The 72089-nt window shown below is 34.1% G+C and overlaps 1 protein-coding gene across 1 annotated transcript; it reads left to right on the top strand.

Annotated features, from left to right (window-relative positions):
- The first annotated feature begins 14257 nt into the window (after positions 1–14257).
- Positions 14258–52095, top strand: LOC103486168 (uncharacterized). Its single transcript, XM_008444038.3, has 27 exons — positions 14258–14426; positions 14508–14792; positions 15010–15069; positions 15152–15244; positions 18750–18978; positions 19640–19746; positions 20780–20842; positions 30523–30623; positions 33956–34050; positions 34181–34201; positions 35678–35773; positions 35858–35978; positions 36124–36264; positions 36389–36585; positions 37258–37529; positions 37758–37859; positions 44572–44748; positions 44864–45052; positions 45951–46192; positions 46290–46436; positions 47649–47865; positions 48431–48559; positions 48664–48804; positions 49524–49583; positions 49663–49839; positions 51266–51325; positions 51429–52095. The coding sequence occupies exons 1-27, from the start codon at positions 14421–14423 to the stop codon at positions 51501–51503; spliced, it is 3603 nt and encodes a 1200-aa protein (XP_008442260.1). The 5' UTR covers positions 14258–14420; the 3' UTR covers positions 51504–52095.
- The last annotated feature ends 19994 nt before the right edge of the window (positions 52096–72089 follow it).

Raw genomic sequence — 72089 nt, 5'->3', positions numbered from 1 at the left:
GCATTACACTAGAAGTAAAAAGGCCATTATTAAAACTACATGTGTTGCATTTCTTAAATTTAAGAGTTGGTTAACAATACAATATATTATCCCTTTTAAGAATGAGCCACAACTCTTGTCAAATCCACCTTCAATGTACTTCCACGTAATTGAAACATATCATTGACTAGAGTTTTTCAAATCTAACACTATCTCCAGAAAAGGTTAGCTGAATCTTGTTGAAGAGATGGTAAAAATATTATATTATTTTACTAATATTCTTAAATTTGACTATTATTTACTTAATGTTATGTGTAGAAAAAAAGATCGTCTGACAAAAGTATGGAGATGTCCAAAAGTGATTTTGGTTGAGCTAGTATGTGAAAAAAAGCTTAAAAAAAATAAATATACGAAAGTGAGGATTTCTAACTAATAACCAACTGAATAGTAAGATTCCCAATATTACATTTACACGAAATCTTGTGTATATTTAATATATATTATTTGATCATATTTAACATCTTTTAGAACGGGATTATGAAGGATGCAAATCCACTTTCCAACAAAAATGATTCACCTAATGATGTTTTGAATCAAGCTCTAAATATCTAGAATATGAAGAACTTGTACATTGGTGGTTTTGTTACACCTACCATTTAGTTTACAAAGAAAAACCACAGAGGTAAAGTCCAAGAATAAAGTCCAAGAGAAGTGAAAATCCAACATTGGGGTTTGTGTTAGTCTCTTTGTTCTATCTTATTTAATTTATGTATTAAGGTTACAATTATTGATTATAAAATGATAACTTGTTTGTGTTATATTTATAACTTAAGTGAAGGATTTATCACATAGGAGAAGGAAGTTGTTAGTGCACCAATAACACATGGGGCAAAGGAAGAGGTAAATTGTACTAGTCTCATGGATGTTTAATATTATTTATGAAGTAAAGTCATAATTACCTATGAAATTATACTTTGGTCATTTGAGGAATAGTTTCAATGAAGATGGTAAAAGAAGAAGAAAGATATTAGTGTATCATCAGTATCACATGAGGCAAAGAAAAAAGTTTCAAAGAAGGTAAAGGTGAAGGAAGTGATTGCTACTAGTGTACCACCAGCATCACAATATCAACGAAGGCGATAAAGAAGGACTGACTACTACCAGTGCACCATCAATATCACAAATATAAAAAAGGGTAGCAAAAGTGAATTGTATAAGCCTTGTGTTCTTAAGACCAAAACACGAAAGGATTAGTCTTCTCTTCATAACACCATTATTTGAAGAGACTTACATTTTACTGTGATGACCTTAGACAACTTGACCTTAATTCTGAGTCACTTGTGAATTCGTGCCAATAAGGGCGGTCCTTTCACCAATATGGAAGACTGGTCAAATTCGCTGACTCAGTATGCCTATCATTTTGGAGATTTGTCTGAGTAGGAAACTAGGAACATAATTGCAAGAGATGAAATTCACTTTTTCCCATCATAAGGGTAAAATGATGAATTGCTCCTTTAAAAGCTAATTCCATATCTTGAACAACGAGACGCCTCACTTTCTCATATAAGGGACTAGTTTATAATTAGACTATAACTACTTTTTCATTAGAGGGATCAATGATACTTAAGGAGTTATATGTAACTACAAGGGCAAAACAGTAATTTTGACATAATTGTAGTTACGGGCAATTGTGAAGAATTGACTTAATGTTTATTGGTTATATCTTTAGACACACAAATCTATCTATAGTACAAGGAGTGCAGTTGTAGGTCTTTGGTGGAATGACATGCAACTAATAAATGTTAATTAATTTAATTAAAAGAGTTTACTTATGAATCTCTTATCATTGAAGCTTTTAATTAATAGATCCATTAGATCCCTTGCTAGCTCATTAAGGGTTATATAATATAATTAGTTGTATATGATACAATAAATATAATATATATAGACACATTATAAGATATAGTTCTTTTTTTTTATAGCAAGAAACAAAAGGTAACTATGCGAACACCATCCAAGACAGTTGCGCATAGAGACCCATATATTAGATATTAGGATTGTTACAAAGAATGGGGCTGGAGGGCAGCCCAGAGAAAAACAAGGTGGACAAAGCTTATTTGTGGAAAGCTTGAAGGTTGATGGCGATTTGCGACGGAGTGTACTCCGTAAAATACTTGCTTCTGCAAGACCACGACCCAATTAAAGTACAAACATTTTCCCAAATGTTAATTGATGAGTTTTAAATACCACTAACAATTCTACTGTTCCTTTTTTTCCAAATGGACCAAAGGATTACAGCCCCTCCACTAAATTTAATGACTTTATCATCTGAAGTGGGATTTAAAGAGCAAAGAGAGGACCCCAGAGAATCAAAATCATTTCTGTCTGCTACTACATCGATGAAAGAGCTGAGCTTTTACCATAGATGAGTAGCAAATTTGCAATTCAGAAAAAGATGAACGATGTCCTCACCTTTTTCCATACACAAGGTGTAGATGCTTGGGTTGAGGCAAGAGTTGCGAAGTTTTTTCTGGAGGATGTCCACGGTATTGATTTTCTTATGGAGCAAAGACCAGAGGAAAAATTTGATGTTCATCGGCAGCGTGTATTTCCACAAGGAGGGGAGAACCTGATGGAAGCTAATCACTTGCTGATTCCGAGTTGTGTCGTCAACTAAGGTATGTTTGATAGATGCTATTGAGAACGAGTTGTCTTTGTTTAATGTTTAGATTGGCTTGCTTTCACCCTTGTCTTTGTTTGGATTGTCGAAAGTGGAATTGAAAATATTCCAGATATTTGTTTCTCTGTCGTTTAGGGGTCTTCTATGATCTGGGATCCATGATTTTTTTTGTTCATCCCATCTTTCTTTTATGGTTGCTTGTTTATTAGTGGCTAGCGCGAACAATCTAGGATATTCTTTATGAAAGGGCCCCATGTTAGTCCAATTAGCAAACCAAAAAGAAATGTTTTCACCATTATTTATCTCCCATTTAACCTTGCTTTCGAACCAAACAACGCTTTTCGTGATAAAGATCTAAGGCGCATTAGTGCTGCTATATCTGCTAATTATTGGAATTTCCCCTAAAGAAGAAGATTGGTATTTAACAGAGATGACTTTCCTCTAAACAGCATTTTGTTCAATTTGAAAGTTCCACAACCATTTGCACAGTAAAGCAAAATTAGTGTCTTTGACAAAGGTGATGCCCAGGCCTCCTTTGTCTTTTGGTCTGATGATATCATTTCAATTGACCAGGTGTATTGATTTTGATTCTTTGTTGTTTCTCAATAGGAAATTCCGCCAATGCTTTTCGATATCCGTATAAACAGAAACAGGTGCTTTGAAAATTGATAGTTGGTAGGTTGGAATGTTTGAAAGAGAAGCTTTAATGAGAGTGAGTTTTCCACCTTTGGATATATGTTGATATTTCCAGCCATTTAGCTTTTTGTGTATTTTCCTCGAGATAGAATCCCAAAAGCTTTTGGTTTGGGGTTTACCCCCAAGAGGGACTCCCAGGTAATTGGTCGAAAAAAAGGGAGCAGGGGATATCCCAAGTGTTTGAGAAGTTGTTAACCCTTTCCTTTAGGATTAAGGGGGGTAAAAGATGACTTATGTGGTTAATGTTGAGCCCCAAAGCTTTTCCAAACAAAGAAAGAGCTATTTGTAGGTTTCAAATTGAGTTATCATCATCTTCAATGAAGATGAGAATGTCATCTGTAAAAAGGATGTGGTTGGTAAGGGATTGGTCGTTTATCACGAGTAAACTGCTCAGGTAGTCCATGGCCAAAATGAAGATGAAAGGGGAAATTGGATCACCCTACCTAATACCTCTGTTAGGGTTAATCCGAATATGGCTTTCCATTGATAAGCACCAAGTATATGACACTTATGCTTGCTTTGATCCACTTTATCAATTTTCCCGGGAAGTTTTTCTTGGTTAACTTAAAGTTAATGAAATCCCAATTGATTGTGTCAAAAGCTTTTTCAATATCTAATTTGAGAACGAACCCTATGGTTTTTCTAAGTTTCCAATAATCTATAATCTCATTTGCCATTAGGATGGCATCGATGATTTGCCTCCCTTTGACAAAGGCGAGTTGATTTTCAGCTATTGTTTTCGGGAGGGTGACCTTTATTCTTTCAGCCAACATTTTGGCAATGATTTTATAAGGAGATGTAGTTAGACTAATAGACCTGAAGTCTGTTGGCTTATTACAGCTTTGTCTTTTGGCTATAAGGGTAATGAAAGTGTTATTCATAGCCCTTTTGATGATACCTTTCGAATGGAAATCCCTGCATACTTTTAAGATATCGGCCTTAAGCAAGTGCTAGAATTTTTTGTAAAAGGTCATTGAGAAGTGTCGGGACTAGGGACTTTGTTGTTACTCAAAGAGAATACTGTTTTTCTAATTTCATCTTCCTCGAAAGCTGTACAAAGGGTGTTGTGTTGGTTGTTGTTAATCGGCCTCTAGTTGAGGTTGTCGATGAGAAATCTAGAGGAATCGGAACCAGTATATATATTCTCAAAGTGGGAAACAAAGGTTTCCACAATTATGTTCTATACCTTTGTCGTCAAGGATTTTTTAAATCAAGTTCCTCTTTTGTTGGAAGGAGCAGATTTTGTGAAAAAAAAGTAGAATTCTCGTCCCCTTCTTCGATCCAAAGCTTTTTTGCCATTTGCGACCAATAAAGGGCTTCTTTCCTTTCTAGATCTTCTAGGTCAGCTTTAAGAGACTTTCTCTTCTCACTGTGAGTGACATTGATTAAGTTTTGTGCTTCAAGGAGGTCAATGGAGTTGATTTCGTCAACCAGAACTTGTTTTTGAGATTTTGAAAAAACCAGCTTATTGTTCTACCAACCTCTAATTGTAAATGCTAGCTAATTAAGCCTTTGCATAAAGACAAAACCTAGGTGACCTTTATGAGTCATATTGTTCCACCAGCTTTTCATATTCTTCTTGAAATCCACATCATTCAAGTGGAGGTTATTAAGACAGAAGAGGGTGGGACCCCACATCAAATGATTCAAGAACCAGTGGAAAATGATCGAATGTTGTTCTTAAAAGAGCTTTGGAGTAGTGAGCCTTAAAAGCATTTTCCCATTGGGAATTGTATAAGAAACAGTCAAGTCTAGAGAGAATGAGGTTAATCCTGAGGTTTGACCAAGTAAATTTGTTATTGGTCAAAGGTGGATCGATCAAATGATTGTTTTGGATGAAATTGTTGAATCTTTTCATGCTGAAAGTGGCTGGATTTTTAGCACTGGTTTCCTCTTTCCATCTGATTACATTGAAATCACCTCTAATTAGCAAGCCATTGGAACATCTAGAGGAGATGTTGCTGGGCTCCAACCATAAGGCATTTCTCTATCTTCTTTTCGCTAGGCCATAAACTGCTGTAAGAGTCCAAAGGGGATGTCCTGATTGCAGAAGTTTGCTGTTAGAGAGAAATTTCCTTTGGAGAAGTTAACCAGATTGTGCTTCATATCATTCCAAAGAATTAAGATGCCTCCTAATTTTCCTTCTGATTTTTTGTAAATGAAATTTGAGCATTTTAACTTCCAGAAAGATTTGACAATGGACTTATTAATGTGAGGCATTTTAGTTTTTGTGATTAGAACAAAGTTCGGGTCGTAGTTGGAAATAACTTTATTTATAAGTACTCTTTTGAGGGGTGAGCATAAACCCCTTACATTCCATTCAAGTACTTTCATAAAAAACAATTATTTCCCCCAAGATCTGTGTCTCTATCATCCCCAATCCCTACTTGATCCGTAGGAGTTCCTTCCGATACCTGTTGTAAGGGATCCATCAAAGATGCGGCAAGTTTCAGATTGTTTTCTTTAAGCCCTTGAATTAATTTGGCTTTGAAAGCATCTTCTTCTTCCTTGTACACCATCACAACCTCAGTAGGAAGTGTTTGAACTCCTCTCCCTTCAAAGTCAGTAGAGTTGTTGTTTTGAGTTGTAACTTTTTTAGTAGTCGAGTCTTGAGTTTCTTTGACAACGTCTGTGCTGAAGTCAGTTATATATTCTTCCTGTTGATTATCCTTTTGTGTTGATGATAGAGAGTTGGCCTAGATTTATGGAGAGTTCTCCTCCTTTGTTTTTGTCTTCTTCAAAGACCATTTGGGTTGGCTTTATAATCAGACTGGGAATAGTGGGCTTTGGTCTATATTCCTTTTTCAGTCTTATTTTCTTTTTCTGGTTGTTTTTCCCGTTGTAATTATTTTTCCTTGATGACTCAACAATGTCGGATTGTCTAGCTAGTGCATGATTAGGATTGAAGAATATAGTTTTATTTTTAGGAGAGATAAAACAAACCTTTCTCTTTCCTCCCAATCTTAAAGATTCGTTATCCGCAACATTAATTCCTTCAAATGAATGCTCATGATTAAAACTCTCCTCATCATTGCTTGAAGTAATTACAGCTCTTTTTTCCATCCACCTTTCGACCAATTTTAGCCTCTTGGAATTCTTTTTGCTCGATTTTGGAAGATCCCCGTCATAAATTTTCTTGGTTATTGTGGGATCTTCTTCATTTGTCAACTCTGTCATTAATACCATGTTTCTTGTGATTTTGAATTTACCGGGCGAAATTGCCAAGTCTCCGGTGAAGTTGAACTGCTCTGCTTTTGAATTGAATTTATCGAATTCGATTGCAACTTGTCTCTTAAAGGATCCATGGATTTTCACATCTCGTTTCGCTAACCATTTTCCTGAGCAGATTGTGACCGTGTGAACCACAAAGAAATGAACATCTTTGTCTTTGATTCTAATGGTTGCTAGGATGAAACCACTATAGTTATATCTGACCTTAATCTTTGCCTCAATGAGGTTGTCCATGTTCATCGTTGCTTTTTCGACTTCCAGCAGACCCTCACTTGAATTTCCTATTTGGAGAAAAGTGTCTATGTTCCATGTGTGGATAGGTATGCCCCGAAAGGACATCCAACCGCCATAACTTGGGATCAATTTTTGACCAGCATGTTTTTCAATGGACCAAAATTCAAACTTTACCTGGAATTTACTGATTGTTGTCCATCTAGTGTTACTGCATAGAGACTTTGCATTCTGGTGTTCGGAGAAGATGATTAAGGCCTTTTCTGCGTGAAAGGGGTTGTAAGTGAAGGATGTTTTTGTTTGCTTCTTAAGGCTATTCATGATAACTTTCCAGTCATCGTGAAAGAGTCTCCTTGTTATCACTACTGCATTTTCAAGGGGAAGCGTTTTAACTGATCTTTGATTTTTTGATTCAGAGCATGAGGTCGAGTCACTTGAATATCCTTCAGAAACAACCCTTGCACAAGACTTCCTAGATGAGTCTGAGTCTGAGTCAGCAGATGCAATGCTCTTACCTTTTTTGTAGAAGTGTTCTAATGGAGGTCGCGCCTTTGGTTCAGTCTTTACATTTGGGTTAACCATGGACAGGAAAAAGACCCAACCACTAGTTGCTTCACCTTCGGGAACCAGGACACAACATTTCCTGCCTTGTTGATCGATGCTAAAGACTTCAGCAATGTAGCCATTTCTGTTTCTCGTCTTTCTTACCCAATAGCAGAATTCATGAAACCTTTTCTCAATGAAGAATCTATTTTGTCTTGGTGTTTCTATGAGAGTTTTCATAGTATGTTTCAGCCAATTTAGTGAATCCAAAAACGTATTGCATTGGTGTTTTTGTCTAGTGAAAGTACAAACTCCCTTCTTTCAATCTGACAGTTGTGGGGTAGGTGCTTGAAAAAGGCCATTTAGTTGTCACAGAAAAAGGTGAGAGAAACTATTTGTGTTGCTGATCGGGGAAGGTGTATGGGAGAAACTATTTGTGTTGCTGACTGTCGTTATTTTGTTATCAATGTTGGAAGCTTGATTGTCTCCGGGGAGTGGAAAGAACAGGTAGTTGAAAGCAAAGTTTAGAGAAAAAACTCATGGCTCTGGATTATTGAAGATATAGTTCCTTTTGAATGAGATTTGAATAAGATTCAAATATTAATTAATATGAATGATATTGGTATTAAAACTATACTTTTTGTGAGAGATTTTTTAGTGTGATACACATTAAATTAAATATGTGATATTTAATTTATTAATTATTTTATATATTGAATATGATTTTAATATATAAATTCATTAACATTCTAATATAATTAAATTAAAGGAAAACTACACCAGGTGTCGATCAATTTAAAAAAAAAAAAAAAAAGAACTTGTGTCACCTCATTTTTCTAAATCACAAATATGGTAAAAATACCTCTATCTTCTTGCAGGTCCTCCCTAAATTCCAGTTTTTCCTTTTAATATTTTGGACATAGAATCAAATTCTATTTTGTCTTTTAGACTTTTACATTCATTTTCATTTTTAGAAAAAAAATATTTATTTTATTCTTATAAACTTAAAATATTTGAATCATGTTTTCAAATTTATTTCATTTTTGTTTATGAATTTTTTGAATACTTATTGTAGTTTCTATTTTTTGATTAACTATTTTTGTTATTGTTAGTAATTTCCCTTCATAATATTAAAAAATATAATTAACCTGTTAACCCTTTTTAGCATTTCCTTTTTTCGAGTTAGACGAAATCTCTTGGAATATATATATATATATATATATATATATATATATGTATATCCTATCATTGCAACGATCCAAGCTTTTGTTTTCTAAATGAATAGAGAAATTTCTAAACCACTAAATGGGAAAATTTCTAAAGCACCAAGAAAAAGAAGATGAAAAGGCCCAAACTCCGAAATCCAATGATTGCAACGATCAAGCTTCTATTTCCTCGGGTCTTAGTTGATTATTCCAATGTCGACTTATGGTGTCGGCCTTATTCCTCTTTAGGGAGGTGTTGGCAGTGTTACGAAGCTACTTTTATGACGTACAATTAGATAAAAATTACATAGTTTCAGTGAATTATAATATCATAGAGTAATCAAACAACTATTATTGGCAATCAAATAATGATCAATATAAAATATTAATTAAAAACAATTAGATTACAATCACATAACATTCAGATAACAATCATATAACAATAAATGAAATCAGATAACAATTAATAGAAAATAATAATTAGACATGCTAAAAAATATAAACTAATTAGATGACATTCAAAAGGCAATCAAACAATATAAAAAATTTTACTATGACAAAAAAAATTAATCAAATGACAATCTAAAGGTAATCAGATAACTATTTTTAAAAGATCGACTAAGTAGAAGGTAATTTGACGAGAATCAAATAATCAAATGACTATCTAAAATTGAAAATAAAAATAATAAAAGGTAATTAGATAATAATTGGAAGGTAATCCAATAGTAATCTTTGAATGCATATTGATCACAATAGAAAAACATGTAAATTTTTGCACATGTCTTAACAATAACATTGTAGACTTTAAAGATATTTTTATTTTTTTTTTTATAATGATTCTCAAATGACAATCAGAAGTTAATCAAATGATCATTTTACAAAGCTAACAAGAATTGGAAAAAAAAATAGAAGGTAATCAGATGACAATTATATAACAATCATATATCAATCAAATTTCATGCACAAGTTCATTAACCAATGAAGACATTTTAGATTTTTCAGTTCTATTTAATTTGGTTGGGTGTCCAATTTTGCTGCGAAAAATCAAACTTTGGACCATGGACTTAATTTTTTCAAATGCTTTTGACAAATTTGCAATGCCCTTACTCTTAATGTTTAAAAACTCAATCAAATATAGCAATCATATAGTAATTCGATGTCAATTGCATGACTATCAAATGACTATTAAAAGGTAATCAAATGACTATTTTAAAAGACTGACTAAATAGAAGGTAATCATATGATAATTAAAATATAATCAAGTTATTATCTCTTAAGGCTACCTAAGATTGAAAATAAAAACAATATAAGATAATCAAATGAGAATCAAAAGGTAACCAAATGACGTGTCTCAGAAAGATAACTAAGATGGAAAATAAAAAAATAGTAGAAGATACTTAGATAACAATCAAAAGGTAATCAAACGACTATTTTATAAGGCTAACTAACATTGAAAAAAAAACGTAGAAGGTAATCAGATGACAATCAAATTGTTTAAAAAATGAGGGCATTTTCGACTTTTTACTTCAAGCCCATTAGCAAATTTGGGATGGGCTGATCAAATTTGTTACTTTTATAATTTAAAAAATCAAGTGACGTTAAACTTTTTTGCTAATCATGCCATTGCACTTCTTTTAAAAGAGAATAAATCAGAGTTATTCTAAGCTATTAGTGGGAAGTTATTGTAACTCCCTCTTTCCTCTCTCTTAAAAAAATACCTAAAAATAGAAGTCTTTTTAGTATCCTAAGGAATAACTCCCGCAAGAAAGATTCTTTTATTGCATTTTTGGTTCTTCAAGTTTGGAGTTGATGTCTATTTGGTTTTTAAGGTTTCAAAACATACACTTTAGTTCCCTTGTTTACAAAATGATTCTAAATGGTCTCTAACTAAACATACGTTTTAGTCTCCATGTTTACAAAATGATTCTAAGTGGTCCCTAACTTAACTTCCAATTAATAGAACGTTGACTATATGATTAAATGTTGACGTGGATGGGATGAGAAGGCTAGTTCTTTTAATTACATGGAAAAAATCTATTTAATTGGTTAGGAAATGAATTAAAATTTTAACCTTTTAGAAACACAATAATAAACAAAATTAAAATTGTATACTTTATATTAAAAAAATCTAAAAGGACATGAACTATTCGAGTAAATTGGGTAACTCTCATCATAAACCCACTTCCCTTTTGTTAAATTGTACTTACGAGAGTCTGTTCTCACTGTCTCGTTCAAGGATTCCAATTTCTCCAAAAAAAAAATTCAAATCTCTCTTCTTAGTCCTATGCTGAAGGTAAATGGGCAATTTCGCTTATATTTCCTTAATCAAACTTTCACTGTCGCTTACCTGAACTTTGTGGTATTCCCATCAATGTTGTCGTCATTCTTCCCTTCTTCCATGCCATTCTCTCTCCTCTCCTCGCCGTAAACCAGAATCCCACCATACCCAGTAACATTGTTAGTCGGTTTCTTCAAATAGGTAGAAAGATTTTCAGATTTCCTCAAATGGGTATCGACGACGAAATGAGTAGTAAACGCATCAGTTCTTGAGAAATTCCTCGAAAGTGTTCATCATCTGAAGATTCATGGGTTTGAAAAAGGTCACTGCAACTGGGGTAGTAGTTCTGTTAGTTTGTAAAGAATATTGATATTTCATTAATATTTCATTGATAATAATTAAAGATTACGGTCTTATATATACCCAAATTAAAAGACACTGAAGGAAAGAATATATAAGAATAATATTTCTAAGAATAATATTTCCAAAAAATACTCTAATTATGTTAAACCCTCCCTCAAACTCAAGGTTTTCACAAACTTGAGTTTGCTAAAAAATCTTCTTAATCAAATTAGTAGATCAAGATAGAATAATCAGAAATCCACGAAGAACAAATTCACAAAGAACTTTTAGATTAGAGACAGACCCATGAAGAACAAAACGAAGAACTTATGGGATAGAAACATAGATCCTTATATAGAGATCTATAACAAAACCTACGAATAACAAAACAAGAACTTCTGGGCAAAACAAAGATCCTGAACTACTAATTTGAAAACAGATCAGAGACTTTTTTTTATTTAAATAAACTGAACTAGACTAAATCTGATCATGATTTTAGTGAAGGTGGAGTGAAATGGAAAAGTAATCTAACTGGGCATCTCGAATGAATCGAGATCAGATCAGAAGCAAAACCAAACAAAACAGATGAACATTTCGCAACTGGAGATGAGAAAAATTCTTCACAATATTGAAAGCAAAGTGAAGATGGGCATTTACAGCGAGTGAACTGATTTGGAGTTGGCAAAGATCATGCACTAAACACAGATGCACGAATAGAGACAAGTATGGTGGATCTGGAGTTGATGGATCAGAATCGAACAGGATGAGCTGACAACCTAATCTGGAAGCAGACACACGAGCTTCTTGACGGGAGTGAGTTTCAAATCTGGACGAATCTGAAACACAAGGACGGATCTAGACGGATATGGGTTTTCAAAGCTGAGTCAGAACAAAGAACGTAAGGGATCTTGAACGTGAAGGATTTGGAGAGGCAGAGATGCGGCGACTTGCATGGGCGACTAAAAACGAAATCGTGAGATCTAGATGAATCTGAAACGGTCATGGGTGAAAGTCGTTGGTGTTTGGGTTTTTGGGGTACTGATTGTCGGGTTGCTGGGGTGTTGAACGACCAACGATGGATGATTTTTTCAAGACGACGAACTGATGGGTTTCCTGGGGTTTCATGGGTTGGAATGGCATATCTGAAGGCGTAGGGTTTCTAGGTGATCGTGGGTTTCAGGTTGTGGGCATGAGTTGAGGGGTTTGCGGCGGACGTGGAAGGAGAAAGGGGCAACGACGATGGTTGTGGAAGAAAGGTGGGTGCGGTGGCGATGGTGGTTGTGGAGAAGGGGGTTCAATCTACACTTAGATTTTTTTTAGTGAAAACAAAGGGAGGAAGGTTTACACATTTGTACTTGGGTTTGCCTCCGTCTATAGCCATAGACGGAGGTAGAGATCGAACAATGAGAAAAAAAATGTAAAGCTCTGATACCATGTTAGTTTGTATAGAATATCAGTATTTCATTGATAATAATCAAATATTACAACCCTATATATACCCAAATTAAAAGACACTAAAGGAAATAATATATAAGAATAATATTTTCTAAGAATAATATTTTCTAAAAATACTCTAATTATGTCAATAAATTTTATTGAATAAGAAAAGACTCTCAGGACAAGCAGGGTAATTCTTAACGATCCAAAGGGAAAAAAACAAAGAGATTGTGAAAGTGAAAACCAAGAACCATCTAGTTTAGATTTTTTTTAATATAAAGTATACAATTTTAATTTTACTTATTATTGTGTTTTTAAAAGATTAAAATTTTAATACATTTTCTAACCAATGAACTAGCCTTATCGTCCCATCCACGTCAATACATAACCATATAGTTAACATTCAGTTAAGTTTAGGGACCATTTAGAATCAATTTGTAAACCTAAGAGACGAAAGTGTATATTTTGAAATCTTAGGGATCAAATAGACATCAACTCCAAACTTGAGGGACCAAAAGTGCAATTTTCCCTTCAAAAAATTATCTTCAACAAATTTCTTCCCTTAACCAAAATCGAAAGTGCCCACAACTCCATTCAATTCTTATCTTGGAGGATAGTAAGTAAGACGAATTTGGTAGTGTTGCAAGGTGATCCCTGTACGTTGGTTTCGAAGAAGAAGAGTTCGTGATTTAAAGGAGAGATTTTTTTTTTTAAGATGATGTATTTCAAGGGCTAGTTCTTCGAAGCTTTTTTCTCTAGAACAACATGGTTAAGTTTAAAAGTATGCTTTTGCTTCTCTATAATTTGTTGGTTTCAAAATTGAATTTCAATTGCACAACGTTCACATGTTTCCACGAGAAATTTGATTTCTTCAAGTTTAAAATAGATAGCCAAAACACTATGACAATATATAAATGAAACTTTCCAAAAAGTGTACTTTTTCTTTTTTTTACCTTACTGGCAATGCGATGCTATCTATGCTATGTGTTGCAACAATTACTACAATCTTTGTACTTTTAGGTTTTATTGTCGTGACGCCACCCTGTTTTCTCTACTTTTCTTTTCTCTTTTATATGCTTGGTCATGTTTGACTTCACTAGGCTCATTTTGACTTTGAATTTCTCTTAATCCTTAAAATCACTAGCAAACAACATCAAATCCATTAAACATATAAAAACTATCATAAATCAAGGGCAAGTAATGTACATTTTAGGTATGTTTCAATCAACTTGATTATTTTTATTGTACCTATAGACAACTTATCTTAGAGTGCACAATAATCTCAACTATGAGTTCCAAGTGATTTTCTCTATAGTTAATCTATGAAGGTTAAAAGATAAAATAGTTTACTTAATCAATCTTGGATCATCAAGACTTATAATCTGTAGATCTATAAATTCTCCTTTCTAGTTCACTCCTAAACAATAAAGATCAAATATGTTGAAAGTAAATTTAAATTGTAGAAATCTATAAAAAAATATTTTATCGGATACAACTAAAACAAGTTATATTATAAAGTTTATTTGGATGAGATTTTGATAAGAATTCAATCAAAAGAAATAGATAAGTTTACAATAACTTTGTATTATACTAATACTAACAAAACTAAAAAAAGAAAAAAAAAAAACTAAAAAAGGAAAAAAAAAACATTCGGGATTCGAATTGCTGACTGCTATTCTTGTAAAGTCCAGCGAACAGAAATGAAAAGTTGAGCGGAGGAAAAACAGAGCATAGCAAGCAACTAGAGAGAGAGTCGAAAATATCAATCGAATTGGGGGAAAAGCTTCGTCAATCGATCATGGCGGTAATTTTCAGATCTTCTCTTTCTGCACAATTCCCTTTTGTCATTTCCTTCCTAAACATTCGTTTTTTGGGGTGTTTACAGGATTCGTCGGGGACGACGCTGATGGATCTGATTACTGCCGACCCATCAACGACTTCGGCGGGATCCACCTCCACAGCTGCTTCATCGGTCCAGTCGTCGACGATTAGTTCATCTTCAAATTCCTCCTCAAGTGTTCTCCCAAGTGCACTGGGGAAGCCAGCCGGAGAGAAGAGGTCTAAGAGGGCGGCACTGATGCAGATCCAAAATGATACAATTTCTGCTGCTAAAGCAGCTTTGAATCCTGTGAGGACCAACATTATGCCGCAAAGGCAGAGCAAGAAGAAGGTCCCTCTCTTACATTTTTCACGTCTTTTTTCTTCTTTTTGTCGGAGTGTTTTTTCCTTTTTTCCCTTTTATTTTATTTTTTGTTGTGTGCTCCATTTATTTAGAAATGGCATGGAATCTGGAAGTGGAGTTTGGAGTTCGAAAGGGAAATTTTTTGAACTGTTACTACTGGTACTTGTATTGATTTATGTTCTGTTCAATTTGATATGTTTTGCAGCCTGTTTCTTATTCCCAATTGGCGAGGAGTATTCATGAACTAGCTGCTACGTCTGATCAGGTGAGCAGTATGTCACGAGTCTTACTATTGTGATTAGGAAGGGTAACATTCGAACTTTGCTATGTTTTTGTACATTTTGTAGAAAAGCTCCCAGAAGCAGTTGGTGCATCATGTATTCCCAAAACTTGCCGTCTATAATTCAGTCGATCCTTCGTTGGCACCATCTCTTCTCATGGTACGATAACTCCTTTCTTTCTTTAACTTTTTGATTTAGAATTTAATTTTTTCTAGATTATTACTGTTTTATTGGCAAGACACTGATGTAATCCCAAACATCTATATTTTCTTGCATTCCATAACCAAATCCTTTATCCCATTCTAATTGCTAATGACCTTTGGGGTGCTTAGACGGTAAGTAAAAGGACTTGTTGGGTATTCAAGCTTGATTTTGTGAAAGCATATGACTCAATGGGCTGAGATCTACTTCTTGAAGTTCTTAAAAGAAAAGGCTTTTTTGGTCTGTGGATTAGAATTATAAGACGGATAACGGCTTGTATCTCCAACACTTCCTTTTCAATTCTCATTAACAGCGGGCTGGGTGGTTTATCAAGAGCTTCTAGGGGTTTGAGATAAGGTTACACCCTAGCCCCTTTTATGTTAGTGCTTGTAATTGATGGTTTCAGTCAACTGATTCCACAAAGTCCCAACCAATATCTCTAGAGCTCCATAGAGATTTTATAAAGATATCATTGATAGCTTCCATTTTTTATTCTTGAATCAGGACAATGTCCGGATTACAATTTTTTATAGATTTTTTGACAGCTGCTTGCTTAGAGGTATCTTTTAGGCCCCTTGTGTTCCAGGAAACTATCTTCATGAGGCTGAGTGAAAGAAAATAGAACTAGGTTGTCTCCTTAGACCAGAATTATACCACATTCATTGACTAAAGACAGCAAGTCCTTAGACAATTCCGAGGGGACTTTGATAGGAGGGATGACGACTTCATCAAATAGTGCAGTAAGGTTTGCCCCTTCAATCTCTGCATTAATCTTATGATCAAAAGCACTTAGGATACCCACCGATTCTTCACTGCTGACACTGAAAGGTGAATCTATAACCTTGGCAAGATGCTTCTTAGAGGAATTGGTATTATGACAGGGGGAGCCTCGCAACAGAGTTACATTAGTGTTAGGGTTGGGGAGTTTAGTGTAGTGAAAAGACCTGGTAGGGGAGCCTGCGGATACTGACCTATTGAAGCAATCAGAGGACTGAATTTTGGTGTTGCACACCTCCAGGAGATCAGGGTTTTTTTTCCTGAGATCAATGGCTCTGTTCGGTGGATCCGTGAAGGGGCTGAAAGTGGAACTTTGAGAGAACAAAATCCATTCAGTTCAGATTTTAAGAGAGCTGTCCATAAGTTGTTGAAAGAAGTTTGCTTTCTGATGTAATGTTTAAGGATTTTTGGGGTTTGAAAGGTTTTACCTCCTTTGGATGGATTAAACCTTTTGGAGATACCAGAATCTGGGTGGGCCCCGGGCTGACAGTAAAGGGAATTGCAGTTGCTGTATCAAAGTTTAGTAACTATTTAGGAGTGGCTGAATCCTTAATTACTGTGGAAGATAAATCATAATTACTCATGATAGTAATTAAGAGGGATTTTCCGTCGTTTCTCTCACTTATTGGCTTTTTAACAGTTGGATTAGTAAGGTTTAAATTATTTTCAGTGGGCCCCACAACTTTTTTGAGACAGTTGTGCTGAATGGGTTTGGCATTAATCAAAGACTTTTCAGTTACCCGCCCAATTAAATCGTCTGCCAACTGTACGTCAGCCCTTGTCTTCTTTTCCAGCACCAGTGAGGAGGCCGGAAAATGCTTCAAGATTTCTAATGGGCTTCTAATCTTGGGTAGTACTGCAAAAGCTGATTAGGGTACATTCAAAACTGGTGGAAAGGAGGAGAGATCAAATCCTTCATCATGCAAAACTTCCCTTATTCTCAGCTGGTCTATGAAGTTGCTGAAATCATCTTGCAGATTGGGGGCTTTACTGTGGTTAGGGAGGAACTCAAAATCACCAAAATGCAGAAAGATATTACCCCTCTTTAGGTTTAAGATTTCTATCGTTGAAGGGACAAATCTGCAAAGATTCTTCTTGACCTGAATTAGGGCTTCGCTACAGTTAGTAAGATTCAAAGTTTCAGTGGCTCTATCTATTAGACCTCCAAAATGATCTTCAATTGCTTCAAAAGTACTTCCACACCAGAACTCCAGGGGAACATTCTTGATTTTGATCCAGCCTCCATATCCTTTTAGCACAAGTGGCCTACTGTCTTTCAAAGTGTCCTATTTTTCAAATTTAAGATGGAAATTTCCCAGGCCTGCCACTTTCCTTCCTCACCGATGAAGTTCTAATTGAACCTTGGTCAGAGCTAATGAGGGCGTTGTCATTATAGAGGGGTTTATAACAATTCTGGTCTGAAAATTCTTTTCCAGCTGCTTACGGATCAACCTCCAGTCGTCTGATGCAAATAGTTTGGAAATAATCCATAGGGTATAAAAATCAACCTTGACCACTTCATGATTCGTAATTAACCATTGCTTGTGATTTTGGGGGGAAGGATGACAGAGAGCTTGATGATTTCCATTTTGATTGAAAAGATGGTTGGGGTCCCTTTTTCTGGGTCTTGTTGCTCATAAGTTAGAACTTCTGGACTTGACCATCTCTATGTAACTTGATCTTTCCACAGATGACTAAGGGAAGATTTTTGTTGAGTTGCCTGAGAACCAACTATGTAGTTCACCTTTTCTACAAACTTAGTCGGCATCTTACAGAAGGACCACCAACCTTGCTGATTTTCTCCGGAACGGACTCTTATGATGGAGTGCCCTCCTGAGGAAGGCCAATGGTCATAGCTAAGGACCCAACCAGATTTTTCTTGAAACTTGGAGACCTTCAGCCGACCGCTGTCAATGTCAACATGCTTTTGGAAGAAAACGTTCAACTGGAGATTTGAGGAGTTCAACAATAGTAGATTGGGTCCATTGGAGTTGATCATCACATATTGAAATAGTTTTGTTGGCTTCCTCATCTTCAATGATACAGCTGTCATTCTCTTTCCAAATGCAATAGTGAGATTGGTTGATTTTGCAGCTGACAACCTCCATTCTGAAAATTTGTTGCTTGTCAGAGAGGACTGGCTGCCTGGGAGGAGGGAGGAAGAGGAGAGAAGAGAGAAGAGAGAGGAGAGAGGGGAGAGGACTTACCTTTTTGGTTGGATTTACTTGTTCTTCCACTGATATTCGTTTCTATAAATGAATAAAGAAAACAAAAGGAAAAGGGGAAAAGAAAAGAATTTGACAATTGACGATATAATTGTTTTTTTATTCTTTTGATATAATTGTTTCTTGATATCTATAATGGTCTTTTGATGATTGGTTTTACAATGATCCTTAGTTTGACATTAGCAATTGATAAATCCCGAACTTTAGTTGGGTGAATATTGCACTTGCAGAAAATTAGAAGACACGAATCTGAATTTGATACCCTGTTGGGGTCTGATTCCATTAACAACTTTTATGATTGACATTTTTATCTAATTTTTTTAAAGAAAAGATGCGAAACTTTTCTTTAAGAGTACAAAAAGATACTAGTGCTTCGAGATACGACATGATACAACCTTTTTTCATCTAATTTTGGACGAAGAAAAGCAAAACTTGATGTTTATCCCCTTGTAAACTTGCAGTTAAATCAGCAGTGTGAAGATAGGAGTGTCCTCCGTTATGTGTACTATTATTTAGCCAGAATTTTATCTGATAATGGTGCACAAGGTGTAAGTACAGGTGGTGGGATCCCAACCCCTAATTGGGATGCTTTGGCTGATATTGATGCAGTTGGGGGGGTGACTCGAGCTGATGTTGTACCAAGAATAGTCAATCAGCTTGTAAAAGAAGCCTCTAATCCTGATGTTGAATGTAAGCTGGTTTCTTTTGCTCTGTTTCTTTTATTGTAGTTTGCTCTGACAATTCCTTATTCCCTTCCTCCCCCCATGCTTTTTCTGTTTCTCTGCTTTCAGTGTTAGATTAACATAGCATGTTTGTCAGCTATTCCTTAATTCCTGATCCAATGGTGAGACAGAATGAATGTCTTAAATATCTTTAGCAGATACACATATATGAGTTCTCTAAAAACCATTCTTTATCAAAGTAGAATGTAGTGGAGTCTCTCCTAGTGTCACTTAATCTAGTTTCCGGTTTGCGATTTTGTGGATTTACTTTCAGGGTTTTCTCAATACTTTTTACCTGTGGCTCTAGCATTGGATTGACACATTTCATTCCTATGTGATTTGTACTGCCTTTTGGTTAATTCTTTGGGTTTTTGTTTATTTATTATGAGAAACTGAGAATAGTTTGCCCTTTGGTTTGGCCATCATTATAGCTGATTTGGTTTCCTATCACAGACAATTGTTTTGCATATAATTCTTCTGTACACTTTTGTGTTATTTTGGGTTAGGGTTTCTTCTTTGCTTCTTTTGTTGGTCCATTTCGTGGAATTTGAATTAAATATATTATTATTTGTCGGAGGTTCCTCAAGTAAATGTTTGCATCTTCTTTTGACACTATATTTTTCTTGAAGTTCATGCTAGAAGACTACAAGCACTAAAGGCTCTTACCTATGCTCCTTCAAGCAGCTCTGAGATTTTATCCCAACTATATGAAATTGTCTTTTCAATTCTCGATAAGGTTCGTCTTTACTGGCTATGTGCACAGTGTTTGTTTAGTTTTCTGGTAGATGAAATCTGTTATGTGCTTTATTTTCTTTACTTTGTAGACGGTAAAGTATTTACCCGCAGAAAGTGAATAGTTAAGTGATGCAGGATAAGTTTGAGTAAAATACAAGAGATTTAAGATTCTTAAAAGTTGGTGGTTGGAGTTTGCAATCAAATTTTCAGGTGCTGTTCACGGTGATAGTCTGATAATTGAATAGTATAAGAGAATCCATTTTAGAACCTTAAGAATCTGCCTAGGCTTTCTCTTATCAAAAAAAAAAAAAAAATAATAATAAAAAAAAAAAAGAAAGAAAGAAAAAGAAAAAGAAAAAGAAAAAGAAAAAGAAAAAGAAAATAAATAAATAAATAATCTAGCTAGGGTTTCCCTAAACCTTGGTCTAAGATATTTTTGGTTGGTATACACATACATTTTGGGTTATTTGAACTTTTGAGATGGTAGCTATCCTTACAATTCTTTGAATTTTCATTGTTGTGTCTAATTGGCCTGTTTACTTCAGAAAGTGTTTAGTAAGTTCTCAAGTTGTCAATTTTAGAAAGTGTTTAGAAGTATTAGTCTCTTGTTTTTTTTGTATTTTTTGATATCTGTGAGTCGGGTTCACTTACACACACCACGACTAATTCCACGGGACACTCTGTTTGACCCTACAATATTTGAGTGTCAAGGAAATTGTTGGATATTGAATCCATGACCGCTGAGCCATTTATTGAGAGTCCGAGACTATGTTTCTTTTTTTACTACTGGGCCAACCATTTTCTTGTAATAGGTCATTGCCTATTAAACACTTTAACAAGTCTCTTAGCTTCCAGTTATTTTCTCATACAACCCTCTTAAACACTTATTTTGTTTGCCTTTGTTTAGATCTTAAAATCTGCTTAACCAATGGTTGATCTCAATTTATGAATGCTTTCCTGTTGAGCTACTACTTTCTACTTCTAACATAACGTGTGGTGTTTAAAATATGCTCATTTTTTACATGGATTTTCAGGTTGCTGATGCTCCTCAAAAACGCAAGAAAGGGGTACTTGGGACCAAAGGTGGTGATAAGGAGGTAATTTCTTAAAAAAATGGTCGTAGTTTCTGACCATTATTGCTTGTGTCTTCGTATAATGGGAATTTTGCATTTTTATTTGCATTTTTTTGTCCCTTTTAATGTTTTGCATTTAATATCTCCAAATTTCCTATGTATTCGCATATTTATTTTGGCATGCATCAAATACTTGTTTAGTACTAAGTAGGCTGTAGTCACATATGCTGCAGAATAATAAATTTTGAAAGCGTGATACGTCAAACTAGTTGTGTAAGCATTTTTTTTTAAACGGAGACAAGCCTCTTAAATTATTATTAATAAAAGAGTCTTAAGCTCAAAGTACAAGAGTATTATACTAAAAAGTAAGAGAAAAGAGAAAATTTAGTGTACAGCTACAACAAAAGCTAAAAACAAATTCCAAATAGAAGAGATGAACCTAAACAAAACCATATCCGAAGAAATCTAAATACAAAACATAATGCAAAATTCTTTCATGAAGAACTAATTTGAAACTAAAAACTTGCAAGAAGATGCAACTAGCTGCCTCGAAACTGCCAAGCCAAATTAATCTAGATTCCAGAGGAAGCTCGAAAAAATCTTCCACTATTTAGCATCGGCGTGAAGGATTTACTTGCCACCCATATGAAGGGAAACCCAAGAAAGACCAAAGTTGCTCTAACAATGAGGAGAAATACATCAAACTGCTGAAGAATCAAATTAGAATAATTCCACAATCAGAAACTACTTGATTTTAAATGTTCTAGTATTTCGCAAGATCGGGGACAAGAATGAGTAGCAGAAGGAAAATTTGCGAATCTTGGCTCTTCCTTGCGTTGAATTAGGGCATTGAGATCTGTTTCTAGAGCTTAAAATATTTATGACTTTCAAGTTCTGTTGACCTGTCCAATTGCTCCAATTCCTCACTACTAACGTTGAAAGGGGAGTCGAAAAAAGACTCACCCTTTTCTTGTTGGATTGATTGAGAGGGTTTTGCTTGGAGAGTCCTTCAAAAATTTTACCTTGGAATTAGACAAAGAGAACGCATAGTACTTAAACTGGGTAGAGAGAGGATGATGAGAAAATGACTTAGAAGAACAGGCTGAGGCTTGAATTTGGGTGCAACTAACTTCATATAAATCAAGATTAACGTCTACAAACAACTTGGAGCTGCTGGAATAAGTTGAAGAAAGAGAATGGGCACTAATTGTGTACAAACAACTAATGTGGGTGCAAATAGTAATTTGGGTTCACTAATTGTGTAGCCAATTTAATAGGGGTGAGCATACAAATGCATAAAATTGACTTTTAATTTTCCTCTTGTTTAAAATTGACATATATGATATGAGGATTCCTGTCTCTATAATGCTTCTCTCTATAATCTCTCCCACTGCTCCCACCACCCACCACACAGCCCATCATAATAGTCTACCACATTTCATTACAAACCCACCGTCCCCTCTAATAGGTAGGACTAAAACCTTTTTCTCCTTCTCTTTTGATCGCATATCCTTTTCAATCTCCTTCGATAGAAGAATCTGAAGTCGAACCTTTTGCCTTATTGAATGCCATTGAAACTGATCATTCTCCTTCAACCTTAGACTTGACTCCCTACGCTGACTCTTATTTCCATTGCAACAACTTCTCTACTCTCCATCAATAGAAATTCCGAAAAAAGGAATGAATGGATGGACACATCTTCTAGGCTGAAAAACTCTCCATGTTGAGGTCACTGTGCTAAAATAGCCAAACTTGAAAGTCACAGAGGATTCTGAAAGCTCATTGTCCTCGTAGGAGATAACTGAAGAGGTTTATGTTTTTTCATAGACCTACTTGGTGAGTCATTGAAGGCTTTTCTTTGGTTTATTAGGGGTTATACTGAATCAGAACTATGCGACCTATAGCATGTTTGCAATGACCATTGGATAATTGGAGGAGATTTCAATGTTTGAAGATGGTCCTATGAGAAAACAAATGGCAAGCCAAGAACTAGAAGTATGCGTATTTTCAACAAGTTCATTGAAGATAGTGTCCGCATTGGTCCTTCGTTATCTGTTGGTATACTTGGTCAAATTTTGGAGATAGATCAGCTATGTCCCCCATAGAGCTTTTCCTCATAATAGGACAGTGCATAGACAAATACCATAATGCGATTGTTGAGAGTCCTCTGCCTACTTCTGACCATCATTTGATCATCCTTACTCTTGGAAGAGGCCCAGGTATTTTAAATTCGAGAACGCATGGATGGAACACCATTTTTTTGAGCAGCATGTTACCAATTGGTTGAACAAAAATCAATTGAATGCTTGGCCAGGCCACAATATACAGAAGCTAAAAGATCTAAAGTTAGCTCTCAGAGAATGGAACAAACTTTTGGCTGTACAAAGGTAAAAAAACAGATTTGATAAATGAACTTGCCTGAATCAAGGAATCAGAGGACGGACATGAATTTGAATCCACATAAGTCAGAAAGGGAAGGTTACCAAAGAGGAACTCAGACAAAATAATGACTGTCAAAGACTGGGAATTCCTAGACAAAACACTGGCTGACAAAGGCTCTGGTGAAACATGGAGAAAATGGATCGGGGTGTATATCTTCATCAAATTATTCTACCATCATTAATGGTAGACCTAGGGGTAAAATCAAGCTATCAAGTGCTCAACGAGACCCTTGATCTCCCTTCTTATTCATTATGGTGCAGGACTGTCTCAGTAGCACGCTTGCACACAATGACCTTTCTATCAATCACATATTATTTACTTGGAAGACAACTTGGTGGCATCAGTGGCTAGTGATTATGGATGTAAAGTTGGAAATTGACACTGGAATTATCTTGGTTAGCCCCTTAACAGAAAACCATTTACTATTGCCCTCTGTGACCCAATTATTGAGAAGGTGGAGAGAAGGGTAAGGGATGGTGTGGTACACACATCTCTAAAGGCGGCAGGTTATCATTGATCCAAGCTACTTTCACAAACCTACCACATATTACAATTCTCTTTTTTGAGCTGTCATCTGAATCAGCAACACACTTGGAAAAGCTATACAAAAATTAATGTGGAATGACAACAAAGACAAAGGGCTTCCACTCTTTAAGATGGCAGAAAGTCAAACTCCCTCTGCCAGGAGGGCTCGCATTGACCAATCTCATGACCAAGAATTGTAGCCTGCTCACCAAATGGATTGGGAGATATCACAAGGAAAGCTCCGCACTATGGAGACACCTCTTTTAGATATGGTATTAAATTTGCCTTCACCCATCTGCTTAAGCTCTTGGGTTAATTGGGGATTTTCTTTCTTTAAAGAAACTCAATTGGAATTTCAATGTCTATTATAAGGAGCAAAAATGAATGATTGATATGAAATAAAACCTGGCAAAGAGGCTAAAGAAACCCAGCCAAATCCAAAAAGGTCTAAACCCAATCTCAAACAAATAATTCCATTAATTTAATATTGCATTCAACAGGGAATTTGCTTGCAACATGAAAATAGAGAGATTGTTTAATGTTTTTCAGAGCAGTTGGTCCATTATGTCTTGTGTTTAAACCCCTTCAATGTTATTTCCTCTCCATTTAATATTGATTTCTACTTGTTGGGCCTTCTTCATATTTCAAGGTCATAAATGAGAGTGAGTGTTATAATTAAATTTTCCCTTACACACTAGCTTAAACTTTTGGGTCAATCAGTGATTTAAGAACCTCATTGTTCCTAAATGCAAGCCTTGACTGACCTAGGAAAGATAAAGCTTAAGAAGTCAAAAGCCCCATGGAAATATAGTATTCAGCAACAGAGTTTGATTTTCGACAATGTGGTTAGTACCATTTGCATTGGGGAATCTGTGTTAGTTTAGAAGGATGTTTGGGTTGGACATCTCAAAGGATGCTTTCGCCCGACTTTATGCTTTATCTAACCATAAGAATCAACTCTTGCTGAATGCTGGAATAGAGAGAATGGTTCTTGGAATCTTGGACCGAAAAGATACCTCATCGAAGCTGAAATCATTGAATGGTCCATATCATCTATGATTTTACAGCCCCTGATTTGACCTGTGGTGGAGGATTGGTGGAATTGGAACGTTGATAAAAAAAAGACCTACACAACCAAATCTCTATCCCAAGACCTATCTCTTCATGGCAATAGCCTTCAAAAGGATCTTTATACGAATATCTGGAAAGACGCTATCCCCAATAAACCCCATCCCCAAAAGCGTTAAATTTTTTCTATGGGTAACTAGTCATGGATGTATCAACACCAGAAGCAACATATTTATCTTTCTTTAGAACATTTTATTTTTATATCTATATCTTGGGGTAAATTCGGTCAATTCTTTTGTAATAATTACTGTTTTATCTCTCTTATTGCACAACTAAATATCTTCTTTTTGTAATTACAAAATAGCTTATCTATCCTCACTAATCAATGGATTTTTTTTTTGTAATTATTAATCGATAGGGAGTTCTTTTGTATTCCACTTCATCAAGTAAGTGAATGGTTTTTGTTTCCTATCCAAAACAAAGACAAAAATGATCAAATTTTTGGGGGATTAGATTTTGTTTCTCCCCTGGTTAGATGTCCTGATTTAGATCTATCTTTCTGCCCTTTTTATTTTATTTTATTTATTATTTTTTTTTTGTAACAATTCTTCTTATTTTCATGTTAAAATTCTCTAAAAAGGTTGAATGAGAAATTTGTTTCATCTTGGTGGATAAATTTTATCGCATTCTATTAGTTCATTTGAAATTTGTTAGAATTAGTGGGCTTAGTCTATTGGGAGATTTATCCTAAATATCCTTTCGTTTTTTATCTCTTTGTACTTTTCTATTTATTCTATTCTTTCCTTTTTTATCTCTTTGTACTTTTCTATTTATTCCCCTCTTGTACCTATTGTATGGTTATTAGAAAATAATAAAACTAAAAACATCGTGGTTTTTCTCCCAGTTCTCGGGTTTCCACGTAAGCTTGGTTTTGTGTTTATTGCTTTCAATATGGTATCAGAGCGAAGCAACAACGAAACCCTAGAAAAAAGTTTAGGAAAAAACCAGACTAAAGCTGCCGTTGCCGTCGCTGTTGACATCACCATGGAAAAACTACTCGAAAGGATTCAGACGTTCCCGATCTATCAAATGGGCCAATCCTCGACAGCCTCTGTGCAACTTTTCGGCCAGAAACAACCTCACGCGTCGCCTCTGTCAGGCGCGTGGGCCCACGCAACGCCGTTTGTTAATCTCACTGCCCATCCCATTCGATTCTACGCGGTGGCCTGTCCAACCATCTCACCCTTCAGGTCATCCGCCGTTGCACGTGCTGCCCATTGCCGTGGAACAGCAACCTGTAAAACTGTCAAATCTGTACTGCCATGCAAATCTGTTCGTCGACCCTTTACAACAACCTTTCTTCTATGGGAACGTTGCTGGCCAACTCCATAAATGATTGGGGATTGAAGCAGGTGAGTCATCGGCACCCTATGGTTATGGACAACCATATGTTTGTGGTCTCGGGATTAACCAAACCTAGAAGAGAGCTGTTTTTGAAGTTGGTGCATCCTCGACACAGTCTAAATCGACTACCGATGTATTCCAAGAACCCGGTAATTTTGCTTCTTAATGTGCCTTCAAATTATATAACTAAATCTGCTGCCTTTAGTGTTCGATCCTTGACCTATGATAATGAAAAGAATAATGGGAAACCAATTCTCGTTTTTGAGCACTGCAAGAAACAATGGCATATCAAGGATCAGTCTTAGAAACTCTACGGTCGGCCCCTAAGAGGTAACAAACGTTCCTCTAATGAGCAACAGAACTCAGGGCGTACGGATGTTAGGGAGATTGCTAGCAACTCTCAGTCAACTGGCCCTATTGCTAGCCAGACCAGCTCTCCTACTCTAAGCGCCATTGCTCAGTCAGATATGTCCAGTCCCTTGGCCTTATCAGTGTTGATGGGAAGAATCTCTGGATCTTGGACTCGGGGGCCACAGATCACTTGACAGGTCTCTTATACCCCCTGTGTCGGTAATGAGAAAATTTGGATAGCCGATGACTCTTTAGCCTCGATTGCTGGGAAAGGACAAATAGTTCTCTTCGATGGTTTCTCTCTCTAGGATGTTTGCATGTGTCTAAGCTTTCTTACAATTTGTTATCTATCAGTAAGATCACTCGTGAGCTGCACTGTAAAGTTACTTTCTTATCTGAATCTGTTTGCTTTCAGGACTTGAGTACGGGGGGTCAATTGGCACTGCCGTGCATAGCAGGGGACTTTACATCCTTGACGATGATGCTTCCCGTAATAGTATCTCTAGGACTAATTTACTGTCTTCCTATTTTAGCACTTTTGAACATGACTTCATGTTGTGGCATTTTTGGTTGAGTCACCCGAAATTTACTTATATGAAATATTTGTTTCCCCATCTCTTTCCTAAAATAGATGTCTCCTCGTTATCTTGTGATGTGTGTATTCAGACAAAACAATATCGGGTTTCTTTTCCTTCACAACCATATAAACTCACACAACCGTTTACCGTTATCCCCGGTGACGTTTGGGGTCCCTTCAAGGTCACCACCTCATCTGGGAAACGGTGGTTCGTAACTTTCATTGATGATCATACCCGTCTTACGTGGGTCTACCTTATCTCCAATAAATCTGAAGTTCCCTCTATTTTCCAAAACTTTTATCACACCATTGAAACACAATTTCATAAAAAAAGTACTATTCTTCGGAGTGATAATGGTTGGGAATTCCAAAACTATAGCCTTAGTGGATTTCTAGCCTCTAAGGGGAATGTTCATCAAAACTCGTGCGCCTACACTCCTCAACAAAATGGAGTGGCCGAACGAAAAACCGTCACCTTTCGGAAGTAGTCCTTTCCCTTATGCTTTCCACTTCCCTTCCTTCATACCTGTGGGGAGATGCTATTCTTACAGCAGCTCATTTAATCAGTAGATTGCCTTCTCTTATCCTCCACCTTCAGACTCCTTTAGAATGTCTTAAGGAGTCCTACCCCTCTACTCGTCTTGTTTCTGAGGTTTCTCTTCGTGTGTTTGGGTGTACCACTTATGCCCACAATTTTGGCCCTAATCAGACCAAATTTACCCCTCGGGCTCAGGCTTGTGTGTTTGTTGGGTATCCCCTTCACCAGCGCGATTATAAATATTCACCAGCCATCCAGGAAATACTTTGTCACTATGGATGTTACATTCTGTGAGGACCGACCCTATTTTCCTGTTAGCCATCTTCAGGGGGAGAGTGAAACTATAATCCTAGTACCGTGTCTGACATTGATCCTCATTCTATAATCCTACCCATTGGTTCCCTGGAAAACGTATTATAGGAGAAATCTTAGAAAGGAAGTCGGGTCCCCTACTAGTCAGCCGCCGGCTCTAGTCCAAGACTCCAAACGTCCTCAAGATCAAGGTATGGAAAACCCTACTGAACCTTGTACTAATAATACAATGAGTGAGAATCACAGGTCTGATGTTGCTGTTCTTGAAAATGTGGAAGAAAAGGACACTGGTGATGAGACTGAAGTCAGAACAGAAACCAGTAACATGAAGCTAAACAGGGTCATACAGGAAAAATTGACAAGTACGATCCTTCTCTTGATCTTCCTATTGCACTGAGAAAAGGTACTAGGTCATGTATAAAGCACTCAATATCTAACTATGGGTCATACGAGAATCTCTCACCACAGTTCAGAGCCTTTACTGCCAGCCTTGACTCTACCACAATACCGAAAAATATTCACATTGCTTTAGAGTGTCTTGAATGGAAGAATGCTGTCATGGAAGAGATGAAAGCTCTTGAAAAGAATAACATTTGGAAGATTTGTGCTCTACCCAAGGGACACAAGCCTCTGGGATGCAAATGGGTGTTCACTCTCAAAGACAAAGAAGATGGAACACTTGACAGACACAAGGCAAGGTTAGTTGCAAAAGGGTTTCTTCAAACCTATGGTGTTGATTATTCAGAAACTTTTTCTTCTGTTGCTAAGTTGAATACTGTCAGAGTCCTTTCTGTTGCTGTAAACAAATATTGACCTCTATATCAGCTGGATGTTAAAAATGCTTTTTTGAATGGAGATCTAGTAGAGAAGGTCTATATGAGCCCTTTGCCTGGCTTTGAAGCCCAGTTTGGTCAGCAGGTTTGTAAACTCCAGAAATCCTTATATGGTTTGAAACAGTCACCCAGAGAATGGTTTGACAGATTCACTACCTTTGTCAATTCCCAAGGATACAGTAAGGGACATTCTGATCATACTTTATTTACAAAAGTTTCCAAGATAGGGAAGATTGCAATTTTGATAGTTTATGTGGATGACATCGTTTTGTCTGGAGATGATCAAGTAGAAATCAGTCAACTTAAGCAGAGAATGGGTAATGAATTTGAAATCAAGGATTTAGGAAATCTGAAATATTTCCTTGGAATAGAGGTGGCTAGATCTAAAGAGGCATCTTGTGTCTTAGAGAAAATACACCATTGATTTGCTAACCGAGACAGGTATGTTAGGATGTCGTTCTGCTGACACTCCTATTGAATTCAACTGTAAACTAGGAAACTCTGATTATCAAGTTCCAGTTGATAAAGAACAATATCAGCACCTTGTGGGTAAATTGATTTACTTATCCCATAGTTATCCTTTGCTTTCCTTTCCTGTGAGTGCCGTCGGTCAGTTTATACAAGCTCCCTATGAGGAACACATGGAAGCTGTCAAAAGAATTTTGAGATACTTAAAAAACGACACTTGGTAAAGTGTTGATGTTTAGAAAGACAGGCAGAAAGACCATTGAGGCATGTACTGACTCGGACCAGGTAGGATCTGTTGTTGACAGAAAGTCTACCTCCGGTTATTGTACATTTGTTTTGGGGCAATCTTGTAACTTGGAGGAGTAAGACGCAAAGTGTTGTGGCCCGAGCAGTGCTAAAGTCGAATATAGAGCTATGAGTTTGGGAATATGTGAGGAAATTTGGCTCCAAAAAGTCCTTTCTGATCTTCATCAGGAATGTGAGACTCCATTGAAGCTCTTTTGTGATAATAAAGCCGCTATTAGTATTGTTAATAACCCAGTTCAACATGATAGAACTAAACATGTTGAGATTGATCGGCATTTCATCAAAGAAAGACTTGATAAGAGCATATGCATTCCGTACATCCCTTCAAGCCGACAAGTTGCTAATGTCCTCACCAAGAGACTTCTCAGACCAAACTTCGACTTTTGTCTTAGCAAGTTGGGCCTCATTGATATTTATGTCCCAACTTGAGGGGGTGTTAGAATTAGTGGGCTTAGCCTATTGGGGAGATTTACCCTAAATATTCTTTTCTTTTTTATCTCTTTGTACTTTTTTATTTATTCCCCTCTTGTACCTATTGGATGATGATTAGAAAATAATAAAACTAAAAACATCGTAGTTTTTCTCCTGATTTTTGGGTTTCCACGTAAGTTTGGTTTCGTATTTATTACTTTCAATAAAACTAAAAACATTTGTACATTTGTAGTCATAGGATTATGGGTGGGAATTATTGAATGCACAAAACACTGTTAATATGGTGCAATGCTTAAAATATAAAAGCTTACTACACTTTGATTATTTGGGCTTTAACCATTTCTTCTCCATTGCTATAATTTGTTTGCCATGTTTCTATTGATATCATTATGTCATTTTCGTGTCATGTGGGCAATATTTGCTTATTTGCTTACTTGCGATTCAGTAGTCTGTCATAAGGAGCAATTTGCAACAAGCTGCGCTAAGTGCATTGAGAAGACTTCCCCTTGATCCAGGAAATCCTGCATTTCTGCATCGTGCAGTCCAGGGGTATGGACCTCAATTGATATATGAATGAATGCCTAGAACTTTCAACTTACCATTTACTATTTTATTTCATACAAACAAATATAAATATGAACTTAACTAGTTTTGTTTCTATCTTCCATATGACATTGACTTTTGGCTTATGTTTGAGAGGATTCTCTTCATCTAAATAAGTGTTGCTAAAAACGTACTATACACGAGTTGTATTGTACAATTCAACTCGAAACATAAGGAAAACAATACAAATTGTGGATTTAAATCGAAAATAACAACTACCACCGTATGATTCAAGATTTTGAATCGTCCGATTTGTTTGATTCAAGAAATATCCTTGCTATTGATGAGAAAGAAAAATAAAGAAAAATTGTGTGGATGAAAATCACAAAACAAAAATATCTTTGCCGGTGGTGAGAAAGAATAATGGAAAAAAGGAAGTTGCAGACGAGAGCTTTAAGAAGACATAGTTTAAGACACGGAAAAGTGGAAAATGAAAGGTTTCCTAAATATATGCAATATCGACAAAATATTTTGTGTAACCAACATGAGCTCAGCTCAACTGGCACTTGTATATACCTGTGGATAAGAGGTCTCGGGTTCAAATCTCCCCACCCTGGCATTGTATTACAATACGGTTCAAAAACAAAATATTTTGTGCAACTAAATTTAAAATATCAAAATATAATTAAAACCACTTGAAGACTAATAGAAGATGCATTGAAGGCCTATACAGACTTTGACTGGGTTAGGTCTATTGTTGATAGAAAATCCACCTCGAGATATTGCACCTTTGTGTAGGACAATCTCGTTACTTGAAGAAGCAAGAAGCAAGGAGTTATGGCTAGAAGTAGCGTTAAAGCTGAATACATGGTTATGAGTTTGGGAATCTGTGAGGAAATTTTGCTCTAAGAGGTGTTGTCTGATCTTCGTCAGGACTATGAGGTGTGTATGAAACTATTTTGTGATAGCTAGACAACTATCAGCAATGCCAATAACCTGGTCCAACATGACAGAACTGAACATGTGGAGATTGACAGACACTTTATCAAAGAGACTAGGCAGTGGTAGCATCTGCATCTCTTACATATCCTCGAGCCAACAAATTGCTGATATACTCCAAAGGGACTTCTTAGAGACTTAGACAAAGCCTTGATTCATCTATTAGCAAGTTAGGACTTTCTAACATTTACGTCCCAACTTAAGGGGGAGTGTTAGAAATAGTGGGCTTGGACCTTGATGAAAGCCTATGGGTAGTTAAGATTTACTTTGCTCTAACTTTTTATTCTTTTAATTAGGTTCGTGTTGCCTATAAATTTTTTCCTTATGTACCTTTATGATTATCATAAAATAATAATAAACGTGTATATCGTGGTTTCTCTGCCTGTACTAGGGTTTCCATGTAGATCTTGTGTTCTTTCTTCGTCTTTATTTTTCAATACTTTGAAACCGAAGCCCAAAGAGAAACATTAGGGCACCCATTTTGATGGCAGTTAGAAGGGAGATAGGGGAATAAATGAGGTGATGGAGAAAGAATTGGAACCGAAAGAGCTGAAGCAATAGAAAGTGGGAGTGAGAGATGTGTGAAGATAGTGGAAAGACCTTGTCTTTGTTTGGGACAGAATTCTTTAGATAATTGTAAAGATCGAAGAAGCAGTGGTGTGAGTTTACTCTGACTACTTGGGGTTAATCAAGTTAGCATTTTAGGTTGGTGAAACAATTCATTAATACGAGTTATACTCATAAGGCACACATTGAGTAATAATATGGTTATAATGGTATAGGACCAAATGGGGCATCGGGTATTAATCCTTCTAGCTATTAGTTTTCATACTAGCTAGAATTCTTTTTTTTTACAAAAAGAAAACTCTTCTGATTTTATCAGGATTCACAAAAGATGGTTTTAGAAACAAATTAATGCAACAAACAAAAGTAAACTGATTACCTAGATCTCGCAGTCTTTTTTTTGGGTTGCCCCTCTCGAGGCTAACCTTTTCTACCTACTTACTAATTCCTAAATCGCTTTGGAAGTAGCCAAATTCGCAAGGCACTATGACCAGACCCTTCGTCGTTAGCCTCTACCGTTCTCCTATAACGTTGCTATTCTCAAATGATAGCCTAGCATGCAAGATCTAGTCAAAAATCCTATGACTGAGAGCAAGACATTATATCATTCATCAAGTAATGTGATCAAGCACTAATAGCATTAGGGTCCAACAATTATGTCAACAATGATTCCTAACTCTTTCAAATCCTTGAACTAATTCAACCACTCATGATAGGGAAAGACAACTGTAGCAGCACAAATATAAACATTCAGAAATATGAATACAGGGTTAGGAGTTTGTCGACGTTCCAACTTCGTCTCCAAAATAGAGCTGCTACCCAAGCTGTCGATTCTCATGCTCAAGCTCTTGAGGGGCCTTCATCTCGATCCTCATGCTCAAGCTCATGCCCAAGCCTCCATCTCTCTAGAAATGTTGCTTCTCCTCTCTCGGACTACAAAAAATCTCCACTAATTTTCCCACTCTGACCTAGCAAACGATGCATTTTAACTTTGTAATACACCACAACGTCACAATGCTGTATTGATTTGTCCCAATTGTTTCGTTGTGTCACTCAACGTTGATGGGGATTCAACTTAGGAGCATCACGTTGCTGTCCCTAGCATCATGATGCTCTTGGATTTTAAGCGTAGTGCAATGCCATTTTAAGTGTTGCAATGGTTTGGGAACACCTATTTCAGCCTCATCCTAAAGCTCTTTTCTTCCAATATTAAACTCTTCCTTTTGATTCCATTCGTTTGTTCGAAATCAACAAAGAAAAACTCCAAGCAGACAATTATAATATAAATGTATCTAGCAATAGGTCCTAAAGAAGCACTTTTTGAGTGCTTTTCACTAAGCAAGGTTGGATCTCCTTTTTTGTATGGCGTTTCTGGGTTGGGGACATTTCATTCTGTTGGGTGTTTTTTTATTTTTATTTTTTATTTTTTTTATGTTCTTTAATCTTTTGTATTTATTCATTTGTTTTCAATGAAAGCATGCTTCCTCATCACATTGAGAAAAGAAACGAAAAAAGACAAAAAAGGGAAAAAGGAAAAAGTACAAGCATGATTTTGTTATTCATTTAAGCATTTATTGGATTTAAGTTTTATTATTTTTTGATAATTTAAGTTTTATTATCTTATCGTGTTATATTTAACAAAAAAAAAATGCCTTTTTCTACTTTGCTTGTTCTCTCTTGTTATATGTAGTGCTTGATGTTTTGATCACCTTATGTTGAACTTTTTGAGATGTTTATGTGATAATATCAACTTCTTTTTCTATTTTGAACTGCAGAGTGTCGTTCACTGATCCAGTTGCTGTGAGACATGCATTGGAAATGCTTTCCGAACTAGCTGCTAGAGATCCTTATGCAGTAGCAATGTCACTAGGTTATTTTATGTTGACTACTTTTTTAATTTCTCCAGACCTTATATTGTCAGAACGTGTCATCTAAAACTTAACTGAAGTTTGGTTAAATTCTATTTTAAGCATCTAATAATTTCCCCTGCCATTTTGCAGGAAAACATGTACAAGCTGGAGGTATGCTTTTTATATCTTAGCCAGTACTCTTCCTGGTTTTCTCCACTTCAATTTGTTTTTCTTGGTTTCAGTCTATATTTGGAAAATGTATGTATGCATTTATACTAATCTAAAACCATGAAGAACCAAATATAAGAATGTTTTAGAAGACTCTAAAAGGTGCTGTTATTTCACTCAAGCCAAACTTCCAAAAAGGTGCTCTGGTAATGTGAGCCATAAGACTTTTTTCTCTTTTCTAACAAGGTTCCCCACAAAAGTTGTAGCTAGGAGATTTTGCATCTTCTCCCAAATTCCACTGAAGTTGGAAGAAAAATATTAGATAATGTTGAATGATATGATATTAAATTTGTCTTTACCTACTAGCTTAAGCTTTTTGGGGTCAATTGTTGATGAATTAAGATGGTATCAGAGCAGGTTGTAAGGAGGTCCTGTGTTCAAGCCCTTACATTGTTGTTTCCTTCCCAATTAAAATAAATTTCCACTTGTCCTGCATTCTTCATATCTCTAACCCACAAGCGAGGGGTAATGTTAAATGATATAGTATTAAATTTGCTTTTACCCACTAGCTTAATCTTTTCAGTCAATTGGTAATGATTTAAGACATAATTATTCCTAAATAAAAAAGGAAAAGTTGAGGAAGATGGGAAGATGAAAAAATCGATATTATCTATTTAATTCAATTTCTCTCTTACTTACATTATTATTACATAAAAAAAAGTCTTATACATGTGTGAAAGTTATGCATTAATGGTTTTAAATTAAAATTTCTAATGGGGATCTATATTGATTCTCTTATTATTATTATAAAGAAATGGTTTCATTATGAAATCCCTAAATTGATTACTTGTGAAAGTACCAAATTGATAAAATTGTTAGTTTGAGTGAGTATAGATTTATATTTTTCCTAAAGCTTTTTTTAATTATTATTATTGTTTAGAACTTTAGATATTATATTAAATTTACTTTCACCACCAACTTAAGCTTTTAGGTCGATTGCTGATTTAAGATGATATCAGAGTATCAGATTAGGTTGTTTTAGGATGTCTTAGGTTCAAGGCCCTGCAATGTTGTTTCCTCCTCATTTAAAATTTATTTCCACTTATCGGGCCTTTCAAGCCCACGAGTGAGGGGGATTGTTGTGATATATAATTAAATTTACTTTCCTCTATCGGCTCAAGCTTTTGGGTGATCGGTGATTTAAGAATTGTATTATTATTTTTAAATGCTATTTGCTTTAGAAAATTAAGCAATATGATAAATCAATTTATATTTATACATATAGTTCGCAGAACTAAGTTGGACCTTGCCCACCGATGAAAAGGGCAGTCAAGAGAAAAAGATGTCCGATAAACATAGTGCAACTGACATTTTATGGATGAACTGTCTCTTGCATGATTATTTGGCCCAATTTCTGCAGCTTTATGATTGTCTAGAAGTATGTGGAATTTTTTAAATGAACTTTATCTTCACATATAGGGGCATTGCTGGATGTTCTCCATTTACATGATGTTCTGGCCAGGGTTTCGCTTGCACGGTTGTGCCATTCAATATCCAGAGCAAGGGCATTGGATGGTAAAAACTAAAATTGAAGTCTGTGGTTGTTATGGTTTTAGCTTTTCTACGTCATGATCATTTTTGTGAAATTGATTTGTATAGAACGGCCAGATATTAAGTCGCAGTTCAACTCAGTGCTTTATCAGCTTCTTCTTGATCCGAGTGAAAGGGTTTGTTTTGAAGCAATCTTATGTGTTCTTGGTAAATCAGACAACACAGATAGGTTAGTAGAAGGTTTTTATTATTATGGTTTTAATTTAATTTAATTTTTTCTTATGAAATAGTTACTTCAGTTTTCTCTCCTTTGCTCTGTAGTCTTGTGTTTTCTCTTTTTACTTGATAGGTTTGCTTATTTTTGTTTATTGTAGGACTGAAGAGCGAGCTGCCGGTTGGTATCGTCTGACAAGGGAGTTTCTCAAGCTACCAGAAGCGCCATCAAAGGAAACTTCCAAAGATAAATCTCAGAAGATTAGACGTCCTCAACCTCTTATCAAACTTGTCATGCGAAGGTTGAAGCCCTCTTTCATTATGGCATGAATGAATTTAATATTTTGCTTATCTGATCTACATGTGCCTGACTTTTAGAAGGGAAAAGACTGTAATTCTTTTATCTGGAATGTTCTTTGGATCCAGGTTAGAGAGTTCATTCCGTAGTTTCTCAAGGCCTGTTCTTCATGCGGCAGCAAGAGTTGTGCAAGAGATGGGAAGAAGTCGGGCTGCTGCATTTTCCTTAGGCCTACAGGATATTGATGAAGGGGCTTTTGTTAATTCATTTTCTGAGGCTGCTGATTCTCAGGATTTAGATGCTAACGAAAACTCACATCCTGAAAGTAATTTTCGCTCTGAACACACCTTTCATGACATCTTCATATTACAACTTCTTTAATTATAGAAATTATATTTACATCATCCCTTTGGAAAGCAGTATGAAAAGTCTGTTAGTTGACTAAAAGTTGCAACATTTTCGATATCTTATGAAGCAAGCTGAATATTATTCAACTAGAGGAATTGCATGATTTAAGATAATTTCAATCGGTAGTCATGACTTTTTTCTTCCCTTCCTTTAGAAGTTACTTAAGATCTCACAAGAAACAATTTTTGTGTGGAGCTTGTTTCTTTCTGCATAGTGTCCTTTTTATTTCTTCAATAAAATGTAAAATGTTGTTTCTGGTTAAAAAAACAATTTGTGAAATCTACAAAGCTTTATGAATAGCAATCCTTCTGACTGACTGTTCCTCTTTGGTCTCTAGTAAACATTAATGATTATTTGGATTAATGCATTCCTATTTGTAAAATTTAGAACCATTCATTGAAGGAGCGGAAACATGTGTGTGTGCTTTCTAAAGAAATGTTAGCATAATATCCTTTTTAATCCTTTTCAACCTAGTTAAATGACCAAATTTCTGCTTTAATTCATTTTAGTTCTCTTCCTTTTTGATTACTACATTCCTAGTTCTTGTTTTATTTTATTTTATTTATTTATTGTCATCCTCTTCTATTAGGTATACGAAGAACTGCTTCAGTGGCAAATGGTAGGGGCGAGAAAGATACAATTGCTAGTTTGCTGGCTTCATTGATGGAAGTAGTGCGAACAACAGTAGCATGTGAATGTGTCTATGTTCGAGCCATGGTAATTAAGGCCTTGATATGGATGCAAAGTCCCCACGATTCATTTGATGAACTTGAATCCATTATTGCATCAGAGCTTTCTGACCCAGCCTGGCCAGCAGGACTGTTGAATGATATTTTGCTTACTTTGCATGCTCGATTTAAGGTATGTTTTGTATACAAAAGATATTCTGTTTGTGTTTGAGTTTTGATCTTATTATTCACTTTTTATGACGTTCTTGCTTTTATTCTTATGTTTGGTGTAACAATTGTAAATTTAGTTTAATGTATTATAACTTTGCGATGTGAAGAAGAGTGAAAGCAGTCTTTGACACGTGTGATTTGTGTATTTATAATCCTTCCAGTAATGCATATGCCTCATGCTTTTTCTTAGGCAACCCCTGATATGGCTGTTACTCTTCTTCAAATCGCTCGAGTTTTTGCAACTAAAGTTCCTGGGAAGATTGATGCGGATGTCTTGCAACTACTGTGGAAAGTAAGTGACTATCCGTTTCTCCAAATTTCATATTTGAAATTTACTGTGTTCCGAGTTTTCCAAAACATATTTGTCGTTCTGTTAGACAACACTGTTGGTATGATTGTCAAGGAACTAAATGGTAAAACAAGGCTTCTAAGTTTTAACTAGTAAACAAAGGCTGTCTCTCCCCCCTCTCTCCTCTCCTCTTCTTCCCTTCCTCTTCTCGACTGCTTTATCCTTCCCGCAACCTCCTCCCACTGCAGCTACTTGGAAATGAAAAGCTGTAAAATTGCTGAGTCATTCTACTGTATCTGGTTCGAGCAAGGGATTTTCAATATTGAAGATATTGATTTTCGCAGAATTCTTCAAGTCTCTGAGAATCAACTAAGATGGTTTTTTGCTGCATTGTCGGAGTTGGTCCAAGATGAGGAGCATTGCTTCTTCCTCAAAGATGGTAGCGACGCACAAGGCACCACAAAGCTCAGAAACTCAGAGTCCCCTCTAGATGTGTAACGACCCAACTCCTTATACTAAGCCGAGGTCGCTACTAATAAAAAGGAAAATAAAATTTCTCAAATTAAAGAAAAAATAAAAAAAATAAAATAAAACCTGAAATTACTCATTAAAATTTTAAATAAATGTATACAGAAATAAATTAAAAATAAATAAAATCCTAACTTAGGCCCTATCTAGTGATAAAGGAAAAAAATGAAAAAATAAAATAATAAATAAAAAGTTCATCTGATCAAATAACATAAGGCGGAAGCAAAAATGATCTCTATCACTTCTTGTCAATTAAACTAACCATATCTTCTCTCACTTCATTTAAAACCCATCAAATCCCCTTTTAAAACAAATGTTCTCTCTCCTTCCAATCACATCACTTTATCTTCCCAAAAAAATATAATAACCTTAAATAATTACATTATCTTTATAAAATAATTATTTTATCCTCAATTCAATTAATTATATACCCAAACATATAATTAATTAACATTCTTTCAAAGAATAACATATACTCTTAAATAATTATATTATCCTTATAATATAATTATTTTAACTTCACAATCAATTAATTATACAATCGAATGTTCAATTAATCAAATTTCCACAAATACAACAATTGGATATTTTTCCAAAATATCTAATCAAATATTTCAACAATTAAATAACACCCAAAAATTAAAAAATTTAAACTTAAGATAATTACAAATAAATCACCTTAAATTTTGGGCGTTACAGGATGGGTGGCCAGATGTGCTGCTCAGAATTCATTAGGGATCCAATCTTTTGTACACATACATTCAGGGGTGGGAAAACAAGGTTGGGGCTCTTTCTTACAAATGTTGAAAAGTTTCTTATTGACTCGTGAATACAAACAGTGGCACTCTTCTCTTGAAACAGCCTCTATTACATGTGGAAACCAGAAAACGCTGTTTACCCATTCAGGACTAAGCTATGCAGACAAAGTGAAGAGATCAGTTTTGAAAAATCCCTAGGTGCAAACTTCAAAAAACAGAGTATGCAGCCTAAGGAAGGCTTCATCAGTCAGCCCCTGTCCCACCCTTCAGAAATTCCTAAGTCACAAAAGCAATGGGTCTGTAAAGGTGACGACGTTATTCAGGAGGATTTTTACAACTTATGGACCATTAATAGATTATTTACTTTTGATGAATGGATTGAAATTTCCCTGTTACTGGAAGAGCGTTTTAAGGTGAAAGTCATCATAAACCCTCTGTTCGTGGATAAAGCAATTATTAAGTTTAAACAGGGCAATGTAGATGATGTGATCAAGGCCCGGGAAAATGGCAAGACTATGGGAAATTTCACTATTGTTTGAAAAATGGGATGTAGCAAACTAACGTCGTCTTTAATCAAAGGTTTTGGGGGTGCCTGTCCATCAAAAATCTTCCATTAGAATTATGGAGAAGAGACATTCTAGAAGTCATTGGAGCTCAATGTGGAGGACTGGAATGCATTGCTTTAGATACTCTAAATCTCATCGATTGCTTGGAAGCTAGAATTCGAGTCCGGAAAAGTGTATGTGATTTCCTTCCGGCTACAATAGAACTAAAGAACAAAATCAGAGGCAATTTCTTTCTCAACTTTGGAGATGTTGAATCACTTGACTTTCCTAAAATTGTTAATCACGATCTGTTCTTTAGTGACTTTACTAATCCCATGGATATTTGTAGATACAATCAGTTTTTGTTGATGAAAACATTAAGATGAATTTTCTTTCAAACGATTTGGATTTTCCTAAGAACAGTATGCCCTTCCATGTCAAGGAATCCCTTTGAGGCCATAAGAAAATTTGTCCCAGATTGCAGGCGGCCAGAAAATTTCAAATCCGCTGGAGTTCCATCAAAACGGAGAAGGCAGGAGGAGAGTTGTGGACCGTCCCTCCCTTTACAACTGGCCTTAGCACATGGCAGACCACCCAACCCTCACTTAATGATACTCCTTTAATGCAGAAAGGAAAGAGAGAGAATGTTGGTGGCCAAGATGTTAAAATTCTTGGAAAAAGCTGCAGAATCTGAAGGTCACTGTACTTCAGACCATTCAGAAAGCTCTTTTAGCCCGTCAAACTTTGCCAAGTGTCCAGATAATTCGGGTTTCTCCTTTATTGCAAAATTTCCAGGGTTCTTAAATGCTGATGGGGCTGGTGAAAGGACAGAAAATTCCTTCAAGCCAGGTGGGTTCCGAATCTCCTAGTACTGAAGCCTATTCCAGCAAGAGCTCACCAATTAGCATCAAATCAAGAAGTACCCAATCCAATAAATTTTCCTCCACATCAATCAAGAAAGTCCACAGTGGTTCAAGGTCTTCTCCAAATTTTTTAGAAAAGGGTGCACTTCGTTCCAAAATACTTGGACAGCCTTGGCAACCTCGGACCTATTGGAAGAAAGCTGTGTGAAAATCCTTACTCCTGGATTTACTTGCACCTGATCAGTTAGCCCTTCCCATTCTTCTTCACAAATTCATTTTTCCTCATTCAGAATACCTGGCTCAAACTGTGATTTTATGCGAGGTTTACCCTCCTCCGCAATCCCAAGAACAGTAGATGATGTATCTGTAAGGATTCCTAACCAATATATACTAATATTTGCTACTTTAACGGCAAAAACAGAGGCAGCACTCTGTATTATATATTAATAATGCCAAAATGTCAACAGTCACAAGATAACAAGATAACAACAGCTAAAGAAAACAAGAAAAACATACCACCCCTCTCCCTACGAGCTAGGGTCATCCCGGCAGCTCCAGCAGCCTTTTCTAATAACAATGATAAAAATAAAACCTAGCTACCCCATTCCCCAAAAGATTCTGTTTATAGGCACAGACACATTCCTCCGGTAGGGCCCACTTGGCACGTTCCCCTTTCTAATCCTTCTTTTCCACCTGGCTGTCATGTGAGTTTTGTTTCCTGCCCTTTCTTTTGTACACGTTATAATAGGGGGCCTTACAGTATCATACAATGAAGATTCTGTAATCAGTGTTAGTAGCGAAGATCTATCCCCAGAAGAAGTGGAAGGAGCCAAGGGTGCTGAGAGGCAAAAAGAAGAGGAAGAGGATATAGATGCATTTGGAGCTGAATTTGCAAATTTATTTCTCACCAGGAAAAATAGAAATAGTCATGGCAGAAGCTGGCAACATTCCCTCACACTGGGTTCCGTTCCTTGAAAAATGTGAATTACTTTAACCTGAACAGATTAGAGAAACCGAGGAAACAGTGGAATAAGTTTGATTGGTCACAGGTCAGCCAAATTCCAGAATCGAATTGTTTAATCTATTCTGTCTTGTCAGTGGTACAACAAAATACAATGTTTTGATCCCTGAAGATCCTGTCCTGGAACACCAGAGGAATTCTTGACCATTCCAAACAATTGGCCATCAAAAGACTGAGTGAAAATATCAATCCAGATTTGGTCTTGATTCAGGAAACAAAACAGAAAGAGATTGACTTCAATCTTATCAAAGCTCTTTGGAGTGCAAAAGGAATTGGGTGGAGTTTTCTTGAAGCCCATGGAAAATCAGGAGGTTTATTAACTATGGGGATGAAAGTAACTGTCTGTTATGGATGTGCTGAAGGGAGGATATTCTTTATCAGTAAAATTTAGCACATTGTGCAAAAAAGAGTGTCAGGTAACTAATGTATACGGTCCAACAGATTATAGAGAAAGGAAGTACATCTGGCCAAAACTTCTTTCACTTATAGGGTACTGCCCAGAAGCTTGGTGTCTGGGAGGGGACTGTAATATGACTATATCAGTTGCAGAGTGATTTCCTGAGGGCAGATCAACACGAGGCACAAGAAAATTCAACAAGTTCATTGATGAGTCAAAACTTATTGAAATGCCTTTAACGAATGAGAAATTTACTTGGTCAAGAGAAGGTAGATCAGCTTCAAAATCATTGTTGGACAAGAGTCTCTTTCGGATGGGATGAGGCTTTTGCAAACACGAGTCAACCGACAAGTGCGGATTTCATCAGACCACTATCCAATTTTACTAGAAGGAGGAGCTTTCGAATGGGGGCCTTCCCCCTTTTGTTTTTGTAACAGTTGGCTGTTAGACTAACAGTGCTGTCAAATGATTGAAAATTCTCTATCCTTGAACTCCCAACCGCTGGATGTGTTTTGTATTATCAAACAAACTCCAGAGCATCAAGGGACAGCTCAAAGCATGGCATTCAGATACTTTAAAGAAACCGAACAGCCAAGAAAAAACCCTATTCAAAGCCATTGATCAGGAAGAAGGCAAATTAGACCAACCGGAGTCATCCAACGCCAATCACCTTTTGTTACTCTCCTTGAAAGTGGACCTGGCAGCCTTATATAGAAGGGAGGAAAGGGAGTTAATTCAGAAAAGCAAATTGAATTGGCTGAAATTAGGGGATGAAAGTACGAGTTTTTTCCATTGCTTCCTAGCTGCAAAAAAGAGAAGAAACTTGGTCCCCGAACTAGTTAATAAGCAAGGGATTCCACCACCTCTTTCTCGGAAATTGAACATTTCATACTTGACGTCTACAGTAATCTATACGGGAAAGCAGACCACACAAGTCTTTTCCCCTCCACTATTGATTGGCCTGTAGTCTCAAGGGAAGCAGAACAAAGAGCTTACTGCAAAGTTCAGCATGCTGGGAACTAGAACAGCTCTAAAATCAATGGGAAAGAATAAAGCACCTGGGCCGGATGGTTTCACAGTTGTATTTTTAATCAAATTCAACCTGATCAAGGATAATTTCTTCTGTCTTTTCATCAAGTTCTACGAGAATGGGAAGCTAAACGCATGTATCAAGGAGAACTTCATTTGTTTGATCAAGAAAAAGGAAGATGCAATCAAGACAACTGCTTAAAAAGGAGGAAATTTCTGATTTTCAAATTCTGGTTGAATCCTTAGACACAAGAAGACCAACCAATATGGAGGATGAATGAAGCTAGTCTTTGGAACATCATGGGGAATTTTCAGTAAAGTCACTTTCAAAACTTTTAGCTCCCGCCTCCCCCTTGGATCTCTCTTGGTTAAGTGCCTTTGGAAATCCAAAAGCCGTAGGAGGGTGAATATAACTGTCTAAGTTATGATTTTTGGCAACGTAAACTGCTCCTCAGTAATGCAAAAGAAACTACCCGCCCATTATTTATCACCCCATATTTGTCCTTTTTGTCTTAAATCTCAAGAGGACCTTCAGCATATTCTATTTGATTGTGAATATGCTTCTAAGTGCTGGAAATAGCTTTCTCACATCTTTGATCTCAGCTGGTCCTTTGATAAAGAATGTAAAAATAATGTCAGACGGCTTCTTATTGGGCTGCTTCTGGACAAATCCTTATCCTTGTTGTGGAGTAATGCAGTAAAGGCAATCTTGGCAGAAATATGGTTCAAGAAAAACCAACGGGTCCTCCATAATAAATCTTCGTCCTGGAAGGACAGATTCAAATTGGCTTGGCTGAATGCCTCCTCGTGGTGCTCGCTCAGTAAAAAATTCAAAGATTTCTCTCTACAAGATTTTTTGCTAAATTGGAAGGCTTTCATCTTTTCCCATTGGCTGAAGCTCTAATTCTGGACTCTGGCTTTAGATGACCCTTATGATTGCTGTCTCTTTCTTCCAGTTTTATATTCCAGTTTCCTGTATCTGTTTGTATTGTTCTCAGATTTTTCCAGATTTTTTTTCGGTTGTAGTGGCTTGTTTAAGCCAGATTGATCATATGGTTGCTTGGTTTGTATTGGCTTCATGTAGCCTTTTAATCTTTAATTACTTGGCTTAGACACCTTTTGTTTGGATATGGTGAGGGTGCTATGGGGTGTCAACCTAGTTGAGATGTTCGGGTGCACCTGTTGATCCTTCTCGTTCTATTGTCATAGCATTTTTTTCATTGTATAGCCATCTTGTATTATGAGCTATTGCTCCTATTTTTATTAATACATGAGTTTGTTTCCTTTAAAAGAGTAAACAACAACTACAACAAAATGAAAAGAGATCAATGTTCAACAAACTCCATATGGGAGTGGGAGAAAGGAAACATATACGTCATAATATGAGTGCATCACAAAGCTGAGATCCAAAACAAAACAAAAGACAAGATACAAGATAACCAAATGCGGATAACTAAGTGACAAATCTGAAGTATGCTTGAGATCAGCAGTCTATCTTCCTCTTTTATTTTGCTCTCTTCACTAATAGATTACATCAGAAGAAAAAGTGAGGCATTTTGTTATTCCATTTACAGACGTGCCTCGTTGGAGCTGGTCCTGACTGGAAGCACACAGCGTTGGAAGCAGTAACTCTGGTTCTAGATCTTCCTCCACCCCAACCTGGCTCTATGACCTCCATTACTTCAGTAGACCGTGTTGCAGCTTCTGATCCTAAGTCAGCACTAGCTTTACAGAGATTGGTGCAAGCTGCGGTAAGCATCTTCTTTTAATATTTCCATTTGTTTTTGTTTTGAACTTGGATTTTATTAATGAAAATGTGATAAATATATTGCTTTTATGTTGATTAGTTTAGATTAATCCCTACAGGTGTGGTTTCTTGGAGAGAATGCAAATTATGCTGCATCCGAGTATGCTTGGGAATCAGCAACCCCTCCTGGTACAGCATTGATGATGTTAGATGCAGACAAAATGGTTGCTGCTGCTGGCTCTCGCAATCCTACTCTGGCTGGTGCTTTGACTCGTCTTCAGAGAAATGCCTTCAGTGGAAGCTGGGAGGTATTGCTCCCCCCAATTGGTTATCTAGCAAAGTCTGTCATCAACGTTACTATGGTTCCTATGCTGGCCGGCAGATTTAATAAATATGACTTAATCCTCTCGATCTCAGTTGAACATTACTGAAAAACTGTATTGAGGGTGGAAGTTGGTAACGAGTTGAACATGTGTTTGCTGCACAAAATCAATATTTTATTCAATCTATTATGCTTCACATGACCAATTATATTTAAATGAAAGGTTTTGTACTAAAAGACTATTATTAATAAACATGAGTACACCAAAATAGAAAAAAGAAAAGAAAAGAAAACATAAGATGGGTACAAAGGACGTGATGCGGGAGTAGAAAAGAAAAAGCCATTGAAAAGAACCTCTGAACTCTGCAAAGTTTAGGAAGATTATATTAAATTCAGAATGTAGTTTTAACATTTATATCATCGAAGAGCATCTATTATTTATTCTTCTTTTTTCAAATACCATATGAATTAGGTATTTTCCATGATTCCCAACCTACCTTTGAGATTTATCCCGTGCAGCATGTATTGTTTTTGTATTTACTGCACAGAATGTTAGATAACCTATATTTCCTCACTTAGTATTAATTTTATTTGAATTATTATAGAACAAGGCCTTTACTAAAATTGGTTGATTTTATGTTAAACTTCCTTAGTGTTCTCCTCCCATCCATTTTGAAGTTTTAGTCTGCAATCTTCAGCTGTTATTGGGTTTCTTGTGGAAAGTTTTCTAAGTTTGCTTTGTTCTTATTTTTCTTCTGTGCTCAGGGTTTCGCTTGTGTTGTTTTGTTTGTTCAATTCGTTTGTACTTTTGTTTGTGATCATTCTTTTCGCTCTTAGTATAATTCTCATGTACTTTTTATGTTAAACTTCGTTGGATGATTCAGATTCGTCTAGTTGCTGCTCAAGCTCTCACTACGGTGGCAATCAGGTCGGGTGAGCCATATAGGCTTCAGATTTATGACTTCTTGCATTCTTTAGCCCAAGGTGGTATACAGTCTCAATTTTCAGAGATGCATCTTAGCAATGGTGAAGATCAAGGGGCCAGTGGTACTGGCCTTGGAGTTTTAATAAGTCCAATGATAAAGGTGCTTGATGAAATGTATCGAGCTCAAGATGATTTGATCAAGTATAAGCTCAAATTCTTCCCTCCTGTCTTTCTTCAAACTGTCTTTAAACTTCTCATTTTTATCATGAGCACTGATGATTTTTTCCTGCGCAAACAGAGATATTCGCTACCATGACAATGCTAAAAAAGAATGGACAGATGAGGAGCTTAAAAAGCTATACGAGACCCATGAAAGATTGTTGGATCTTGTTTCACTATTTTGTTACGTTCCTAGAGCAAAGTACCTACCTCTGGGGCCAATTAGGTGATTTTCCTTTCTTTCATTTCGTGTTTCCATTATGCTTTCTTTTATTAAAATCAACCAATATCATATATAGATATGCCTTCAAGTTTCTTATACTTGTGAGGTTTTTTGTTGTTTGTTTTGTTTGTCAAAAATGACAAATTTGACAAAATATTTACAACATATAGCAAAATTTCGGATTCTATCAATAATAGACATTGATAAACACTGATATGCTTCTATCAGTCATATTAATAGATAGTAGTAGAAGTCTATCAGTGTCTGTCATTGATAGAATCCAAAATTTTGCTATATGTTGTAAATATTTTAGTTTATTTTACTATATTTAAAATGTCCCTTTATTTATTCATTTTTTGTTTTGTCATTTTTTTGTTTTAATTTTTTGGTTGGTCAAGAAAGCTTTTATTTTTCTTTGTATTCCATTACACCGTGACATTCTACTGCTCTTTTTTCATACTGCTCAGGAGTTGGGAATATTAGATCAATAATTTGCAGACAAAGTACGGTTTTTTTTCTTTCATTTGGCTTAGATTACCTTTATTTTATTATTTTCTAATTTATTAATTCAAATAATTTTCTTAGTGTTTTTTCTTATTTCCTCATATCTGGGTTTTTTTCTTTCTTGATTTATTTATTTAGGGAAATTGTTTAAATGGTAAAACTATTAAAAATATTTACAAATATAGCAAGATTTTACTTTTTATCAATCATAGACACCACTACCTAGATGTCTATCTATCGATGTCTATCACTAAAATGATAGATGCCTATCTGGGTCTTTTATGGATTGAAAATAAAAATTTGCTATATTTGTAAATAAGTTAACCCATATGAAAATAAACAGATATATCATTGTTACTTTTTCCTATTATTATTTATAGCAAAAGGTGAAACATTTAATGGACATCAAGGCTTGTCTTGCTGTTGGCTTAACTTGTGAAATAAGTAAATGATATGTAGTTATGCTGTTTATGTCTAAGGTTATTTTTGGCCCTTTTTTATTTATTCTTTTAAAACGAGCTGATATGTAGTTATATTGTCTATGTCTAAGGTTTATTTTTGGCACTTTTTTTATTTATTCCTTTAAACGAATAAACTTGTCAATGTTGACTCTTTTTTAGTACATAGGGAAAGAAATGATCAGCGTTTGCCTGTTTATTACCTGCATCAAATTTTATTGTTTTTAAACTTCTTCTGATTTCAAATTGTCAGTGCAAAGCTGATTGACATCTATCGGACACGACATAATATAAGTGCATCAACTGGTTTGAGTGATCCAGCTGTTGCTACTGGCATTTCTGATCTTATTTATGAATCAAAACCTGCAACCAGTGAGCCAGATGCTCTTGATGATGACCTAGTGAATGCTTGGGCAGCAAATCTTGGTGATGATGGACTTTTGGGCAGCAGTGCACCAGCAATGAGTAGAGTACGTCTTTTAGAGTGCTAGTGGAATTTTTATCTACTACTTCGTACACAAACTGATTTCAACTTGTCTTTGCTTGTTTCTCTGAGTTCTGTTAACTTCGAGTTCAAGGGTTGGGGGGCTTCTGTTAATTGTCAAGATTTTCTTATATTCATGATTTACCCTTCATTAACTGTTTTTGGGCACTGCTTCATTTGTGTTTTTCTTGCATCAGATGCTAAACAATTTGATATAGGCTTAAGTTTAAGATTAACTTTCTTTAGTTTCTTGTAAATGAAATATTGATAATAGAAAACATTGCATACTCCACAGATCTCTAGTAATAATTAACGTCCATATTCCTTCCATTGAACGTCTTTTATTAATAATTTCATGAAATTAAATGCTTTATTCAAGCTGTAAAGGTATCATGCTTTGAATTGCTAATTAAGGCAAGACTAGGGTTTTTTCCCCTAATTTTCTTAAAGGATGGATTTTTGAAGGAACTTAGTCTGCGAAGATGTTTTTATTCTAATTGCTCTTCTGTTCTCCATTAAGAGAGACCTTTCTCATTTTTACTTTCCATTAGGTTAATGAATTTCTTGCTGGAGCTGGAACTGATGCTCCAGATGTTGATGAAGAAAATATCATCTCAAGGCCGTCAGTTAGTTATGATGACATGTGGGCGAAAACTCTTTTAGAGACTTCTGAACTAGAGGTAGTATAGTTTCCTTCTCGATGTAGTAGGTAGAGTTGCTGTATTGTGGCTGTTGGACTCGTAATTCATAGCTATGTTTGAGTGTGTATTCTTTTGAATTTCAGGAAGATGATGCAAGATCCTCTGGGACATCCTCTCCTGAGTCAACAGGCTCAGTTGAAACCTCCATATCTTCTCACTTTGGTGGAATGAGCTATCCTTCACTGTTTAGTTCACGACCTTCCTATGGTGGCACCCAAACTTCGGTAAGAGACGAACAATAAAAGTTTCTTATGAGACGAAATTTGGAGCCGGAAGTTTTATTTTTCATGGAAAAAGAAACTAGTATTATGGAGCCATTTGGCCCACCAACTTGTTAAGTTGGTGTAAATAACTCTGTAAGTTCAACAATAAACGCTGCTGAAGTTGCACATTTATCGAGTAACTTCACCTTCCAATTTTTTACACTTTTCACATCTATCAAGAAACTCATCTTTTCCTTAACCTCTACATTTCACAATTATCAAGTAACTCCACTTCTCTTGATCTACTTTTTACAACCATCGAGTTACTCCATCTTAAACTCTACCCTCCATACACAAACTTAACAACTCCTGCATATTGACTCCATACTTATTTAACTCCCTTAGTAGCCAAATGCCCCTTAAGTGATCACATCACAATTAATCCTTTTTCGTTTTGCGGTGTCTAGGATGAGTGTTTGTTGTCTTATTATCAGGATACAAAAGTGAATTTTCTCACAAAAATTTATAACAAATGTTAACGAGATTCAATATTTAGATAAAAAGTGTGATTTGGTTTCTTCAACTGTCTGGGAGAGCCTATAAATTATTGACTTAAATTTTACATTGCTGAATTTGACTTGGCATGTTTTTGGATTTTTCTTTATAATTCAATTTTTAACTTGTTGCATTGCTGCTATTTATTTATGTTTTCATTTGTGATGCATATTAATAATCTTCAGGAAAGGTCAGGAGCGAGCAGATTTAGCAATCCATCAATAGACGAGGGTTTAGATTCTCCGGTTAGATTTTTGTTTCTTGTGTGTTTGTAATTTTTTGTCGCACCGTTTCATTTATAGTTGAACTCTTCATGCTTCTCAGATCAGGGAAGATCCCCCTCCTTACTCACCCCCTCATAGGCAACGGTACGAATCATTTGAAAACCCTTTAGCAGGGCGTGGTTCTCAGAGTTTTGGATCTCAAGAAGAGCGTGCCTCTTCTGGAAATCCACAACGTGGATCCGCTCTCTATGACTTCACTGCTGGTGGCGATGATGAGGTAACCTGCACTTTACAATTCTATTGTAGTTTCCTTTTGTTTTTTGAATTTTCTCAATGGAAAGATGTGAAGACTGAGAAGGTGTGTGAGTGGTGCCGAGATTGGGGAGAAATCCTGAGTGATTCGGAAGCACTAAACTTTGATGTTATAATAGTATAAGACAAAACGACCTTAATCATTCATAGTTAAGAATATGCTTTCACATCTCTTCATCAAGATGTAAGAAATGCTAATTGGATGGGTGAATCTGATTTTCACTATTTATATATTTATATAAATGTGTATGTATATTGGATTGACAAGTTAAATGGGAATTGCAAAATACACCAGATCGTCTGCCTTAAAGTGTTCACCTTGAAACAAGTATTTAATGACATCAAAATATTCTTTAAATCATATGCTTGTGGCGATCATTTGGCATATGACCGAGAGGCTGGTCTAGGATTGGGCTTGATTTAGATTATGAGTTTGGTGGCATGCCAACTTGGTTGGATTCAAAACATAAGCTATAAAAGTAAGTTGTAATGAACCGAGGAAAAATAAAGAGGCTTGTCTTCGTTTCAAAAAAAAGATAAACCAAGGAAAATAGCAAGATTTTAAAACATGTACTTTGTCTGTGTGCCTTAAAAATTCAAGGAAAGGTATCCAATTGGCCGATCTTTCAGATCGGTCGAAATTTGAAAAGATAAGCAAAGGCCATGACTATTGGCCTTGTAACATATTGAAGTAAGGCTACTTGTTTAGACCTGCTGCACTTGAGGTTTTTCCAACCCTCGACCTCCATATTACCCAGCTTGGCTGGAAGTCGATTTTGGGAAGAAAAAAAAGACAAAAGTAAAATATATATTTTAGAGAACAGTAGATGAATAATATTATTGGTAAAAGAACATGAAGCTACCTAGCAAGAATAATAATTCATACATAAAGCTTTCAATGAAGAATGGAGTTGTATTTTAGTGTTTTCCGATATGTTTTGGTAGTAGGTTTTGGTCGACTATGGAAGACATCCTCAAACTAGCTTTAGGGGGTAGCATTGGAATTTCTATTATTTTTGTTTAAATATTAGTTGTCTTGTTAATATTCAGTCTTTATTGTTATTATTCTTTTCCATGTATATAGTTGGTCTGTTGCGTATAAAAAAAATTCTAAGTTATACAGTGTAATATTGAATAGTATATTTTACTATCTCAACATCAACAGTTTTGAAATTGTCTCCCAATTCGAGCAAACACGCACTTGTCTTTCCGTGTGTGTGTAATAATTAATATTATTTTGTTGCTGTTAGTTTTCTTCTTTTTTCTTTTTCTTTTATTGGTTTCATTCTTTTTCCTTGAAAGTTGTTCACCTTGATTATGTCTACTGTCGTCGATTCTTAAACCAACTTGACTATGAGTTTATATATTGGATACTTTATTCTGCCTTGCAGTTAAGTTTAACAGCTGGTGAAGAAGTCGATATTGAGTACGAAGTAGATGGCTGGTTTTATGTGAGTATATTGAAATAGAACGTGGATTTTTATTTTATTTTAGTTTAGTCTACCTGAAGGCAACATTGTTACTAGAACTAATGTACTGTCATTACTATTGCAGGTGAAAAAGAAACGCCCCGGGAGGGATGGAAAAATGGCAGGGCTCGTTCCTGTCCTTTATGTTAATCAATCTTGATTTCTGTGGCATGTTAATCATGAGGCTTCCTCGATGAATCCCGACATCACGACATGCCTTGCAAGTTCCTTCTCCCTCTCCATTATTTCTTTGCCGGATCCCACATTTTCTTCAGCGGGCCTCCACAATATCTCTACTGGTTTTGTAGGTGGATACTACAACTGGTTTGTTCATTAACTTCGTTGCATCCATATGATGTGTGCTTTGTTATTCATTATTTTTTGGGGGGTATGATAGTCGTGGCAACGAAGCTCATATGTCATTTGATTTTAACACGATCTTAAATGGGAGGTCATGCTTGGCCAACTATGATCATGTTCTTGAAACAGTAGGAAGATAGATGGGATGCATTATTGTTAGTGTATGTATTTTATTACAGTCATTTCATCACATTTGTTCTAATGAGAAGTCGAGAGATTTCGAGAGATGATTAGGGTTAGTCTTGAGTTCTTTATTTAATTCATCATTCTTGTGTGGTTGTGTTGAAATGCGAGGAGAGACGTTTAGGATGATTCCTTCGGATGACAACATTAGTGTTTGGCTGCAATTTTGTTTGTTAGTAATTTTTAATATCCTGACATTTGTTACCTCATCCAAATTTTACTCTTCCAATTTATTGTGTCATTTGCTCAAATCACCAAACATATAATGAAAATTAAATCCATAATACTTCAATTTAAAACAAAAATTAACCAGCACAGCCCAATTGCAATACCTAGATGGTCAAAATGTCACACACAATGTGATTGCATTCGAATGTGATATGAATTATCATATGCTAATGATATTGGTTGTTATTTGATTGTTTCATTATTCAATCCAAAATGTAAGTCTTAGGTTGGGTTGGGTTAAACTTGTTCTATAATTTTGTTGGGCGCTAGGCCGTGGGTCGACTAAAAAGAAATGAAATATTTATAGAAACTACCTTCTTTAACAATGCCCTAAATTTTTAATTAATATCTTAAGTAAGAAATCGTGATTTTTTAGGACAATTTTAACATTCATAGCATTATTAAATAATAACGATTTTCAAAAATCATAAAAAATGATTTATCCAATACCATATTTATTGTATAAATTGTAACTTTCATAATTATTAATATTTTTATATTTGTATTTACTACTGAAATATAATTTAATTCGGATACACAGAATAAATTATTATATAATATGGTAATAATATTTTTAATTATTCTACAAATTAAATGTTTTCAATTTCATAATTAAAACAAGAATGTTATTTTCACAATCAGCAATTCTGGCATTCTTCTTTGATTTCTGTTTCAAACAAATTTTGTTCTTTCTTCTTCTCTTTCAATTTGCTTCAGAATATTTGGCTAGTCTTTTTTTTTTCCTTCATTTTTTTGTATTTTTTTCGTAGCTTTTTTTCCTCCTGTTTCGTCTTAAAATTAGCTTCTTAATATCTTGTGGTTATGTTTTTAATATATTCTGAGGATGTTCATTTTTTTTTTGTTTAATTACAGTGTCTTTCGATTATGTTTATCATATATTTCTTTCATGTCTGGCATATTCTTTTTATTTACAGCATATTCTAGTAATGTTTGTCATATTTTATTGTTCAGTTTACCTTCCTATCATGTTCGGCATAGATTTTTTATTAAATGTTTCGTCATTCATATATACTATGGTAAACCATTGAATGATACATTTATATTATATGATTTGTTACATATATATACTAATGCATATATTCAATAAGACATACACAATTTTTTTTCTTCATGTTTTTAATATTTTGTTTAATTAGGCATGTTTCAGTCATCTTATTTATATTTTTATTTAGTAAAGTTTTCGTGAACAATATATACATTTATATACGCTGTTTAATCCACTTCTATTATGTGCAGATACATATATCTTATTCATATTTATGTTCTGTGATTATATATACTATTTCATATACTCAATAATACATAAATTGTAGTTGAATTTCGTTATATATCACTGTATACACAGATGGTGTTATCAACATATACATATGTATATATACAATAACATGTATTTAGTGACACCTATAGTTCAATTCTTTTCCTTCATGTTTCATATCGTTTTCTTTATTTTTTTTCTCGATATGATTAGTATTTTCTTTGATTTTTTACAAATATACTACTACATAAACGTTTATGTTTTGTGATTTGTTACAAATATACTGCTGATATATTCAATAATACAGAAATTGAAGTTGTCAACTTCCCACTGAATGTAAAACGTTCAGTTGGTCGATCAAAAAATATTAGAATTCTTTCTAAAATTGAGTTCAAGAGATGCGTTAAATGTGGTCGTTGCAGACGTGTTGACCATAATTGAAAGAGATGCAAGTTTTTTATAGGGAATAATTTTTTAACAAAATCATCAAAAGAAAAATAACTAAGGAGTAATTTTAATTATAATATTACCATAATAGAATTAATCACTTACAAATTTACATAAGATATCTAATAAATCCTACGCCTATAACGCCCCTGAACATTCCTTTTTTATTTTTTATTTTTATTTATTTTGTATTTTCAATGGAAATGGGTAATAAGGTAAATTGAGTCATACATTTGTGAAATTTTATAGCTCATTTAGAACTTTTCTAAAATTTCTTAGTGAAAAAGGTCTATTATGTAAAATGATATACCAATTTAGGCTATTCTAGTTGAGAAAAAAAGTTTGAACTACTGTAGCCTAAATAGGGTGGCTTATTATAAGTTTGATCTAATGTTGCTAAATTTTTCATAAATTTCCTAATTAGACTTCAATTTTACACAAATGTAGAGTCCAAAAGGTTAAACTACCCATCTTTATTATTAATAATATATTAAAAAATAGAAAAATGAAATTAGGAAAGTGGACTAAGATCTGCATTTATTAGATATCATATATAAGTATGATATGTGATTAATTATATTATGGTAATATTATAATAAAAATTACCCCATAATTATTTTTCTTTTGGTGATTTTGTTCAAAAATTATTTGCTCTGCCCGATCTCTCTTCGTCTATTCTTTCTTATTCCCTTCATATATTACGTAGTTCATGTTTCGAAAAAATTTAGGGTATAATAAATATATAGTATATTATGTAATTTTCAGTCAACAAATTAGAGTATATGCAAAACTATATAGTATATTATGAAAAATATATAGTATATTATGTAGGTATATGAAAAATATGAACGAAGATATGAAAAAAATTAGTTGAAGAAGATTTCTCTAATTGTGTTGCGGATGAAATTAAATAAAGTTAATTTATAGAAATTATTTAATATAATATTACCATATTATTTTCAACTTTATATCATATTAAAATTACTTCTCTAATAAATGATATCCTAATATTAAATACAAATATAAATCTAAATGATTTAGGGTAACTTTCATAAATGTAACAAAACATTAAACTATTTATAGCCCGTGTAACGAAACACATGAAGTTAGCCATTTTTTAAATATTCCAGGTTTGCCCTTCCGTCTTTCTTCTCTTTCTCGCTGCGATTTTTTCATTGTCTTCCTCCTCTCTGCGATTTCTGTTTTTTTTCTCTTCTTTTTTATTTTCGCTGCGATTTCTTTCCATCATCTTTCTTCTTTTTTTTTTTTTACGTCATTTAAATTTGGATAACCAAATCTAAACGACTGTGCAAAAAAATAGTAAAATCTAAAAGATCGTGTATAAAGAATCTTAAAACAAATCATTTAAATTGGAGTAGCCAAATGTAAACGATTGTGTAAAAAAAATAAATGATCGTATAGACAAATCTAAATGATCGTATAGACAAATCTAAACGATCATGTATCAAAAGAATTTAAAAAAATCGTTTAGCCAAATCTAAATGATCGTGTAAACAAATCTAAACAATCGTGTAAAAAAAAATAAACGATCGAGTAGCAAAAGAATTAAAAAAATCGTTTAGCCAAATCTAAATGATTATGTACCAATTTTTTTTTAAAAAAAATCGTTTATATTTGGGTCCCAAATCTAAACGATCATGTAACCAAATTTAAATGTAACCAAATTAAACAATTGTGTAACAAAATTAAACGATATAATTGAAAAAAATAAATTGTAGCCATATCTAAAAAACCAAATCTAAACGATCGTGTATCAAACAATAGCCGATTCTAAACGATCGTGTACCAAATATACGCATACGTTGTTGATGGCATAGTTGACGGAGCATTTTTTATATTTTCCACAGTGGGCTTGTGGAATTTTTTCGTTTTCGAAATTGTTCTATACAGTGTAAATACTTTGTCGCTTTGTTATATTTTTTAAAAGACCCTAATTATTTATTACATTAATTATATAAGTTATAAAATAGATAATAAATGTGGTATAATATAATTATGGTATAATATATATATATATATATATATATATATATATATATATATATATATATATATTCGAAAATCAATTTTATTTATAATTGATGTGAAGGTTAAAATGATCCTAAAAACACGAAATCTTAAATAAGAAAATAAATGAAATTTTGAGACATTTGTGTAAAATCATCCGTAAAGTAGGTGATTTCTAAAAATATTTCTTGGAAACAATCAGTCCAGCCCAAATTCACTAATGGAGTTGAAGTAAAAAGTCGAAAATGAACCTCATTTTTTTAAAACAATTTGATTGTTATGTGATTATGATTTATTTTTTTAAATTTTAGTTAGCCTTGCAAAATAGTCTTGATTAACTTCCAAGTGCCATCTGATTACCTTCTATTGTTTTTTTCCTCAATTTTAGTTAGTCTCGTGAGATTGTCATTTGATTACTTTCTAATTATCATTTTTTTTTTCAATTTTAGTTAGCCTTATGAGATAGTCATTTGATTGCCTCCTGATTAACATTTGATTACCTTTTATTGTTTTTATCTTCAATTTTAGTTAGTATGAGATGGTCATTTGATTTTCCGATGATTGTCATTTGATTACCTTATGATGTTTTTATTTGAAACATGCACAAGGATTTTGATTATTGTGTGATTGGTATATGATTACCATTTGATTACCTTATATTTTGTTTAGGAAACTTTCATAAATATAATAAACCGGTAAAATATTTACGGCCCGTCTAACAAAACCCATAAAGTTAGTAATTTTTTTAAATATTTCAGATTTGTCCTTCCGTCTTTCTTCCCTCTTCGTTTGTTACATCGTCTTTCTTCTCTTTTTTTTCTTCCATCTTCGTTTGCTTTATCGTCTGTTTCTTATCTTCTTCTTTTTTTCCAAACGATTATTTGGTTCGTTGTGTATTGTTTTTTTCAAACATTCTTATTTGATTGTTCAAGTCGTGTAATAAATATAAAAGCTTTCCTTTTTCTTTTTTCCATTTTCGTTTGTTTCTTTTCTTTTCTTTTTTTTTCAAATTTTTCTTTGGTTTATCGTGTATTATTTTTTTTTCAAACTTTCTTATTTGGTTATTCAAGATCGTGTAACAAAATATAAAAGACTGGAAAAAACGACGATTTGGGTAGCCAAATTTAAATGATCGTGTACAAAAAAATAGTCAAATTTAAACGATTCTCTACAAAGAATCTTAAAAAAATCGTTTAGATCGGGGTAGCTAAATCTAAATGATCGTGTAAAAAAAAAAAGACGATCTTGTACGAAAAGAATCTAAAAAAAAATCGTTTAGTCAATCTAAACGATCGGGTATTAAATCTTGAAAAAAATCGTTTAGATTTGGGTCAAATCTAAACGATTGTGTACATAGAATTTAAAGAATAAATCATTTAGATTTGGCTACTCAAATCTAAATGATCGTGTAACTAAATCTAAACGACCAAATATAAATGATCGTGTACCAAACAATAGCCAAATATAAACGAACACGTACCAAATATATTACGCGCATTGTTGACGGCGTGTGATGAGCATTTTTGGTATTTTTCACGGTGGGCCTCTAGGCTTTTTCCCTTTTTTGAATTGTTCTATACTGTGTAAATATTTTGCTGCTTTGTTATATTTTTTAAAAGACCTCATTTTTTCTTAATTAGTTAATTGTTTTTTATAGTTACATGGTTTTCTTCTAATTGTCGTATGATAATTATGTTTTTGTCAATTAGTTAGTAGTTTTGAATATTGTCTCGTGATTGTCTTCTGATTTTCTTATGAATACCTTCTATTTTTTGAAACATAGTTTGTAGTGTTTGATATTATTATCTGATTGTCATAGTTAATATTTTTTTCTTTCTTTTTTGCAAGGGGAAAACATTCGTAAGTCTTAACAGTTTTGAACAGAGGTCGATCAAATAAAAATAAGATAATACCAATAATGGTAACCAAATAGAAATTAGATTTCTATATCATAGTAATCACATGACATCAAATATAAATGACAATCTGATAGTAATTGTAATAATAAGATATTAATTGTACATGACAATTAAGTAGAATATCCAATAAAAATCACTTGAAAATTAGATATCACAACATTCACATGATAATCAAATAGAAAATAAGTTAGCAATCACATGCCAATCGGATATACATTGTTACAAATTACTTAATATCTAATAAAAATCATGACAATTGCTAGAAATAAAAAAAAAATATAACAAAGGAAAAAATATTTATTCTGTATAGAACAATTTTGAAAACAAAAAAGGTCCATCGGTCCACAATGAAAAATACCAAAAATGTCCTGTCAACAACACTGTCCACGACGTGTAATATATTTGTTACATGATTGTTTATATTTAGCTATTGTTTGATATACGATCGTTTAGATTTGGGTAACCAAATCTAAACAATTTTTTTCAAGATTCCTAGTACATAATCATTTAATTTGGTTATACAATCTTTTAGATTTGGTACACGATCATTTGGATTTGATCATTTAGATTTGAGTAGCAAAATCTAGTGATTTTTTTTTCAAGATTTTTTAGTACATGATCATTTAGATTTTGCTAAACGATTTTTTTCAAGATTCTTTTGGTACACTATCGTTTAGATTTGGCTACACGATCGTTTAGATTTGATACCCAAACCCAAATCTAAACGATTTTTATAAAATTCTTTGGTGGTTAGATTTGGCTATTTTTTGTATACTATTGTTTAAATTTGGGCAGCCAAATCTAAACGATGTTTTTTTTTCAAGATCTTTTATATTTAATACATGATTTTGAACAACCAAATAATAGTTTGAAAAAAAATAGATATTTTATATTTAGTACACGATCTTGAACCAAATAACAGTTTAAAAAAAATGCAGAAGAGGAAGAGAAGAGAAACAATGAAAAAGAAGGGCAAACCTGAAATATTTTAAAAAAATGGCCACTTGATGGACCTTTTCATTTTGTTACACGAGCCATAAATCTTTTACCGATTTGTTATATTTATTAAATTTCCCTAAACATAACGGAATATAAGAATCAAATAATAATAAAACATAAATCAAATACAAATGATCACAAGCTAAACGAAGAACTAAGTGTTGAAAATTACAAAATATTTAGGTGGTTTAAATTAAGGGCAATTGTGTAGTTATGCCTAATGGCATTTAAGTAAATTCTTGATGAGTGGCAATTTTGTAAATATCATCACTCCATCATTTAGGGTGTTCAAATATAAAAAAGAAGCAGCTGCAGAGATAAAAACAAATTTATGCAGATTTCTTTGGGAGATTTTGAAGATACTGCCATGGGTATTTTCAATTAGGCTTCGGGCTAGAGTTTTTGATGATAGAGTCTTCGTTACGTGGTTGGGACTTTCAACGTCGGCTTCATTTTCATCAATTGCAGAAAATTCGAAATCTAACTAAATCAAATTCACAGTCAATAGAACAGGAAAAACTAAAAGGAAGAAAATGAATTTTGGCTGGTTGTTGCAAGGAGGAAGAAAACGGAAACTGCATGCATCTGCAAGGGTGGATTTATTAGGAGGCCATCAGGGGCACGTGCCCCCTTACATTATCAATTTTTGTAATTTAATATTAATTTTGACGTGTCAGACTATAATATATATTAAACAATGCTTTATTTTTTCAAAATTTTGGTTATGGTGTTGGGGTTGTGTATTTATTTTGTAACCTTTAAGTTTGAGGTTCGAACTCTACGAATTGCACAAAATATATTTTATTCCAAACATCATTTAATTTTCTTTTCCCAAATATCAAATATTTTTCCAAAGTTCAATAATTTTCTTTCCCCAAATATCTTTCCAAAGTTCAATAATTTTATTTCCCAAATATCAAAATTTTTCCTAATTTCTCACAAAATATATTTTATTCCAAACATCATTAATTTTCTTTCCCTAAACATCAAATATCTTTCCAATTCTCAATAATTTTATTTCTCCAAATGTCAATATTAATAAGAGGAAAAAACCTAACTAAGATAAAACCATAGCTTATTTTCTAGCCGCCGTCATTTGTTATCTAACAAATATTTAGAAAAAAAATACAACAAAGTCGGTGATCTAAACTTTCACTCTCTCAACAATATTCCATGAAAAAAATATTATTCTTTCTTTTTTTTTTCTTTGTCTTTTTTTGATGTAATTTTTAAATTCACATTTACATTACTTATGTATATATTTATTTAATTTAATTTCAGAATTAAAGGCTAGAAGATAATTTTTTTCCCGTTCATTGTTAGAATATACGTATCATATCAATTTGTCAGTAAGTTTAAATTCTTCTTACTATTTTTAGTTTTAATACTTTTTCAATCTATGTGATAAACCATAATACTTATATTGTTTAATACTAATTTTGTAGAGTAAACATATCAACATGGAGAGATATTTTAAAAGAAAAACAACCGTAGAAACTATAGAGTTATCATCCTAAAAAAAGATACATATTTATGATTCTGATAGATCTTGTAAAGAAATCAATTTAGGAGAACTACCTGCAGATCCTGGTCTAAGAACTAGAATTTCTGAATATAATTATAATATTCAAGATCAAGGTCATAGAGCATATCTACAAAAAGGTCCTTGTCAATCTCGAAACCATACTTTTCCATTCAAGAAGTTTGGGGCAAAGTCAAGACGATTAATCTAGTTTGGTTTAAAGAATATCCCAATTGGTTACAATATAGTATTTCTAAGGATGCTGCATTTTGTTTATGTTGCTACTTGTTCAAACCAGAAGTAAGTGAAGAATCAGGAAGGGAATGTTTTGTTAACGAAGGATTTATTGATGGTTTTTTCTCTCAACATGAGAGATCAATGGATGAATGATTGTCTTATAGCTTATATTGAGAAAGATTAATTGGATAAATTAGATAATAAAGTTATCATGGATCGATTTCAAAACATGAAAGCTCGTAGAGGACAATGATATATATTTTACATTTTTTAGAGTGCCCCTATATAAAATTTCTGGATACGCCACTGTGCATCTGGAACTATCGAGGGTAGTTTTGTAATTAAAAATATATTAATAAAATCAACGTGATTTGTCATATTTATGTACTTTTGCAATATGTCCAATATTGAAAAAGATGGTGATATGGATGCTAATATATTAATTATTTTTACTACCTGATGCAATTTTCAAAGAAAAACTTTTTTAAAAAATTGAAATCTATATTTTATTCAAACAAAGATCGATAGAATTATTAAAAAAATATTTCAAAAAAAAAACAATGATCATAAAATCAAATTACGAAGAGTTTAAGAAAAAGAAAATACTAAATTCTTCCTGCATATGAACTCGACCTTCCATCTCATAATACAAACATATGAACTCCTTGAACGTATGCATTCTAGAAATGTTATATCAAAACTAGAAATATTGTTTTGTGTAATGGAGTTTGGGTTAGAGACAAAAGTCAATGTCACACTTTCAAGAGTCATTATCAAATAATTGACTAAAATTTACAATTCTTATTTCCTCTCATTGCTTTATTTGACTTTTTGTTTTTCTCTCTTTTGTTAAAAATATAATAATTTCTTTTTCTACTTTCTGGATTATAATTTATTAAGGATGTGGGCCCTTTTCATCTTACCATTTTCATTTTTACCTTTTGCTTTTCTTAAAATAAGTATGTTTTGTGCCCACATATTAGTTCTGGTAACACCTTTAAAAGCTCCCTTATTTTTCCTTTCCTTTTCTTTTTCTCTTTTTTTCTTTTTTAAAACAATAGTTTGGTGTCATTTACACTAAGATATAAAAATTTTTCTTCAATTTGGCAAAAAATATCTATAAAATTTTAAAAATTTCAAAAATACCACCAAAATTTTAAAAATAGTTCTAAGATATTCTTACAGTTAGTTTTGGATGAAACCGTTAAATGTTTTATTTCAAAAATACCTTTAAACTATCAAAAAATTTCATAAATACCTTTAAATTTAAATAAATTTAAAAAAAATTTAAAAAGTAATGTCATTAATCTTCCAACAAAATTTTTAGCACCCAAAATAAAAACAAAAAAGTTAAAACCATAATTTTAAATTTTTATCGATATGTCGATATTTCTATCGATATTTTCATATTTTCATGGGTTGAATATCGATAGCAAGAGTAAATCAATATTTTCATTACATCTTTAAAAAAATCCATAAATCACAAAAAATAAACATTAAAATGACACTAATAAAAATATAATATAAATAGTAGACACGTTTAATTATATGAAAATAATAAAATATTTATTTGATAATTAAAATTTATTTTTGAATTTTTTATAAATTTTCCAAAAATATGCATTGGAATTGAAATTTCTGTAAAATTAAGAGTTTGATATATCTATCAACACCGGTATTTTAAGCCATAGTTAAAACATAAAATTCCACAAAACTTCACAAAGTTTCAAAATAAAAATTTCTTCTTAAATCATACTAAAGAAATAACTAGTCAAAAGAAAATCTCACTGATTGATTTATCAAACTATCATTGTGTGTTAGTCAAATACATTTTTTATTTGACAATTAATTATATGTTAATTACAACAGTAACTATAGAGATTGGTTATGTTCGTTATCTATCGCTATGTATTAATAGTCAAATAAATTTTGTTGGTGTATTTTTTTTTTTAAGTTTAGGGGTATTTATGAAAATTTTTTCAATAGTCCAAAAGTATTTTTTAAACAAAACTTTAACAATTTCATTTAGAACTAACGATAAGGACATTTTTTTAACCATTTTTTAAAGTTTAAGTATTTAAACTTTTGAAAGTTTACGAGTATTCTTGATACAAACTACAAAATACAAGATGTATTTTTTTTGTAATTTAACCTTATTTAATTTTAGTTTTAAAAAATTAAGTTTGTAACATCTTTTTTTAATCTCTAACTCTCATTATTTTATTACCTATTTTTTACTATTGTCTGTAAAAGTATCAAACTAAGTTTTGAAAACTAATAAAATAGTTTTTCAAAAGCTCATTTTTGTTTTAGTTATTTTGCTAAAAATATTTGAGAAAGATAAGACTAGGGTAATGAATTTAAAAGTGTTCACATGAGATTTTTGGAGAAATTTGGTTAGTGGAGTTAAACTTATGTTGTTGTATTTATGTTCATTTGATGTGATGTGATTCGATCTTAAAGTTTGATCCTTTGATTCTCTCCTACCTGGATTTGATACAACAATCATACTAAAGACATGTGACATTATCAGAATTGACCAATTTATGTCTTTAATTTTAATTTGAGACACATGTCAATTTTTAATTAATCCCAAATCCAATTATTTTAGTAAAAATATATGACAATTTGTGATTAGTTCCAAAATTTCTTATTCAACAAATGTCCCTTTGCGAGATTTATGCACGTATATGGGTGAGTGAATCTTGACAAAGATAAACTTGAAGTCAAAATGCGAGATTTTTTTTTTGCTCAATTCAACGTATCAAATTAATCAAACTATGAAGTTAGTACATGAGTTTGATTTAAAATTGAATAAGGATAGGGATATGGCCAAATCTAAATTTGAGAAAAGTTCAAGATTTTATGTGCAGTTTACTTTGATTTGACGATAAAACTTTAAATTTATTTTTTTTTTTGGATAAAATTTGGAACAACCAAATGTTAATTTTGAGATAAGGATGAGGTTTCTACCATACCCTAATTTTTCTTGAGAATGCACAAGAATTTGGAATGATCAAATTTAGTTTTGAGATAAAATGATCCATTCGAATTTTGAGATAGATAGAAAATCTCATTCTTGGGATAAAGTTAGATTTATGACTCCAATTTAAATATGAGATAAAAATGGATGTCATATATGCAAGTTAATTTAATCTGGATTATAAACCCAAATTTTAATTTTAAAATTGAGGGTAAAATCTGAATTTTGAAATATTTAAATATGCTTAATTATCTCAAAAAGTAGATCTGAGATTTTTTTTCCAAATTAAAATAACATGAGATAATTCAATTCTAATTTTATTTTATTAAAAAATTAAAAAATTAAAAAATGTTTAAATATCTCAAAAGTGAAATTCGAGATTTTATTCCAAAATAAAATAATATAAGATAATTGAATTAAATTTTATTTTATTATTTAAAAAAATATTTAAAATCGTTCCAAATCCTATTAGGAATTGGACTTGTTGGTCTTATAAATAGACCCACATCTTGATCATTCTTTTCTCATCAAACATAACAAAGGTATGAGAGAAAAAAACCTTTGCTTCTTTTTTTTCTTTCTTGTTTTCTATTTTTTTTTAAACTTTATGTCTTTTTTTTTTTTTTTTCATTTTATAGAAACTAGAATTGTCACACCTCTCTTTGCTTCCAAACGTGTTTTCAAAATGTGAGATTTTTTTCTTTTTTTTTTCGTAATTGTTTGTAGGGTGACTCCGCCATTAGCGATCCAACTTCTACTAGAGGACGATCAGATATTTACCATCAGATCTACCGCCCTAGTAGGAACGATCGAACATCTTCGTTCTGCTTCGTCATCAGTGATCTAACTTCTACTAGGAGACGATCAGACATTTGGCATCAGATCCACTGCCCTAGTAGGAACGATTGGACATCTTCATTTTGCTTCGTCAATAGCCATCCAACTTCTACTAGGGGACAATCGGGCATTTGTCGTCAGATCCATCGCCCTTGTAGAAATGATCATGCATCTTCGTTCTGCTTTGTCGTCAGTGATCCAACTTCTACCTGGGGATGATCAGACATTTGCTGTCAGATCCACCATCCTAGTAGGAACGATCAGACATCTTTGTTCTGCTTCGCCGTTAGCAATCTAACTTTTAGTAGGGGAGATTGGACATTTACTGTCAGATCCACCACCCTAGTAGGAACGATCGAACATCTTTGTTTTGCTTCGCCGTTAGCGATCTAACTTCTAATAGGGGAGATTGAACATTTACCGTCAGATCCACCGCCCTAGTAGGAATGATCATGCATCTTCGTTTTGTTTCGCCCTCAGTGATCCAACTTCTACTAAGGGACAATTGGGCATCTTCGTTCTACTTCACCATCAACGATCCAACTTCTACTAGAAGACGATCAAGCATTTTTCATCAGATCCACCATCCTAGTAGGAACGATCGGGCATCATAGCTCTACTTTGCCATCATTTTGAAGAGGAAGAACTGCACCATCTTTATCTTGGAGAGACGAAGGTAGAGCTATATCATTGTTATCTTTTTGAAGAGGTAGAGGCGCTTGAAGAGGCAGAGGTGGAGCTGCAACATCGTCGTCTTCTTGGATAAGCAGAGGTGAAGCTGCATAATTGTTATATTTTTGGAGAGGCAGAGGCGGAGCTGCACCATCATCATCATTTTAGAGTAGTGGAGGCAGAGCTACACCATCGTCATCTTCATAAAGAGGTGGAGGCGAAACTGTACCATCGTCGTCCTCTTAAAGAAGCGGAGGAGGAGTTGCACTGTCCTAATCTTAGATAGAGGGAGTCAGAACTTCCCCATCATCTCCATCTTGCAGAGCTAGAGGTGGTTGTACCGTCATCGTTATCTTGAATAGCTGGAGGCAAAGTTTCAGCATCGTCATCATCTTGGAGAGGTAGAAGCGAAGTTGCACCATTGTTGTCTTTTCGGAGTTGCACCATATTAAAGTTGAATGATCCTCTCAATGCAACATATTGGACATGAAGATCTTCTCAACTGCAACATATTTGAGATGACGATCTTCTTGCTTGTACCGTATTTGAGATGACGATATTCTCGGCTGCAACCTAATAGAGATGAAGATCTTCTCTACTGCAACATATTTGAAAGGACAATCTTCTCGACTGCAACATATTTGAGATGACGATCTTCTCAACTACAAACTATTCGAGATGAAGATCTTCTCGGTTACAACATATTTGAGATGACGATCTTTTTGGCTGTAACATATTGAGATGACGATCTTTTCGACTGCAATATATTTGAAATGAGGCAGAGTTTGCTACATCAACATTTTGGAGAGGAGGCAAACTCGCATCTGCAACAATGAAGCTTCCGAGCTTACGCTTGAAGAAGCAACAATAATTTTTTTTTCTTAGTTTGAGGAAGACAAAGCCTTCAAACTTGAATATGAGAAAGCATGGATGAAGGCTTCGAGCTTAAATATGAGGAAACATCGATGAAGCTTTCGAGCTTGAATATAAGGATGCATCGATGAAACCTTCGAACTTGGACATGGAAAAGTAATTGTGCAATCCTCGAAGTCGATGAAACATTGGTGAAGTCTCTAGTCTTGCATTTGAATGAGCCTTGATGAAATCTTTGAACTTGAATTTGAAGAAACATGAGCAAAGTCTTAGGATTTGATTATGAGAAACTTTATCTAAACTTGAAGAAGGAATGTTGAACTTCAGGGGAGTGATGTCCCCTATAAGCATCTAACTTTGCAATATTTTGCTCCTAGTGAAACATCTCTTTGATTTGTTACGTTGCCCCCAACAGGGCATCTTTATCTTTAAGTTGGTATTCTTTAATGAGAATGAACACGATCAATTGCCTAGTGCCATGTTTTATGTGGTCGTGAAACTACTCTTGTTTGTGTATGACTAAACTTAAGATTTATTTTAAGTTGGCTACGTACTCTTATAGGGATGAAGTCATAACGTAGTTCAACTTGAGGTATTTTTTGTTTTACTATATTGAACTTAAAGTTTTCCTTAAGCTACCTACGTACCCTTTATAATATTGGAATCAAGTCAAAACGTAGTTCAACTTAAGTTTTTTTTTCCATTCACCTTTTAAGCTCTTGTGGGCTAGGAGCACCATGCAATTTAGGCTCTTGCGATAAGGAGTTTTGCATATTTAGCAGCTCATATTTTCATCAAGGATTTGTTCACCTCATTTGTTTGTAGGATTGGTGAATATAATAAATCTTGACTTCACCATGAAGGAACCTTCTGTATTTATGTCAACAGACATCTTCCTCTACATACGTGATGGGACACGACTGTGAATCTTACTATCATCATTGTTTTTTTCATGAAATAGTTTTTCCTTTAATGTTTTCATCTCTCTTTTATGTTGGTCGCTTGTCATGTTTAGACGATCAAAACTAGATGTTGAAGTTCGATCCATCTTCGATGTGGACATACTTAGCCTTTTGAAAGCTGAACTTCGAGTGGAAGTAGTCATTGGACATTGGTTTTCTTCTTCTTTCGTGGCCATACTTAATCTTTGAAAGATCGAAGATCGAGCAGTTGAAGGTTTGATATGATCAAAGATAGAAGCCCTTTGCTTGATTTCATTTGAATTGTCGACTATTTCAGAAGATGCATAATTGTTGTTGACTTCTACTATGCTGACAGCATGACATGTAGTGACTTCTAATACTTCCTCTAGATGATCACCAAGGAAGCTTTCTGGGAGGAATTATGTCAACGTTATTGACCGTTGAGCTTGGAGGAAGTCCTCGTCTTTTCCTTTGAAAGGCTTAGGCTTCCACATCTTCTTGTTCCCTTTTCCCTTCTTTTTATGAGAGATGCTTCCTTTTGTATGCTTTTGATAGAATGACGACTCCTTTTGAATGGAATTTAATTGTCTTCCATTTCGACGAGACACGACTATCTATCATTCGCCATCATCCTTAACATGCTCTTCTTTGTTTTGGGAGTTTATCGTCATGATCCTTTGTTGGAATTGGACAACTATAGGTTCAAAAGTCCCAAATCGAATCAAGCTTTTCCTTTGATAATAAAACTATGTTGATCGTGGAACACTTGAAGTCTTCTCAATTGCAACATGATGCGTTTGAGCTATTTCATCAATGTCCAACTCGATCTTCTTTTTTCGAGCCAACTTTAAAATTAACTTTATTAACACGAAACACTTTTCAATAGGGTGACTAATGACCCAATGGTACTTACAGTAGTTGGAATCATCTTCTTTTCCTGCTTGTTTCGATCGTTTGCATTCTGGCAGATGAATAAGTTGTTTCTCTATCAATTTCTTTAGCATGTCTGCAACATCAGAGTCAGGAAATGGATAAACTTTTTCATGTCTTTCTTTAAGAGTTAGACGTCGCTTTTCATCGCCATCATGCTTTCTTTCAGCTTTTTTTTTTTCTTTTAGAGAAAGATTTCAACAGAGTCTCTTAAACAACCATAGACTCATTTTTGACACTATTTGTAATCATTTTAGTGTCATTGATTTCACTCTTGTCATTTCTCATTTTATAAACCAAGAGATCTTTTTCTCCTTAATTGACAATACTCAGTTCCATATCCTAAGCGCAAGTTGCGAACACTTTGAACATTTGAGGTTTTATTCCCTGCAAAATATAGAGAAGTTCTTAGTGCATGTCTTAGGTGCACATCTCCACTGTAGATAGTTCTGTGAGCTTATCTTTGCAATCTAGGCTTAGAACTCTCCATCCGTTTATGTAGTCGATGACTAGCTCTCGCTTCCACTATTTGGTGTTTGTCAACTCTATCATGCTGACGACATGCTGCTATAGAAGCGATTGAGAAACTTCTTTTCCAACTATTCCCAATCGTCAATAACTTTCGACTTCAAATCGATATACCGCTCGAAAACGTTTCCTTTTAAGCTTCAAACGGATTGCCTGACTAGTTGATCTCCTCTTGATCCTGTGTTTTCGCATGTCTTGACAAACTGAGTAATATGCTGCTTTGGATTGCCCTTTCCGTCGAATTGTTGAAAGTTTGGAGGTTGGTACCCAACAAAAAATTGTAGGTCATTGATTCTTTTGGTGTATGACTTGGAGTACATGAAAGAAGTTTGTGGTGGTCCTCCATACTGAGCTCTTATAGAGCTTGTGATCATATCTTGCAATTGTTGGATTGATAGGGAGGCGATAAAGATGGACTGTTGTGTCTCATTTTCCTACAACATGGCTTTTCCTTTATTATCAGCTTTGATAACAAGAGTTTTGTTCAACTTAGCAGTTTCACAAGCCATCATTTGATCTTTCAAGGCAATGATTCCATGATCTTGCTCCTCGATAACTTTCATTAGAAAATTTATTTTTCTTTCCATCTCTACCATGGCTGCCTCAACTCTTACATCTGCCATCATGACAGACACTACCTCAAGGTGTGATTCTTACTCTGATAGATCAGAAGCAAGAGTAGAGTTGTCGAGCAAAAGATTCTCTTTGATGATGATCTCATCTTTAGGAGATTCCATCAGTTGTTCAAAAAATGCTCTGCACGATGATAGAACCTTGATCCTACTCTTGGATGATCCCCTTAGAATGACTGCAGGTGATAGATTGCGTGTAAGCGTCGCTTGCAACAAAAGATTTGGATGCAGCCTTCTTTGGTGCCATTGGTTTGCTTGTAAATTTGGACGACGAGAGAGAGATGAGAGGTAGAGATGTCCCACTGGACGTGCCAATTTGTTCACATGAGATTTTCGAAGAAATTTGGTTCGTGGAGTTGAACTTGTGTTGATGTTGTATTTATGTTCATTTGATGAGATGTGGTTCGATCTCTAAAATTTGATCCTCTGATTCTCTCTCGACCGAATTCTTACGCTTGATTTGAGAAAATGGAGCACGTGATGTTCTTGAAGTAGTCTTGGAAGAAAGCTTATATCTTTAAAGGAGCTTCAATATTTGAGGGTGGTCGACTTTAGGAGTCTTCTCGTTCTTGGAAGATTTCTCTCTAGACCTTTTGGAGTAAAAAATTTCCAACCTTTACAGATGAAGAGAACTTCTGTATTTATAAAGTTCTTTGGTGGGCCTTTATGGACTTGGGCTTAGTTGGTCCATGGACCAACCCTATGGACTCAACCACATGGCGTTTGGGTCATATTTAACCTTTGGGCTAAATTAAATTTATTTTTGGGCTTAATTGAATTTTAGCCCAATTAAATAATATTTAATTGGACCAAAATAATTAATTTGATCTAAAGATTATACTGAAGACACATGACATTATCATAATTGGACAATTTATGTCTTTAATTTTAACTTGGGACACATGCCAATTTTTAATTAATCCCAAATCCAATTATTTTAGTAAATGACGTGGCAATCTGTGATTGGTTCCAAAATTTCTTATTCACCAAAAGGAAACAAGTACTACTTTTAAAAGTAAAAAAAAAAAAAAAAAAGCAAAAAGTCAAATAGTTATGAGACGTGATCATAATTTTTTGTTTTCAGAATTTGGCTACATTTAGATGTATCATAGGAAAGAAAAACACAATATTGAGAAACTATTAGAAAACAAGTATAATTTTAAAAATAAAAAACAAGAACCAAATAGTTATCCAAACAAACCTTAGAAACTTCGTTTGTTTTTTTAAGAATGAATAAAAGAACAATGATTAAGAAATGGAGAAATTAACATCAATTTTTAAAAACCAAATAATTTTTAAACAAAAATTTTAAAATTTTTATTTGAATATTACATTTTTAATAACTAATACTTTGACTGGACTTATTCTAAACAATTAAAATCAAAATATTTATTAAAACAGTTACTTTTTGTTGTGTAGATTGTAGGAGATATATTGTTAAGTTATAATCTTATATGATAGTTTATTCGTAGTTCTTATGTTATAAAATTTTGGTGGGTGGGGTAGTGAGGAAGGGAGTGTGTTAAAGTTATTTGAAGTTTGGTATAGAGGTAAATGGATAGTGTGAAGGAATATACCTTTGATGTTTTGATTTTTGATGCATTGTGAAATGTAGTTCTAAATTTAAGTTTGAGATTGATGTCATGCAATCACTAGTAGAAAAATGACCTACGATGACAGTTAAATGCTGTCATTAAAAGCTTTCTTGATAGTTTTTTAGAGTCATTGATGCGGCAATCATGGAAAGTATTTCATGACAGTTGTACAAAATTGTCACGAAAAGTGATTTTTCATGACATAGAATAAATGTCACGAATGAAACATTTTATGACAGATTATAACTGTCATTAATTAGTTACGATGACGGTTAATAACTATCACAATTTACATTTTATGACAGAGTGTAACTGTCATTATTTATTTTCGATGACAGTTAATAATTATCATTGTTTATATTTTATGACAGCTTATAACTGTCATAGTTTACTTTTTATGACGGAGGATAAATGTCATTGTTAATATTCTATGACTGATATTAAATGTCATTATTTATCATTTATGACACTTTTTAACTGCCATCATTTTACAACACTCTTTTTTATTGAATCTTGTATTTCTTGTCGCCTTGCCATTACACATACCATTACAGACTAATACAATCACATATGAAAAAACAGTCAACGCTTTTATAGGTCCAACACACTTCGTAATATTGCTTTAATTGTTGGTACAAATGTGTTTTGGTACGAACAAACTATTTAAATAACTACATTTAAACAAAAAAATTTCCTACCAAACCTACAAAAAAGCCTATACATCAATGAATTGGCGTAAATATGACTTCATTGCTCCAATGGATTGTGTCAAAACCTAATAAGATAAGAAAAGAAAAAAAATGATTTAACAAGACAACACATTCACCCACATAAACACATTACATTCACTTCATGATAAACAACACACTTCAACAACATAGAGCACATACACACTTCAAGAATAATAACTTCTAAGCTTAGCTAAATTCATCCCACAAACTAAGATAAATTACATACACACTTCATGATCAACAAAACACTTTAACAACACTTCATAATCAACAACACACTACAACAACACTTCACAATCAACAACACACTTCAACAACACTTCATGATCAACAACACACTTCAACAACACTTTTTTATCAACAACACACTTCAACAACACTTTTTTATCAACAACACACTTCAACAACACTTCATGATCAACAACACACATCAACAACACACTTCAACAACATAGAGCACATACTTACCTAAATTACATACACACTTCGACAACACATAAGCACAAACACCAAATTCAGCCCACAAACTTACCTAAATTACATACACACTTGAAGAATACATAATCGCAAACACCAAATTCAGCCTACATACTTAACAAAACTCAAGAATCTAAAATATACTATAAACAGAAGAATTAAGTAGTGCCTCTTACACAAGTGCATTATATAGAAAGATAAAAGGAGAAAGCCTTACAATCCCATTCAAGCTGAAAGTGCATTATCTATGAACAATAAAAGGCAAAAAGAAAACACAGAGGTATAATCAACCTGAATGAAGAAAGTGATACACATAGCCATCAGAAGCAAGCAATCATATACAATCATTCCAGGGCTGGAAAAGCT

The sequence above is a fragment of the Cucumis melo genome, chromosome 8 (assembly GCF_025177605.1).
Source record: "Cucumis melo cultivar AY chromosome 8, USDA_Cmelo_AY_1.0, whole genome shotgun sequence".
Taxonomy (NCBI): Eukaryota; Viridiplantae; Streptophyta; class Magnoliopsida; order Cucurbitales; family Cucurbitaceae; genus Cucumis; species Cucumis melo.
The sequence above is the reverse complement of the archived record's forward strand: the minus strand, read 5'-3'. Positions and strand labels throughout refer to the sequence as shown.

What these genes read in the sequence shown, in the direction of transcription:
- LOC103486168 (XM_008444038.3), top strand. An exon ending in CTACCTCTGGGGCCAATTAG is followed by an intron (nt 46,437 to 47,648) that starts GTGATTTTCCTT and finishes TCAAATTGTCAG; the next exon opens with TGCAAAGCTGATTGACATCT. An exon ending in GTGCACCAGCAATGAGTAGA is followed by an intron (nt 47,866 to 48,430) that starts GTACGTCTTTTA and finishes ACTTTCCATTAG; the next exon opens with GTTAATGAATTTCTTGCTGG.